Below are 72,089 nucleotides of genomic sequence, written 5' to 3'. Positions count from 1 at the left end.
TAAAATTTCTTTTGAAAACAAGATTTACAAAATCTATCAAATCTTGAGTTCCTATGAAAATAATTTCTATACAAAAGAATATTGGACAAAGTATTAAGCTGTTGTACTTAAATGCTATATAGTTCTGTTTTTATAAAACAATTTTCTCTGAAATCTTTCTATCCATATAGTGAAAACTGAAAACTTGCTAGCTTTTGGCTAAAACTATTATTGAAAGTGTGTAAGGTGTACTACTCCAGCAGTTAGATTGGCCCTAATGACTATCAATTTCCAGGAGTTACTGAAATCACTCTTACTGATGTATGCATGTCAACGGCATCTCTGGAATTCAAAGTAAAAGAAAATATTCACCCTAGTCTAAAACGATACCTTATCTGTAAGGAATTTATACTTCAATTTTAATTTTGCAATGACTAGGCAAGTAATGGAGAATGTTAGAAGTGAATTCACCAGCTGCTTCATAAATTGAAAAATTATATTGCATTGGATAAATCAGCCCAGCTAGGGTTCAAAACAGAAAGCAATAATGTACTGGAATACATCTTTCTTACTTTCAGTCAGTTAGGTGTTCATAAATAGCATTCATATTTTCATGTTCATTTTACAAAAAAAAAACCACCAAAAACTGCTCTAGCAAAAAATTATGAATCACGTACAAATATAATATATTTATCTCAAATGGTCGACTGTTCTAGGAACATGATTGGCTTATTTTCATTGAAATACATTACAAAAGGCTCATGATTCTCTGATTTTCAATTATCTATGTACTTGTTACGCAGAAGATCCATTTATAGGAAACAGAATTTTTTGGGCTATGACCAAGTCACTAGTTGATATTTTATGCCATATATGACAAACTATATTATGTGGTTCTCATTTCATTATGTGCAGACTTAATGGAAAAATGTAAAAAATATTATATTATATTAATATATATAATCTGTAAGGTATCAGGTATAAGATAAAATATAACATACCATATATAATATCTAATATGTAATATAATATATATAATCATAAGAATTACATAAAAGAGATTCAACAGAAGAGAAACTTCAAATACCGCAAACATGGGATAATTAAATACTAATAGTATAGTATGAAAAATAAGCAGGAAGACTATGAAAACATCAAGAATTCATTCACTGCATACAACAGAAAAATCAAATAAGAAAAACAGAAATTAATGTTAAAAAGTAAAGGGCAAGTTTATTCTTTCTATCTCATGATGCATTTTTAAATTATTTGTTTTAGGTCTTTCATGGATATGCAATCAGAATATTATCAAAAATATTGTGAGACATTTCATGTGTTCTATATGTTTAATACATTTGTATAACATTAAATATTATTTCATTCTATACTGGGATAGAAAGATACATTATTCCTGTTACTATTCTGGACTGTCTCATTAGAATCAGAAGACAAGTAGAGCCTAATTATCCAGTCAATAAAAATATTGTCTTAGAATTTCTTGTCTTCTATACTCTATAACATAGATTTCTTCACTTTCATCAGTCAGCACAACCAATAAAAAAGATTAAAAATGTTTCTGCCTCTGAGCTTTTTATGCCCACTGGCAAGTTCAAGAACTGATCAAAGTTTAAGTTCCATTTTTGCAGTGAAGGAAGAGTGTCTAAAAATGCATATTTAGTGCAGTGCTTTATGCTTCCCAGGAAATGATGGCATGAAACTCATATTCCCACCAAACAACTCTTTAAAATATAAGCCTCCAGGTGTTCCCATAGACATCATCTTCCACAGGCTGTTTTGCCTTTCCTCCTTCTAGCTCTGGGCTAGTTTTATGGAAAGTTGTAGCAGGCTATAAATCTTTCTTCAGGCACATAAGGCTACATCTACATTAATACGTAACTCAACAAGTAAAAGTAGATTGGAAGATTAAAGTTGCTGTTGTCCCTACATCCACATTATGTGTATTTCAGGGGTACTCTTCCAGACTGGATCTAGTTTGATGCTTTGAACTGAACATTCCCATTATGATCAAGACTCAGCTGCTCAAAGGAACAGTCAGTGATTTGGATCCCCATGAAAAGTTTGTGTATATCTGTCAGGTCATGAAGAAAAGCTTCAGGTTTAGTTTCAGAGATGAACAACCAATACTATATACAAAACCTGCTCTATAAATCAAGAAAATGTGCCTTCAGTGAGGATGACCAAGGAGATAGTTTGTAAGTTACTGCACTGAACCAACACATTCATACTCATGAAGCCTATATCCAACATAGGAGTGGCAGTGGTCATTTCATCTGTCTGAGAATAACATAAAATTGCAGTTGGTAAAAACCTAGCTCAGAACTTCAGCTGTGCAGGCAAAACTGAATTCTATTCTCATCTTCAGATAAATAAAATTTGCTTTCACAGAGCAATGGCTGTATTCCATAGACCCTATCCTTCTAAAGGGTAGAAACAAAATCCTGCAGAAAATTCCTTTATAGCTGCAATGCAACCATCTGTAGTGGAGATGAAGGGCGGAGGATTTACGGCCCTTATGACCACCTGGCTTTCCATACCTCTTGTTCCTCACATCACTGGAGCTCCTCACTATTTGTACTGCCTCCTCATAAGCAAGAGGAGATAGACAAGTGAAAGATCATTCCTGAAAGCAGCAGGGCTATGGCTGCCTTTTACTGGAATAGTCATTTGATCCTGTGTAGGAGGGCAATGCCTAGATAATTACTCCACTTTTGTGAGCCATGATATTTAATTCCTATTTGCACTGTGTGCCCATGGCTAAAACAACTGGAAGGCTGTTCTCCTTAACCTACTATTCCAAATAATTCAGTGTTTCTTGGACTACAGAAATCACCTTGCAGAGGTATGTCTGTGTTTTGGAAACAAGGCCCTGGAAGAATTAATACAGGCTACAGCTGATCCTGGCTAGGCAGGACTGACTTGGAAACTGGCAGAACAATTGAAATGGCAGAACAAGGTAGTGAAGTGAAAGCCCCAAATCTCCATGTTATGCAACTAAATTTGTGTTAATGGGCAATAAAAATTAAGAGACACACATCATTGCCAATATCAAGGAATACAGACAGGTGATAAAAGCCAGCTCTGAGAAAAATTCGAAGATGATGGAAGGAAAACAAGGGGAGTGAAAGCTAGTATGGCTGTAGAGCAATTGTGTTTCTCAGGTTGCCTAACACAATTATACAAACTTACAACTAATAATGCATCTTTCTCCAGGTCAGCTGTCCTACTGTTTTTCACTCATGGCCTTATTTAGCTAGCAATAAGACAAACACTGATATTTCTTGCTCAGTATTTAACTTCCTCTATTTCCCTTTGCAAAGTTAGCTTAGCACTTAAGGTCTAACGTTGGCACGTTGGCTAAAATGAAATTGGAGAATGCCTCAGAAAAAAAAAAAAAGTGAGAAAGCTATTAATCCTGTCAAGGTGCTTAACACGGGACTAAACTATTTTTAAAGGACTTGTTTAAATTTTAAAGCAGTAAGGGATAAAGAACAAACACAGGCATTTCTTGTCTTCTTTGTAAGTAATTTTAAAGGTCAAGAACAGCTTTTATGGTACCTAAAAAAGTCCTTTCCTTTCCTTTCTTCTTCTTCTTTGTTTTTTTTTTTTTTTTTTTTTTTTAAATAAGTTAAGAAACAGGCCAGATAACCAGCTAATGTAAATTAGCAGAGCTCTATTATTGTCAATACAGGAGGCCAATTTACACTGGCTGAGGTTCTTGCTGCAGATTTGTAAAAATCTAGGGGAAAAAGATTACAGTATTTTAAAGAAATATATCTTGAAAGAGGAGATGCAGATTTCCCTGTGTGAGTCTCCGCCAGAAGGAATGAACTCCTAGGTGCCATAAATCAAGACAATGAAAACTGGCAGTTAAAGACTAGTTTTTTTCTTTAGGTTTGCAGTGGAAAGACAGACTGGGCGTGCATCTAAGTAGGTGTTCTCTACTGAGAGAAAAGAGCATTATAACTTCAGGAAGCTGTTCCATTAAACCCAATATATGTTCTAACTTAACAGTCATTAGAAAAAAGCTCTTAATGTCTCTGATTTGATAGTTCTCCCTAATAGTATCTCTTGGACAGAATTCAGTCAGCAGCTTGGAGTTCTTGAAAACTAAATCAGGAGTTTCCAACAGCTGAATTCAGAATATGACACTAATTACCTTCATCAAAAGAATGTACAAAATGTTTCTTCTGGAATACCAGAGAGGAGGTTTGTGAGAGTTTCTTTTTTTACAAAGTTATATTTTACGTATGAAATCTTTTTTACTGATTCTTGTCATGAAGAAGAAAGGGAGTGGAGTTCTTTTATAGAGCTTTCCTTCTAGACTTGCAGCTGATACAGACCCAAAAGCTGATTAAGACCTGAACCAGAGGATGGTCAAATCAGTGATATACCTGACCACTTAAGAAAACAAAATCAGTATTACCAGCCTCATCCTGCTTCCATGGAAGTCAAGGAAATGAATTTTCAACAGGAAAACTTATTTTTCTTGCTGGTCTTTAGCTGAATATCTTTTACTCATGTCAGTAGTTACTATTTAACTTAAAATTCCTCATGAACCAAGCATGTTGAAAGACTTGGTAGAAACAAAATAAGTAGCTCCTTATGAAATTTTGCTATTAAAATCAGGCTTTTAATCATTTTCCCAGTGCTTCACAAGAAGGTATTTGCAGATCTAGGAGGATTTCTGAATCCATCTTTTACAGTCCTGTGCTGTAATCAGTGCAGAGTTTAAAGAGCATATTCATGTGAGAACACTTTATTTTCTAAGTATGGACAACTGGTATGATCAGGTGGTTACTTTTCAAAGGGAGCTTCTGAAAAGTCATGATTCTTCTCAGCAGGTCTTGTAGGCTTGAGCCACAAGTGACGTATTTTCCTTCACTGTTACTTTCCTATTTTAGCACATGCAGATAACAGTTAAGTCATAAGCAGCTTTTAACTTCTGTATCAGAACTGTCTTATAAACACACATCAAGGATCTAACACAATAAATGCTTATGTGAGTACTTTTAACAGAGGGATACTTACGTGAAGATCACTTTTAACTAACTTAAGTTAAAAAGAACAGAGACAAATACCCACTATGCAAATATGGTGGTCTGAGAGGTTTCTAATTCCACACTGAGCAGCAAAAAGGGCCCCAAATTACGATGGTCTATACCTTCCATATAGCTTGGCTTTCCTGGTGGATAAGCATTCTGAAACATAAGAAGCAAAGGCTGGGTACTGGGAATTAGTTCACCACAGTATAAGCTCTCATCTGAAATTTTAAAAGTAACAGTTTTTATTAGATTGGATCTTTTAAAATCCAAGCAGTTTCTACACAAGGAGAAAAAATCCAAATACATAAATATCAACACACAGTCAAGACTTTCAGCACGCTGATTTTTTTGATCTTTTGCAAAGAACACACTGAACTTCTTCCATGCTCAGAAGCGGTTTCAAACTGTGTTTAACACCACTCAAAAGAGTTTCTCTCTTTTGGTGTGATTATGTTTTCATATTCTGTTACACAACATCCAGTGTGGTAAAATGTTGCTTATTTCAAAACTTATAAAATGATGAGGTTTTGATTTGCTTCCAGAAGATTCCCTTTCTAAAGCAACTATCCTCCTTTCTTTATTCTGTTCAAAAACACTAATAAATCAATGTGATAATTAACTAATTAACATGCTTTTTTTTTTTTTTTTTTTTTTTTGTGAGTGATATTTTGACACTGCATTAAATATTGTAATTCTACACACAGAGAGGGAAACTATGCTCTGGGTGAAGTATCTTCATAATCTCTGTTTCCTTAAGAAACACAAATATGCAGTCACTATATAAGGAACCTCCAGTAAAACAAAGCTTGAGTTATCTTTTTAAAACACTGTCCGAGATTACAGCTGTTCTGGCATGCATTACCCAGTCTATGAAATACTAAAACCAGTACTACCCTGCTTTCACTAAAAGATTTTTGTGAGGTAAATGGAAGCATTGAGAATTTGTGGAAATACCAAATTAATGGTTAGTTTGTTGTGCACTGGTTATACAGGACAACTTATGTCTTAATGCAGCACCGCATGTATTAAATGAAAGGGGATATGTAACAAGACATTCTATAAATTAATCAGACACATAGACATGGTTTCAACAGACAAGTATATGAACCATTTATTAAATTCCGGAATATTCATACAGCATAATCTAATGGTCTAATGAACAGTTTTTCTGCAGATAATTCCCTATGATTTTTAAAAGACGGGGAATTTCCCACTTCTGAGTGGGAAATCCAGGAAAAACCCCGTAAATTCAATTCTTCAGCATAAACACAGATCTGAGCTTGAGCTACTAGTCTCATTTGAATAGCTAGCAGCCAAGGCTGGCTTCCATTCCTCAGCGGAAAATGAGGCACCACCATTCCAGAAAGCCGAGTCCATCCTGCCTCCTTTCCCATCATTAGAAGGCTGTGCTGTGACTATAAAGCAGAGACAGTGTGCCCATCTTTCTCCTTCACTTTCTGCTTCTGCTATGATGGCTCTAAAAGCTTGAGGGCATTCACAGTTCTACAAGTACCTCTATGGAGCAAAGAGATGTGCTCTCCTGTTGTTCATGCTCAGTTAATATTTTAGCAGACTGCTGAAGTTTTCCTGGGAAACAGAAGCCATAGAAAAGAAACTGCATTTTTTGCAATTTTTATTCTAAACTCAAAGCAATATTCATAGGACAAAGGAAAAAAAAATCCCAGCCTCAATTGTTTACTTGTAACAGCCTTAGAGGAGGTATTAGAACACTTAATACAGATACAAGGAAAATGTAAAATGAAAATGGAACATACTAGGCAACCAGGCTGTTTCCAGCTCCCTGTATAATTACTATAAACCTGTTTCTACTCATCCTGTAGATATTCTTTATGTCCAGAGACAGAGTGGAGCCTTCTTCCAGTATGCAAGTTTCCCTTGTATATAATTCCTTTTCTGCCAAGTAAGAAACCTAAAGACCTAAAGTGGTTACAAGACGCGTATGTGGGCCCAGAATTCCACTAATGAATGCTGCCATTTGTCTCTTCCTAATTACCATGAATTCTTCCTTTGTGCATTCAATGGAGATGGGATTAACGCAGCTATTCTGTTTAGAAATCAAACCTCAGCATCGTCACTTGCAGTGCTGTTGTAGCTAAATTTATGGTATCTTATCTTGCAGAAGAATCTCTGCTGTGTTCCAAGCCCATTTGCTAATGTCAGCATAGCTATTGAAATAGCACAAGTTCATTATATTGTTATTGTACATACAGCATAGCAAAAAGCCAAACAGAAGGTCAAATTCTGATCATGTGACTATGTATATAAATCAAGACAATTTCCACCAAGTGAAATGAAATTGCTGGAATAGTTGGTTAAAGAGAAGATTTATTACACTGAAACGTTGATTATAAATAATTACACAGACACATACAAAGGGTAGAATATAAAATATTATACCTTTGCAGGCTTGCATTTAAAAAAACAAAAAACAGAAAACACACAAATGGGAAAAATAAGAATACACAGAGATTTTCCATTACTTTACCATTCAATATATCATGCAGTCTAAACAACTTGAAATAAGATCTTCCAAGGAATATTTCAATAAGGAACTCATTAGTTTTGCAACCTTTTTCACCACTCCACTTATCTCAGGAAAATACAATTGTGAAAATAGATTTCTTAAAATTGGCTACAGACATTTTCAATCCCCTTGATCTACAGTTAGTGTAGGTTTTATAAAATGAGCAGAAATGAAACCTGTTATTAAATCTGTCCTATCACACTTCTCCAAATGCCAGAGAAAGAATCATTTTCCAACATCATTCTTAGTTCTTCTGTTTATTAGAGCACTGAAACAGGCAGAGCTGCATGAAATTATCTGAATATGAGTCTGAAAGATCCAAAGAATCAAACCTGCTATTTCTCCTTCAGAGAAAAGGAAAACAGAAAGAAAGGGTTTTAGACTGCTGAGGACCTAGCCTGTGCCATGGCACTGGCAAGGGGTCATTTTCTGTTATTAGAAATGTATGGGCACATTCACACACATTTTGAAATATCTCTTGTTTTCAGCATCATTCTCCTGCAAAAGACAATTCTAATTCATTCCCAGTTTTCTGTAGTATAATTTATTCAATTTTTAGCCTACCTTTACCGTGTAATTAGGTCCTTTCCCTGAATCTTGGCACAGTAACATATGATTTATGAAGTCCTTACCACACCTATGGATCCTTACAGCAATGAACCAGGTGTGCCACTATGATGTTTCTCATTATTGCAGAGAAGCATCACATACATACCTGTCTATAGGGAAATACCCAGACATTCACTTGTTAGGAAAAAGCTAAATTAAAGGATCTAATGCACTCTGTTCATCAGCACATTAGGATAAAGTGATTCCTTCCATCATCACCATGCTGACAGGGCAAGGTACAGCCTCAGCTTTGCACTCCTGTCACTTGCTATTCTCTCCTGAAAGCACTGCGTATCCTTGTTGTATGCTGATTAGGCTCCTCTTAGGAATGATTTCTTCCAACTGATTCTTTTGGAAGATGGCTTCACAATAAGAGCCTTGTATTTTGAAATTTGCTTGTATTCAGCTCAAGCAGATTATTGACCAGCCAGTATCTACCTATTTTTTGTGTGAATACTACTGGCTTCTTGATTCTGCTTTACCTGTTTATTTCCTTGACATCCACAGAAACATTTGTCTTAGTTTTTGGCTTAACAAAACAACCTTTTTCCACAAAATAGACTCTTCATTCTCCTACGTGATCAAAATTGAATATTCTTTTCTTAAGGAAGAGTTAACATCTTCATCCATATATATCCAGAAGTGATATACATATAATAATATCTCTAATATTATTAGAGACCTTATGGGGGTCACAACTCAATACTTCTCTATTGTTGCAGGGTACTTTGTGGACCAGCAATAATATCTGTCTTTTCCACAGCTAACAGTGTCTCTGAAATATTTAAAACATAGCTAATCTTGCTTTATTTTATTTACAAAGATTCTTTTCATAGAAAAGTGTTATTCCAAACACTAAAGACAACCATGGTTTTCCCCATTTGTGATTTCTGTCTTCTGGATTTGGATGCAATATTTTATTTTGCAAGGAAGATGAATGTTTCAAGAAAGTAAACATACTGCAGAAAATGAAGTAGGCAGCTTGAATATTTCTACTTGTTGCTAGAAGCAGTGTTCTGCTGCAGAGCTCCAAGATCATGTACTGCCAAGGAAAGAGCAACTCATTTCAGGGCCAGGTCAGGAGGCAAGAAGTTGGCAAGGATGTGCTTCTCCTTCCCCCATATACGTCCAGGTCTTGGTTTAAGAGAAGAGGTGGAGGAAGGGCCTGAGAACAAAGCACCAAAGATCCTGGGGAAAGAATGCCACTAGGGACAAAGGGATTTGTTGGTGGCAATTTGTAGCAGCTGTCTCCTGTCAAATTTAACCAAATCATTTCCAGTACTGGTCTGAAGTGTTTGGTCCTCATCTCTAGATAAGCTCAGCTCTTGTCCCTCAGAATAAATATGCCTTCTGCCAGTTTATTTTAACAGGGTAAGCTGTGATAAAAGGTAGAGAATGAATTTTATCAAAGTAATGCTTTTTTTTTTTTCCTATAAAAAGTCATTTGAAAGCTTAAATGATTAGTTTACAGAAAAACAGAGATATATTAGATATAAAACAAATAATAAAGCATGAAAATATATTGTGTTCTTTTGTAAATTCTGCAGTGATTAAAGTACACAAGGGAACTAAATATTATTTTGGGGCAGCTTGCTTAGAATTAAAAAAAAAAAGTAATAGTATTGTTTAAGATATAAGGCTTATTGAATTGATCAAAGTACAGTTGAGGGACAAACTAAAAAAAGTTAAATATGTTTTAAAAAGTTGAGAATAAAAATATCTGCATTAAATTTTCTCTCTTTTTCTTTCTCTCTTTCACTCAAATGCTTTCTGGAAAAAACAAACAAATAAAAAACCACAAAACAAACAAAAAAAATTCACTAAGCCTGAAACTAAGAGAGAAGGTATGGCAAATTGTCCATCTGAAGCTGTTGACAAGGACAGTTAGATAGTATTGCATGATGCAGAGTGAAATGAAGAATATGAAAGTCATTAAACATGGTTCCCCAGAGCTTGAAATTATGGGGAAGAAGCTGTCAGATGAATCTGTTCCTCTGGAAACAATACTTTAAATTCATTTTACCTCATAAAGGAAAGTAAACTGAACACATTTCCTTTCTAGAAACACTATTTAAAATTAGTGAGTGACTTAATAGATTCACTGTATTAGACGGAAATTATTTCTGCTTAAAAGGTCTTAAGAAAAAAGAACAGGAAAATACATCATCCTTTCACCATACAGGTGGCACCTTTTTCACATCTAGCAGAAGAGCAATCTAGTGGCTAATCCCTCATAAAACCAGAATGAAAAGTGAATCACTTACATATGCCATAGCACTCCATTTTGGATTATTTCCAAAAGAGTGTGGGTGAAAAATATACATTTCATCTTTGCTCTTCTTGATTATCTATCATGACAGAGCTCAGAGCTTGTGAGCAGGCCATTTTAGCATAACTAAAAATCAAAACAGTTTAATTCTGTGCTTTCTTAGTCAAGTCCATAGTAAAGAGGTAATTGTCAGAATTTAAAAGTATTGCTCAAACCCAATTTCAAACATTTCTCATAATTCCAGCTGGAATCCCCACTGCTGAACATGGCCTCTTCCCCGGCTGTACCGAAAACATCATCACAGGGAATCCCTTAAAATAGAGAAAAATCTCAGCTTTTCCTTCTCTCTATTATCCTCAAAGGAATACCTAAACCAAATTCATGGTCTCCCAAAAAGGTCTGGACAGTGACTGATCATCGCATCCTCTCTTCTCCAGCAGTTGAAAAGCTAGAGCTCAGTGTTTCCCTGTAAACATATGGAGATAATGAGCACAGACAATCTGTCACTGTAACAGAACCTCTTGTTGACATTCAAATCTCAATTGGTGAGATCCAATAGTAGAGAACCTTCAAGTCAAGAAGACAACACTTCAACATGAGGTAATTTCTGCATTTTCTCTGTTCCTCATAAAAATAGAATGCTTTGATTGTAATTCCAAACCTCAAAAGAGAGGAAATTCCAGAATTAAGGTTGACTTTTACTTCACAGGTGTTGTGGTTGGACATTTCCTGAACACCTGTTTTTGCAATTTTTTGTAAAAAATAATTTGCAAATACTATTTTTAGTGAGTGTGTCAAAAGAGGTAATCCAAACCACATCTTTAGGCCTGGACACATTCTCTTGCCTTAGGAAAAGTGGCAAAGGATGGCTTGCATCCATGCAGCCAAACTTTCTTCTTCTTCTAGAACAGGGGGAATTGTTAGAACCAGTTCCTGGCTTACACTCTTCCTCTGACTGAGCTCAGGCTTGGAGAGTGCTGTATGGCTGGACCGGAAGTGTATCAAATGTAGTGCTAAAAATCAAACACCACAGACCAGCGCATGCCAGTACTTGAGCCCATGCTTTGTCTCTGTTTTGTTTATTAGTGTACATATTGCCAGTAGGTTGGGCAGGAGGATCAAAAAGCAGTAGGGAAAGAATTGAGTTATTTATGGTAAAGCTTGTGCAAATTTTGCCCAAGAACAAACATGTATAAATTAACCGTGAATACATTAAGCTTCAAATTAAAAGTAGGTTTCCAAGTATGAGATGAGTCAAAGTCTAAAAACAGCATTCCCATAAGGCAGCAGGGGCAAGAAACTTAACTCATTTGATGCTGGAAATGGGTAAATCTTTGGATGGACTAAATTATATCACTTGTCTTGATGGCAAGGGACTCAGTCTAGGATGCTCTTTAACTCCTATCTCCATGTTAGTTCTTCCTACACGCCTAATGCAATCTGTCTTCGAGGGAAAAAGTAATGATATAATATGGCTATGAAGTAACTGTACCTTATACTGTACCTATCCTTTTTTTTTTTTAGACAGAATGTACTATATGAAAAAAAAAAAAAAAGTTATTTTTCATTGAATAAGAATATTCACTGTTTCCCATGTAAACAGTGAATATTTATATCTAATCCCACTTACACAGCTTTTTGTCTTCAAATGAATGCATTTTATCACGAAATTCCTCAGGGCTGTAATTACTGTGACTAGGATGACATAGACTAATGCAAATCAAGAGATGCATGAAACAAATCTGGGAACACACATATAAATATATTTCATACATTTATCACCTCTAAATAACTGAAAAAAAAAAAAAAAAAAAAAGGAATATACCAAAGAAGTACTTAGTCATTGAACAGATGCTAAATATTACTTTATTTTTTTTGGAAATGTAATTGTACATGCAAAATAACATGCACTTTTCTGAGAAGGTATAACTATAACTAATGCAGTAAGTTTCACAAATTGATCTCTTGACAGAGAAACAATAGAGTTTTAGGCATAATAAGCAGTAGTTGTCTTATTCTGTAGTAAACATGTAGTTTCATTGTAGATGTCCAAGATGATGTATCAGCTTGAGTCTGCCTAACTCCAACATTGCCTGGCTTGGTGACTGTACAGCATAACAGTCTTTTTTTTTTTTTTTTTAATATAAGTGAAAAAATATGGCAGAAAAGTGCAGTTTTGAATACATTACCTATAATTCATTTTAATGCTGTAGATAATGTATATTACACTGTGAATATGATTCTTGGGAGCATGAGGTCCAGTACTTTGGTGTAGTAATGCCAGAACCACTGAAAGTAGTGACAAAACCTATTGTTCCTACATGACTGAAAGACTGAAGATACTAAAATATCCCTTACAATCAATATAGGTATAGAATTTCATATCTAAAAGTCATACCTCCTAGGGCATCTTGAGGAAATAATTATCCATAGGATAAATGGCTATTCTTTTCATTCAACATGTCAGGGAATATTCAAGGGTAGACAGATGTCAAACTTCAGGAAGAGCATTCTTCAGAATTTAGACTACTAACTGTATCTGTTCAACAGAATTGAGCAGTGTACTCCAATCTTCTAGTCAAATTCAATATAAATACCTTTGCAAAAACAAAGTAAATTGTCCTTGCAGGTTTGGTACTCTGTCATTGCAAAAGAATAATAAAGATGATGTTTGGACTCTAGTAAACAGAGCCTTGCTGAACTGTGCAGAACAAATATTCACTAACAACTCCCAGAGCATAGTGTACATGGCTACAAGGCACCTCAAGGCTTGGAAAGCAGCCAGTTTGTCATTCTTGATACGAACTCTGTCCCCTTTGGGACTGAGCACTGGGACCAGAGATGGATAAGCACCGTTTATCCCTGCACTCTCTATCACTGTAAAAGGAGACAGAGGCATGCCATCAGAGTAATTGCAGTGCACTCCAGCAGGTCTCCCTGGTCTGAGAAAAAAAAAAAAAAAAAGAAAAAGTTTCTAGATCATACATGTAATTAATTCCTCAAAAGCAGATGCAATGTTTTTGAGTGTGACATTAGGTGAAACAGACCCATCTCAGAACAGATGTGGAAAAAAATATGAATTAAGACAAAAAAAAAAAAAAAAAAAAAAAAATCTTTCTGTTGCTGCTGTCCTCTGCTCATGGAACCTAGTTCCAAGAGTTTACAAGAGTTTCAAGAAGCCTCAGACTTCTGTGAATGCCTATAAACATCCGGAGGTCCATCAGAAGCCAAAGGGCTTCTGCCAAGGATCACAGAACTCTGGCAGCATTAGCTTTTCCTAAGTTGTGTACTCCATGTACCAGTTTTTTTTCTAGCTGAGAATTCCCCCATGCAAGTGGGCTTTTCAGATTATCATTTATGACTGCTTTAAAACATTTGTATATAGCACATGAAAGAAACTTTCATGTAAGTCAGGAAATAGCCATTTACTTTTCAGAAGTTACAACTATATTTTTAGTCTCTGATCAAGTTTTAACAATGTCAGTGCAGCTTCCTATTCTGGACTTATACTCACAGCAAAAAAAAAAAAAAAAAAAAAAAAAATCTTAGTTAAACAGAATATCTTTGGCATGCTAATTAACCTGCTGCAAAATCCTAATGGTAATGAAACTGCCACTTTATGGAAAGAAAAGTAGTAAAGACAGCAATGGGCAGAAGCAATTTTAGGCTTTTGATATAAATCCAACATTTCTTCTCTTTTCTAGGATTCTTTACATGCTTACCTCCATAGCTCTGCTGAGCAAAGGGGTCTCCCACACGATCTTACAGCTCCAGCCTCCTTCATTAGCATTTCTTGAACAGAATCATAGAATCATTAAGGGTAGAAAAGATCACTAAGCTTATCTAGTCCAACTGTCAACACATCATCATCATGCCCATTAAACCATGTCCCTCAGTGCCACATCCACACATTTTTTTAACACCTCCAGGAACAGTGACTCCACTGCCTCCCTGGGTAGCCTGTTCCAATGCATCACTATTTCTGAGAAGAAATTTTTCCTAATATCCAACCTGGACCTCTTCTGGAGCAACACGAGGCCATTCCCTCTAGTCCTATCACTAGTTATGTGGGAGAAGAGGCTGACAACCACCTCATCACAACCTCCTTTCAGGTGGTGGTGAGGTGAGGTCTCCCTTGAGCTTCCTCATCTCCAGACTAAACAATCCCAGTTCCTTTAGCCACTCCCCATAAGACTTGTGCTCCAGTCCAGTCCAAAGCTTCATTGCCCTTCTTCAAACATGGTCCAGGTACTCAATGTCTTCCTTGTAGTGAGAGGCCAAAAACTGAACACAGTAGTAAAGGTGTAGCATTTTCAATGCTTTGAAACTACTTAATTCCAAATTCTTACTCTGCAGTTCTTTCTTCTTTTTCCTGTATCTAAAAGGCTTTTGGAGTGCAGAATTTTCTTAAAGAACAGCGTAATGAGAAACAGAGCTAGTGTTATTTAATAAATAGTTATACCAACCCCTTCAACTTCCCCTCCTCTCCCCCCCCCTCCCCCCCCCTTTTTTTTTTATTATTTTTTATTTTATTTTTAATTTGGAGATATCTCTATTCATCTAGAAAATTGCATTTACTGCCACTCGGTCTATCAACTAGTCTGCCAGAAGAACTCATTAAGTTGTGATTTTACCTTAAAATAATATAATTATCTCCAAAATCCCAGTCCATACTATTATTGACAATCAAACAGTTATGTGAAAATTGCAGCCCTCAAAATAATATTTAGAACAAAATTATGTGAAGGAAAAAAATGCAGCTGCAGCCTCTGCGCTTTCAATGTGAACTGAAATAAAAGTGGCTTCATAGTGGTGCAGTACCCCTGTGGATTTAAGTCTTGGTTGAATCTTTCCCTTACGTAGTCATTAATATAACTGAATAACTACAAAAGTTGTTCCTGCCATTTATATGAAGCACAAAGCATTTATGATATTTAAAAGAAACTAACAGTCTCTTGGTAAATATGAAGCAGGAGAAGAAATTCAAAAAGTGTACTTTGATACAGAATTAAGGTGGGGTTAGGCTGCATACCTGGTACCTGTGCCAGCTAGAGCCCCAAAGCACCCAGGGTATGTAACAGATTAGATGAGATTAGTGTGTTATCTTTGTAGTATGTACACGCTGTTGTTTGTCCTTACCTTTTCATAGGAGATTTTTTTTCAATTTTCCAAACTGTTGTGTTTTTTTTTTTTTTTTTTTTTTTTTTTTTTTTTCTAATTCCACAGCACCAGTAGCTGGAAGTGGATCTGATTTTGCTTATTTCCCAATTCTGGCTGCTCTAATGGTCAGGCTTTTGCCACACTACATGAACTCATTCACAGTGGTGAGCTCATTGTGATGAGCCTCAGCTCCTTCTCATGGCTGGAGCGGTATAAAATGCAGCAGATATTCCAGAAAATTCCAGAATAAACAGCAGCTAGCAGCCATTTCTCACCTGCAGAAGAAGGTGAGACTTCTAGGTAAATGGGAAAGGCTTCATTTGTTGCTATTTCCATACACTCAGAACAGAACCCCTTGGGAAGAATAATCCTGTTCAGTGGGTGGAACCAAGTCCCATGAAGAGCTGGGATGGCTGGCGCCATTTCCATAGCTTCCCTGTGAAGAAACAGGTTTTCACAGAGCTGTGAAAGGAGCCTGTACTCACCCCTAGGCATTTAGAACTGCAAATGAGGTAAACCATAAAAGGCTGTGTGCGGTTTGCAGTTGTACTTTGGAAACCTACCACACAATGCTCTAACAGTCCTTGGCTTACCTGTGTGTACCTGGTAAGTCAACAGCCAGTCCTGTGCTGAAAAAGGGTGAGACTAATAAAAATCATGCTTTCTAATGGGTTACGGACATAAGTAATTAATGTGTTTAAACTATTAAACTCTGAATTTCAGAGAAAAGAATTCCCAAATTGCACTGAGGCCAAAGACAACTGTCATATGCATGTGAGTTGTCAGCTTAAAGGATGGGATGAAAAAGACATTCATCCCTTGTATCTGGGCTTGGATAAACATAGGGGCAAGTTCAAGAATTCAGCCTAGGAATGGACAGAAGAGGTGCAGGATGAGCAGATGATAAAGGAGCCTGTAAGGCTCAGAAGTCTTGCCCTGTTTGCATGGCAGGATTGTGTGAGGCAGCCATTTCAGCCTTCCTGCCATAAGTAATGGTAACGGAGTTCCAGGAAGAGAGAAAGCAGGAGTATTCTCCATAAGGTAGGTGACTGCTACCCCAGGCTGCTCTTTCACAATTCCCAGTGCTTCTCACCAGGAGACTAAACCTGACATCTGTTCTTAGAAGGAAATATGCTGTAACATTTTAATTTCCTGGCCGTGTTTGCTAAAGGGCATTATGGTGAAAGTAGCATTGGTTAATCACTGCTAGGTGAGATACAAAGTATCCTTTCACAGAGTTCTTTCCCTTTATAGCTGCTTCCCTTTCACTGCTTGTCTAGTGCTTGAATCACAACCATACAGAAGCAGAAGGGCACATGTAACACATGTAACATGTAACACAAAAACTACAAGGTAATTCAGATTGGCAATTAATAAGAAAAGCGAAAAGTACAGAATTCACCTGTATGCTCTAAATGAAGGCCATTGTCCCATTATTCTGGATTGGATGCAGAGGCACAAAGAGATTCTCTGTCTGCACTGACACCTAAAGACATAGTGGAGCTGAGCCTTAATAGCACATCTTTGCTTTGATGCTTTGAAAAATTATCATTCGTTCCACATTAAAACCGGAGGAGCTTTTCTAGTGAAACACCTCACCGTGCATTCGGATAGCAGTCTGATCTTTAGGAGATGATCGTCACTGTGGGCAGACTGTCCCTTCATCATCCAATCTTTGATCCTCACTAGGGATTGCTGTCTCAGTAAGTGGCAGTTCTTCACCTGCTCTTATCCGTGTAAATGCACGCTCACAGTTCAGTCTGTGCAGACAGTGCTTTCCCACAGCCAGCACTACTGTGCATTTACACATTACATCCTAATAGCACAACACCTGCAAGGCCACCTTCACGCAAGCATTAGGAGGCACTGCTCAACAACTTTTGCGGCTGGCGCAGGTAGAAAGGGTCCTGATGCTTTCCTTTCGTTCAAGCGCTCGGTGCTAGGGTTGTGTATCCCAGCAGGAAGTACCGCAACGGGAATTGCCAGCCCGGAGTCGCTGCCAGGAGCTGCAGCGCGGTGCCCTGGCACGGAGCCGCAGGGAGCGCCGCCAGCCCCGCGGAGCCTCCGCCGCCCTGCCCTGCCCGCCCCGCCGCGGGGCTGCGGCCCGACCCCAGCGCCCGGCTCACCGCGCGCGGCCGGACGGCGCCGGGCGCTTCTCACGGCCGCTTCTCACGGCCGCCGCCGGGGTCGCCTCTAGCGGCGGGTCGAGCCCCCCCACGCTCCCGGGCCGGCACCGGGCGCCCCTCTCCACCGCCGCGGGGCGCCCGGAGGCGGCGGGCGAGTCCCGGCGACCCCGCCCGCAGCCCTGCCCGCCGCTCTCCCGCCAGCCCGCGGCGGCCGGGCCGGGCGAGCTTCGCTCCCTCCCGCGGTGGGAAGGGACAGGCCGGGCCGGTTCCTGCCTTCTAACTTCCCCAGAGTTTGCTCGGGTTTCCCCCTCCCCGCGGGACCCGCCTCGGCTCCGAGTGTTTCAGGAGGGAGGGAGGGGAACGAAGGGAGGGAGGGTGGGAGGGGAAAGGCGTGTCTTGCCGGGGCTGCCGCCGCCGCTGCCAGAGGCAGATCCGAGATATAAAAGACCTGGCCGGGCGCCGGCCGCAGCTCTAGTCCGTGCCGTGGCGAGAGGCCCGCAGCGGAGCGACAGCAGCTCGGGGCTGGCCGAGGGCAACCCCAATGCGTGGACTATCCGCCGCTGCAGCATGCTGGAGCTACAGTTCAGCTGAAGGGAGTTTGCACACGGCCGGCTGGGCTGGACTGCAGCGCTGCCGTTCCTTATGAAGAAGGCACAAGTGAGTGCGGTCGGGAGCGGCGGGCGCGGGGCTGCCGGGCGGGGGCCGCCGGAGGTACCTGCGGGCGGGGCGCGGCGCGGCACGGCGAGCGATCCCGGCTGTGCCCGCGCCTCGGGGCGACTATCAGCCATCCGGAGGCTGCAGCCGCCGGGCGTGGGGCGGGAGGGAAAGCACGGCGCCCGGCCTCCAGGTGAGCTGCCGCGCTGCGAAGCGGTCCCGAGGAGGAAAATAATAATCATAATTATAATAATAATAATAATAAAATTACCGTCTGGTCTTGTCCTCGGCTCTCGCAGAGCGTGGAAAAGTTCCAGCAAGCGGGTCGGATCGGCTCCTTTGCCTTTGGGAGTCTCGGGAGGCACTTGGAAAAATAATAAATCACTTGTTTGCGTTACGCGTGGGCTATGCGGACCGGGTGTGAAAACGTGGAATGATCCGAGGCAGGAGCGCTGAAGGCGCTCCGGGTCGGTGCTGGAGGTTGCCGCCGGCATTCCTCCCTCACCCTCCACACTCTGCCGGGAAGAACTGCTCTGTGTGCGCCCTTGCAGCGTTTGTGCCACTATTTGTTTATCCGAGTTCTGTGCAGATTACAACTGCTGTGCGTATTTTAAAAGCAAGACTAGGGGCAGGCGACAGTTAAAAAAAAAAAAAAAAAAAAAAAAGTGGAAAAATCATCTCGTAACAAGAAGCGGCTGAGGGAAACTCTAAAAACTTTATTGCATCGCTCTGCAAGGTGTCTTTGCCCTCCGTCCTGGCCCATCTCGCTGGGAGTCGGGGCCGCTCGGTGCTGCGGTGGGGCTCGGAGCGTGCTGTGCAGACACGCACACGGCGCGGATCCGGCGCTGGGGCTTCTGCCTCCCCACCCCCGTTCTTCGGAAGCAAGATATGCCTTCCCTGTCTCTTGGCGATTGCCGCATCCCCCACACACTGGCAGCCCGAGGACTTCAGCATGCTGCCATTGGAAAAAGCATAACAATTTAAAATGGGGAATGGCCTTACTAAAGTTTTTTGGGCAGTTAAATACTTTTTCAAGGAGTGACAGAAACTAGGAAGAGTTCTCCTTAAAAGTGTCAGCTGGCCAAAGCACTGGAGAATGGAGCCGTGGCTAAGGAGGTATTAATTGCTGACTGCTAATTTTTGTGATGCTGGAATACAGTGAGATATTATCTGAAATGATCAGTTCTGAGTTCTAACAGTGTATCTCCACTGCTGATGTTCCCTTTAAATGACTAAAGGTGCCTTTTACCTCCAAACTGTTGTTTCAGATCTTCTACCCAAGCTTGGTTCAATATGCTGAATAAATTAATAATTGGGAAGGGTCTCTCACTGAACTGTAAAAGATGTGTGTGCAGAGTTGTATGCATTCAGTTGATATTGGAGTAGCAATGAAGTTGTAAGATGTTATCACAGCCCACAGAAACGTGTGCTGAGTTGTTTCTTCAGAGAAGGAAAAAGCTGTTCAGCAATCAAGCAGGGATTTACAAGTGCAAGCAGTCAAGCATTTCATTTCCTATGAACTGTAAACTTCTAAAACCAGCAGAGAACTGGAACGACTTCTTGTCATGGTGGTGAAGCATCTGTCAGCCTTCAAGCAGTAACGCTTCCTGCTTTTGGAGACACTAACAGACCCTTAGCTTTCCAAAGGATCGTTTCTTTCATTTTAAGAATTAACAAACAAATGCGATACCAAACCATTAATCATTCCATGGGATCAGAACAAGGAAGACTTTAAATTAAAACCATGAAGATCCTTGTGCAAAGAGAAAACAAGTGGTGTGGATACAAGGAGTAGAGCTTAAGTACATCGTGGCACTCAGCACATTAGAGTGAACTTTAATCATTATGCTCTCCTGTGGCTACTTTTCCCGGTGTCTGGACTGACAGCTGTCATAGAGAAGAGAATAGGATTGGAAAGCAAGAAAAGAAGTTAACATTTCTTAACAAAAATCCTGTATTTGACGTAACAGAGAAAGTCATTGAGCCTTGAAAATACTCAACAATATCTGGGTAGTGCTTAAAATAAATTGAGGATTTGATGTTTAATGTTGTGTTTTATAGGCACGGTATGTAAATAGTGTAGCTGTAGGAGCAACTGAGTCACACATCAGTGCAGCTGAAGTGCTGAAAGAGAGGAGCCTTGCTGAACACTGGAAGTGAATAGGTTGATCAGTTTATTTACACCAGTCTCTGCCTGACAGACATGGGGAACTGCAGAAGCATGTTCCCCAATAGTGTCAGTCCTAGAAGAATCATTTCTAAAACTGTACATTTTATATATATAAACCCTTGATTTAATTGTACCAGCATTTTGTTTATATATACCTCTCATACATATATATATATATATTTTTTAAATATATATATTTTTTTTTCCTGTTTAAACAATGCTTAAATCATACAAGGTAGATGGATGTGATAACCATTTTAAACTCTTTAGGAATTTTGTTCTTTATACATATTCTTGCGCTGTTGCTTTGCAGAGTAGACTTAAGTTTAGCTGCAAGGTAAAAATAGCATCAAGTTTATGATGTTACTGCTGGTATTCCCTAGTGGAGGCCCTTGTGGTATTCACTCCTAGTACCATGGCTTGGAGTACACTGTTTTTTGCAAAATGGCTAAGTCCTGAGTTTCCAGATACTCTATTAATACTTGAAACCATGCTAGACATGAGACATGGTGATGCAGGCTGAAAGGATGCAGAAAGACCTTGCAGGTCCAGTTCAGTGGTCTCACAATGATCAGAGCTCCTGAAGGGATCTCTCAATCAGGTCTACTGCAGTCCTGCTAGGCCTACATCTTCACTACTATTAAGGAGAGTCTGTAAATATATAGGAACTGCTTTATTTTATGCTTTTTTCTTTTCTTTCTTTATTCTTTTTTTTTTTTTTTTTCCCTCTTCTTTGTTGCTACAAAACTTAATGAATGGAGAAGGTCAAGTTCAGGAATTACTCTCAAAGTCATATTTAGCCTAAGCCTCAGGAGCTGCCTCTTCTCCCATTTGTGGTTCAGTGCTGGTATAAGAGTCATTCACATGGTATTAATATTCTGTTGAAGATTTTCTTGGTATCAGGCCAGGTATCTTGGAATTGCTTTACCCCTACTGGTTTTGGGCAGCAGAGAGGGGAATCAGAGGTGCATGCTGGCATCCTTGGAGCTGAAGCAGAGCTGAATTGCAGACTTCAGCATAAAATGCTGGTCTACGTTTAGGATTGACTGTCCCAAGAGGATGAATGTGTGGTCTACGGAGATTAACTCTGGGTCTGTGAGCAGTTTTGATTCAATCCAGACAGAAAAGGGCTGATCTAAAAGAATTTACCTGAACACACTTACTGGAGTGAGATGGACCCAGTCCGTCTTTCTTGGGTAGGAGTTCAAGTCTTTAAGGAGACTCTAACTATCCTGTCTGTCTTGTTGAAGTTGTTCTACTTTGTATAAGCAATTATGCACTGTGCCAGAGGAAGAGGGGGAAAAAAGAAAAAGTTCAAACTCTGAATCTGAAGTGTAAGTAAAGTTTTGCTCCAAATCTGAAGTAGTCCATGCAGTGAAGATTTTAACTCTGATGGGTTAAGTCGTAACTTAAGATCAAATTAAGTGAGCTGCTAGGTTTATTTTTTCAGTCTCGAAGTTGGCTGACAGATGAACTAGGAATGTAGGGCGGATTACCTTTTAGGCCATAAGGCTAAATTCACGGTTTGTGAATTATGCTGGCCTCTAAACCTCCAATCAGAAAGATTTAGGAGTCTGCAAATCAATGTCTGTAAACATCAGTTGTCAGTTCTATCTCTTTGTGTAACGTGGTGTTTCTAAGGGTGGCCATCCCTGTGCCAGAACCTAGCCTCAGAGCAGTCACATTAACTGTCACAGGGACAATAAATTCTCATCTAGTGTTTTCAGTTGGTATGCTGCTTCTCATTCATCCCGCTGCTGAGCTCCATGGACTTCAGTTCACTGACAGCTTAGCCCACAAACAAATTTAATCCAATCTTCTCTACCATCTTTTCTTTGAAGTATCTAAAATAGTTTTTAGAAGACCCCCAAGTACAGTTAATTCTTAAACTTACATAAAAGAAGTCTTTTTATTGCGTGATGGGACCTAAACCCTGCATTTTCTTTGGCTGGGATCTTGAATCTCTCTACTTGATGTGAGCAGGATCACATCAAGTAGATAGTCTTTTCTTCAAAATGAACACCTTTTTTTTTTTTTTTCTTCATCCCCACTTGTAACTACTAAATGTTGGGAAGGAGTCCAAGTATCTCACCCCATTTAACCCACATAGTCATGCACGCAGGGGAGATCACACTATACACAAGCAGCTGTACATATAAAGTATTCCTTTTCTGGATGTCAGTTTATGTTTGAGCACAAACTTACTTGCAGTGCAAGTCTAAGGGTGGTGTGAACATCTTCTGCTTAAAATATTTGAAATTCTGCATGTAGTGTGTGCACAGATGAACCTGGGGAATTGCCAGGTTCAGCCTAGAATAATTTGTTCAGAAATACATGTGTAGTTCTTTTACAGTAGAGACACAACCTGTGTGTGAATTCACAACATACTTTACCACAGAAGAAATGCAGAGGATGAATGAGTATTTTAAAACAACAGAACCTCCTCAGAATAAAGATTCATCCGAGCCCTGCACTGGATAATCTTAAACAGTTTTTGTCATCTGGACCTATAGCTTTTTCTTTGTGTGCTATTGTTCTTGATAATGGAAAGTGGAATTCAGTGACAGATCAAGTTCTTCATTTTCTGAGGAAGAAATTAACAATATGTTTTCCCTTTCAATAAGTCAAGGGTTTCAAAAGTCAAGGGTCTGAAAAATAAATATATTTTGTTTCAACGTGGAAAGATGAGAAAAATAATATAAATTTTTCTTAGCTACATTCCACTTGTCAGTAAGTAGCAAACCAATATGTCTTCCAATTCTGTTTGCAGCATCATGAATTATCTCTGGTGGATTCATAGGTCTCTTTGCTAACATTCCAATTACTTTTGATTTTTTTTATTTTTTTTTTTTCTGGCAGTATAAGCCAGATTGTAAAACTGATTTTTGCATGTCCTGACAATGTATTTCCATTTGAAACAGAAAATGGACCCTGTGTGAATCATACAGCAACGGTTTTTGTAAGAGTTGCTCTTTACAAAAAAATGAACTTGCAATATGTACAGCATATTCTGAAAACTCAGAGTAATGCATTTATGTACAAGGCTCATTATTTTAAAATATATCTGTAAATCTGGAAGTTTTGGGCTGCGCAGGGAATTGGGCAGTTTTCTTCCTCCATTTCATGTTGATCTAAAAAATTTCTCTCTTTCCATAGAGATTTCGTAATTGCGTATAAAACAGGAGTAGGTTGTCAGGATGCTGACATTTTTGGTTGAGCCGAAATAATGGACAGAAGTAAAGCAGTGGAGATTTGGTTGAGGATAAGGCATGATCCATTTAATTTAACAATATGCTGCATATATGCAAAATATTACACTATTGAAAAGAAGTGCCTAGAAGTTTAGGGAGATTAAAGTGTACTCTTGCTAATGATTTATGGTAAACAAATCCTAAGCTCCAGACCTCAGATTTCCAGCCTCTATTTGTTAGCTAATTAACTGAACTCAGCAAAATTTGTCTCTTGCATTAAATGTCAGGCAGGTAATATTAAGCATTATGTCTTTAAACTGATACTGATCTACACATCAGTTGTTCTTGAAACTTGTTTTTCTTGTACAACACTGAAGCATGCAGGAATAGGAACATTAGTCATCCAAATGAATTTAGGAAGCTTGTATAACACTACTTGGCACCCTCTTTCGTTTGGATTAAAAAATATGTTCTTGAATAAACAGAGGTTTTTGGTGGTTATTTTACAAGGGTAAAAGGATCTCCAATATTCATAATTGCTGTCTTTGTGAGATTACAGTGTTTCAGCAGTGTGTGAATTGCATTTCCATTCTAATGGCAAAAACTATCAGTGCTGTACTTGATGCAAGTTTAAATAGCTCTGATGTGTATTATATTCTCTATTTTCAAGGAAATATGAACCTTATTTATAAACCGTAAGTTTAAATACTGTCACTGAAACTGCTTTGATCTTCTTTATTATAATCCCTGGAAAAGAATGTGCCCTAGATGTGCCATGTAGTCTCTAAATCTGTGTCCTTAAAAAATTCTGGCCATGAGCATACTCTGCCCCAAACTGTTCTGGTACATTTCTTCAGTATTTTTTCCTTTAATAGTGTAAAGCAGGACAGCGAGAGTCCTCTTTTCATGCTACCAAAATCAGTGAAAAACTTGTCTTCTAAAATTCAAGGAGGAGTAGATTCCATTCCCAAGCAAGGCGGTGTACATAATCCCCTGAAAATTCTTTTCTGCCACAAATGGAAAAAGAATTTGTCCCTTTCCACATATGCGAACAAAATTTCTGGAATTATTTTTCTGTCATCACAGTAATATCACAGTGGTAATATTCCAGCTTCTCTCTCTCCATTCAGACAGAGAACAATGCTATCCTAACTTTTTCAGGCACTTTTCCTGGCCTCTGCTGCATCTAAGCCACAGTCTTAAGCTATGTTAAGAACTTAACATAAAAGTTCTGCACTTCTGGAATCCAAAATCCGGAAGTTTCCTCTTTGACTGCTCTGTTTCTTTCCTCTCACTCTAAGCTTCATTTCTAGTAAATGTTTTCTACAAGTTCCTGGCAGTCTGTCAAGTGGTCATTTTTATATCCTATCAGCTTTCTGAGGCCCGAATATTCAAACTTCAAAAAACTTCAAATATTAATCTTTCAAATAATCCCTTTTTACTGTATTTCATCTTGTCTATAAAAATTAAGGATCTCAGGATTAGAATGAAACTCCTGTTCTGCGCAATCTATATGTTTATACAAACACACACATACTTGTAACCTAACCAGTTATGAAGAGCCACGTGAAATACTGATCTGCTGCTTCTGGAAGTGATGCTACTTCTTCCTTCATAACTTCAAATATTTCCTTAACATATTAAGAAAATCTGTGCTTTTTTCCTTTTTTTTTTTTTTAAGAGTCAAATATATACTGAGATCAAAGGAATTTCCTGTAGACATATTTGTTATTGCTTTCTGCTCCATCTCTTAGCTTTATTATGTAGCAATATAGGAAATAACTGACTTAGTGTTTTAATTTGACATTTAAATCAACTGGAGTGAATTTCTTTTTTTTTTTCCTTCACTTTCTTTCTCTTCAGCATATTATTTGAAATAATCTCTTCTTACATGTGTGTTTTAGCAATCAACTAGAGATTTGTCATAAATGATTGCAGTACTTTTGGTCATTTCATACTGCAACAGAAAGTTTTTGACATCTACAAATGGTCTGAGGCATATGTAAAGTTCATTTGATTGCAGCCTACTGGTGGTTGATTTATACTGAAACAAGTTCCTTGCACTTTGTACCCAAGAATGTTATTTCAGTTTTTGCTGACCTGTATCTATTTGAAGTGCTAATTGCCCAACTATCATGTGCTTTTTGTCTTAATTTACTATGACAGGTTCCTTTTCTTAATATGTAGACTCTATTACTTATTTCAGAGTGGATGGCTTAATTCATGCAAAACTGTGAAGAATTTTTTTCTTGTCCATGTTGACAAGTATCGCTTAAGTATACTTGCTGGGAAACTGCATCATCACTTATGAAAACACCTAACTCAAGTCTTATCCTCGAATATTAGAATATAGGAATTATAGAATTTATATTTTGAAAAGATATCAATAATATCAATGATGAGATCTTTTCTGTAGGATTAATTATAGAAGCCGATGAAACTTTGTGTTAGATGTGGTAAATTGATGTCTGTTCTTTAAAAAAAGCAATTTTAGGGAACATCTCAGAATTAGGTATATAAATCATATAAAATATCATATTAGATCATTTCAATATTCACATGAGTTTTCCTGCAAGAACATCTGTAGGAGGTTGCAGCTAAATGTGTATCAGAATTGCTTTACAATTGACTGTGGTTCTCTTTAATTCCCATGAATGATTTTGATGAAGTGTAAAACTCTGTAACAAGTAAACTCACTAGACAACTGCATTTTTTTTAATATAACCCCTCTGAAAATCATCACTAAAATTAAATAGCTATTGTGTTCCATCATTACATATGTTGTGAGGAGACCTAAATGTCATTAGTTACTTGCTAAATTCAAAGGTTTGTATTATTGATGTCTTAATTATGTATTAAAATTAATGTTAATTGCATGTTGAAAGCATAAAAGAATAAATATTCTAATTCTTTGTTTAAAAAAAAGAAGGCTTTAAAATGTATTTTTCCTGAACTTTTCCAGTGTATTCCAAAATGCGTGAAAAAATATATATATTTCCCCTCCCCTTTAGTAGGCATTTATATTTCTCCAAAATTGTAGAGACATAACAAGTTCTTTTTTTTCTCAGAATATTTTCATTTTCATTTTTCATCCAGGTAGTTATTGATCACCATAGTCCTACCTGACTTTCTCAAACTTTTATTTTGTGTATTTTACTGTACAGGTTTTGTAATTTTTAAAGAAAATTTCACATGAGGCTTTAGGTTTCTGCCTGGGTATTTGTAGTTCTCTGTTGTTAGCATAGCTCGGACAAAAACATTGAGGCAATCATTGAATGGCATTCATATTAAATCTGTAGTCACAATTCCGTGACAGTGAAGTTATTTAGTGTATGTATACTGTGTCTCTTTGCTCTAAATGGGGAGGTTCTACCTGCACATAGACATATATCAGAAGAATGTGTCTGGTCTGCCTGAAAAAATAGGAGACTTGTGGATTTAGCAGTTAGACTGTACAACATAATTGTTGTCCCAGTGTCCCTTCACCTGTCTCACTCCATGAAACAAAACCAAGAAACACCCCCAAAAAAACAAACGTACATAGACACAAAACTCAAACCCACCAAACCACTTGAATATTAGTTATAGTTTATGTGGAAGGCACTAGCATTTGGGTCAGGCTATAACTTACAATTTGTGTTAACTTGGTACAAATCAGTGATCCTGGTTTTTCCCCAGTTTTCTTAAATATACAAAAACTCTTAATACATTTACTATTTTTTTTCATTTCATTAGAGTTAATGAACATGTCCAGATCTTAAAAAGATTTTTTCTTAACAGCTTGACTCTATTGTTGTGTTGTCAGTTGAATTGTATTTAAATCAGTCAATAAGAGGAAGGTAGGAACTCTATATTAAGAGCTCAATAAAAGGAATAGAAAATCATAGCTCCTGAAAAAGAATTGATTTTAATGTACTAAGGTTCATTGTGTTTCAAAATAGGTGAATAATGAGAAAGCATTGAAGCAAATTACTTATATTTTCTCCTTGAGAAAAGGTCTAAGAAGAAAACTAACTAGCCCCATATTGTGTCTCTCTGATCATAACACCGAGGAAAAAAATTTAGGGACAGGAACCAAAGTGTATTGTTAATTTGTACCAGGGCAAAAATTTAAGAGGTAATGTTCTTTAATTGTTAGCAGTCTCACATTGTTCAATCTGGAAGAAGGGTTCACAGATTGATGACAACATGTGCAGACTGCATAAATTACTCAGGTTAATTGATACTGAAAGAGATTCTGAGGAACTTTTAAAAGGTTTAAAGAAGATAGAGGAACAGATGGCATGATGGCAAGTGGAGTTCATTGTGTTGAAGTGTAAGGGGGATGCATTTTGGAAAGAATATTTTGAAATAACTGTAACTACATTAATAACAGCAGTGTTCATTAGTTGCAAAAAATACTTGCAAGCTCTCTCTTAATGTACTTGTAGCTATACTTGATCAGAAAAAAAAATGGATGAAAATTTTATCTATTGTACATGTTGTAGAACAAATTGATCAAGATACTGGAATGTAATGGAAGCAGAAAAAAATAAGAAGTGTAGTGTTTTTATGATGGTAAGAGTCAGCCACCTTATACAAAGTCCTGCTTGTGCACTGAAAAAAAAAACAAACAATAATACTGAAAAGGTAGTCCTAAAATGGACAAAAACATTATATGAAAACAATACATATGAAAGGGAACAGAAAGCTGAGGGCAAGAAACTACTGAGAGAGATGTCTAGGAAGAGTAATATGCAAGAAGTAGAGTACAGTGATTACTGAATATAACTGATCTTTTCATTATTGCAGAAGCAAAGAAATACTTAATAAAGTGGAAAGTCAGAAGATGCTAAAACAGGCAGTGCTACCTTTGCACTTAATTGCCAGTCTGGAAAGCTTTTTGATGGGAGATATAATGCACCTTGAAGCGCAGCTTGATAAAAGTCAGCCCAAAAGGTCACTAGTAACAAAAGGAGTAGTTCCACTCTTCTCATCCTTGCATATCTCTTTTATGCCTCCACTCATTCCTCAGGGATTAGCTTTCTGTCTGAGTTGAATTGGCCAGTCACTGACTCTGAATTTACTGACATGGTGAAGGGTCAGATGAATGTCAGAGCAAGGGAAGCTACAGAAAAGTAAATGCTTACAGCCTTCTTACAGCAACAGGGCAGAACTGTTAGATTGCTTCAAAACATCTCATTATCCCCCACTGAATTAAAAATGTTACACACTTACGTGTATAACTTAAGGTTAAAAGATGTGGCTACATTAGTTTACACTGTGATTATGAAAGCTTTGTATATCCTAATTCATGCAATTAGGAAAATATTTCTCGCATATGCAATATATTCTGTAACTGTGAACAATTTTTATCATCATCATGTTTTAAAATTTATTCCCTGTGGCCACAAGACTGATCGTAAGCAAATCTGACACTTCTTAGTTTCCAAATCTTCATTGCTTTAATTGTACAAATCAGATTTGGCCTAATTTATACTCAGTTTCATATAAAACCATCTGCCAAAATTACCATCTGTAACAATTCAGTCTGTAGTTTTGGGAAAAGGAAAATCCTTTGAAATATATTGTAACTGAACTCCAATGTACGTTGTTCTGAAGTGACTTTGTATAGTGCTTCAAATTTCTAAAAGGGCCATTTTAGAAATTTGCTTTCTGTAAAACAAATATGGAAATATTATAAGAAAGAACTTTTAAAATTAACAATGGCATAATGCATTTTAATAAACCTTGAAAAAAGGATTGATGATCATTTCCTGTGATAAGAAAATGTGCAGTTGGAGAAATAATTACTTAGATATTTTTGACATATGGAAGTGTTTTCAATTTAGATTGGAAAAAGAAAAAGAAGTGCAATTGATCTTACTAATGTCCAAGTTAATGGCTTTAAGACTGGGCATAATGTATTTGTAATTGCTGAGGTAAATGGCTTATTGCTTTCCCAGTACTTAAATTGTCTTACAAGCATGCTTAAATGTTTTGAAGATTAGTTTCTAATTTGATGTGTCAGTTGTCTACAGTCACACAAGCTGTAACTTCAAGACACTTGAGATTAATCTCATCCACTGGTGTAGTACTTTAAGTAAATATTCTTTTCATGAAAGATATGTACTTAAAGTCCTTTAATTTTAATAGCAGTGTAAATGTAAGGTTGTGCTATTCTTTCACAGATTATCACCTTAAAGCTTCAGTATGGTTTTGATTATGCATAGAACAGCATCTGATTAAAGTTATGCAGGTATTAAAAAGCTGTGTAAGAGCTTAATGTATTTTTTCAAAGTAGAATTATTTACTGGGTAGCTTTCATGAATAAGGGAGATTTGAATTTAAATCAAAATCTGAAGTTAAAAAGTGTTTTATATTTTTTTTTTTTCTTTTTCCCCCAGCCAGAAGATAGATGACTTTCTGGTTTTGGTTTTCTAAGTTTTATTTTGAAACAGCTGAGATAAATTTGCATGAATCTCATAAACATTTCTTGGAACATTCCTAATAAATACAGCTCAGTTTGTCAGGTACAGTGATAGGAAGAAGCACAAAACCAAGATCTACTGGAAACTTGAAAATGAATAGTTTTAAATAGGTCCAGGGAGCATAAGCCTGACAATGTCATTTCTGACGGGCTCACTGAAACTTCATTTGCTGAATTTTGACAACTGTGGAATCATATGTTCCAAGTTTTTGAATGATAAGATTTAAACTTAGATGTTTCCCTGGGTGGTATCGTGACAGACCTTCTGTTTAGCTAACTACCATATCAAGAAACACTACGTAAGTGAAAAAAGAACAATAGGATTTTTGTTGTGACAAATAAATTCAACATGTTCAAAGTCTTCAGGCCTTTTACTGTCTCTTCTTATAGTTATAGAAACTTAGCAGCAAAGCCAAATGATGCTGCTTTCATTTTTCACATTTGTTGATTTTTAGTATACTGGCTTTTAAATGGCCTGCCTATAGGGGCTTTGAATGTTTCCTTCTGAAAAATTATCTTCCAGACACCTCCTGCAGTTCTTGTAAAAAAGAAAATAAATAAAGAAATAAATAGCTGTAGATTATTGTCTAACTATCTGCAGTGGCTGATTATGGAACCACAGGCCTACTTCTTTTTCTAACAACAGGTGGTTTGTTGCAAATGGAACATGGTGTGGAAAAAGTTATTTGTTTATTTCAAAACTCATATCTAGTATACGTTACTATGTTAACTTCTCCTCTTAGTATTCACATACGGAACATGCTATGTCTTTTATTGATGTAATGTAGTGTCTTGTATGCAGAATGATTGTAAAAGACTGTGAAATCCATAAAACCACTTTTAAAAATCATGAATAATATAGGCACATCATAAATGGGCATTATGGTAAATTTATTGATTAAAAATTAAAAAAAAAATAAATAGTGAAGAGTAGGAACTAAAGTTTCAGTGTGGAAGAACATAACCTGACCCTAGTTCCTACAGCTGAGATTAGTGATGGTACTCCTTCATCCCATGGTAGAATATTGTGAGAAGAATACTCTTCAGCCTTGTTACATGCTCCAATGTAATCATGTGGGTTTAGGGTAGTATTTGTTAAAGTATATTTTGAATTTGAAAGAGTAACAGCTTTTATTTCTTACGTATGTTCAAATGTTTAGTATCACTGTTGATGATGGGAAAAAAAACCTAGAAAACTCAAAAAAAAAAAAAAAAAAAAGCATAAATATTCACCCAGAGATCCAGGATTTAAAATGATCTTTTTTTTTTTTTTTTTTTTCCCCAAAGTTGTAATTGCTTTTGCAATGTTTCACCACAGGTGAATCTCTTCTAATCTCTTTAAATGTCTAAATGCAAGTTCAGCTTCTTCACCAACATTTTCCATGAGAAAAATGTATTACATTGTTATTTAAAGTTAGTAACTAAGTCTTTGGTGGATCAAAGTGAACATTCAATTCTGGTGCACGGAAATTTCCTTTTCCAGGCCTTTCTATATTGTTGCAGGTGCTATTGCCTGGAATATATCCAAAGAAGCTAGCTTTTGTGTGAGTAAATTAGGAATACATTTTATGTCAGCTGCTACTTATCAATGGAAGAAACTGCTCTGACTAACGAGGAACAACCCCATTTAAAAGTTACATGACAGAAAGTGTTGATTTTAAGTTGTTAGCTCTTCACTTCATAAGTAATCACCTGGCTGGGTTCTGCAATTGCAGAAACAATGCTCTGTGAGAGGTAGGATAACCCTCTATTTATATCTGCTGGAGAGAAGAGCCTATGAAACTAAGGGACTAAGCAGAATAAATCAATACATTCTGTGATCTTTGAGGAGGTAAGAGGAAGTGAGTCACTGGTTTATTTTCTAAGAGTCTTTTTTGTTGTTGTTGTTGTTGTTTATTTATTTATTTATTAAATATTGTCTCTGTAATCTAGCAGTAGAAGCCACACAGGCTTTGAAGTCAGGCAGAATAGGGTCTCGGAGAATGTTGAGCTGAAGAAATAGATCAAGGGAACAAACTGAATAGATGCAGGTAGAAATATGTAAGCAAAGTAGCAGTGTTGCTGTGAAAACACATTGATATAAACTGCCATTAGTACACACAAACTGGACAGCACAAGAGTCACCAGAATAGTGAAGAACCAGAACAAATTCAGACAAAAATAGTTTTATAATTGCTTCCATTCCCACTTCACTCCTCCACACTTTCTATTTGATATTATTCAGAAAGAACTGTCTGCTGTAACCTCACCTTAAGCACTGTGTGCAGAATAGGGCACCACAACATAAGGCCATAAAACTATTACAGTGTCTAAAGGAGGGCTGTAAAGATGGTGAAGGGTCTAGAGGGCAGGATGTATGAACAGTGGAGCCAGGAGCTGGACTTGATGTCCCTTGTAGGTCTCTTCCTTGATTTGATTACAAATGTCAGGTGGTTATGATATCAAATGAATGAGGCATCACAACATTCTACTAGAGTAGTGCCTATAGCAGGAATTACCTGAAGAACACAGTGACTTTGACAGCTGACAACTGGCATGGGGCTATTGCACTCCAGGAGTACTATTTTCTTTTTATTACCTGTTGAGGAGGACTGTCTAGATCTATCCCTATATCTTGGAATACAGGTTACTTATAATTATGATTTGCCTGGGCTAATTGGGTAGACTGCAAACTAAACATATCAGCCTGAAGTTGGTCACAAGATCTCCACAAAGTCAGAGGTACTGAGAAAAGCTGCTGGAGCTCAGTCCCATGATAAGAACCATATAATTTATGCAAACAATGTTTCTCACCTTATCCTGAGTGCTCTTGTAGGCCACCAGTGTGGACAGCTGTAAAAAGTCAAGAAGCTAATAGTCTCATGATGCGTAGTACCATACTGATGTGATAAAATATTATTCCTCAGAGCTATCAAAGCTTATTCTAGTATTCTAGTGTTGGCAGATCCAGGAGACCCAAGCAGTGTTCTTTAATCACATTTAGGCTTGTAATTTAAGGAAGTAGTACAAATAAGGTAGGTGGATCGTACACACAATCTTAACTGTACTGGCATCTAGTTTTCTGTCTGCGTTGAATGATTATTATTTCTAGAACTCTTTTAAGTTTGTGCAAGAATATTTTTTGTTCCCAATTTTCACTTTTCACATCCTTCAAATTTGTAGTTCACTTCAATTTCTAGCAGTTTGTGTGCACAAAATGTATGTAATTTGTTTTACCTGATACAACAAATTAGCTGCTATGGAGGACAGAGACATTTTAATCATCTACATGAATTTCATTTTATGCCAAGTTTCAAAATCATTAATACTTTCTCTGTTCTTGAATACTACTTCCTCACTGTTCTTGAACTACTATTACTGTAGTAGTTATCCAGATCCAAATTTACTGCACTTTGTAGCAGAGGGTAAGAATTAAAGATCCTGTAGAAAATGTCTGCAACAACTCTTCTTTCACTTGCTTTACTGGAGCTTGAAAGTCTAAGGTTAAAAGAGATTGTCCTGTATATATTTTTATTATAATTTCATAGAATATTCAAGACAGTGGATTTTTTAAAAATAGATTTTAAAAGCAATCTCTAATTAAGTATTTTAATTAGGAGAATCACTTTTAATTCCTAAGAAAGTAATATCATTCACCTCCATGTGTAACTTGCCCTCCATGTCAAGAAAATCTTGTACTTTACTTTGCTTTCCTTGTAGATTACTTAATAATGCTTGTGGATTTATGCTGGAAAACTCTTTCACAACTTTTCCGAGGAATAGAAAAAGCAAAAAAAACACAACTTCCTATTTTAAGTCTGTGGGAGGTTTTGTTGAGTCTTCTGTTATTTCTGTTTGGATTTTGCAAGTATTTTGGATCTTAGTGTCTTCCTTCTTTAACATAACAAATAAATATTGGTTTTTATCACGCTTCAGTGGGACAGAAAAATTTCAAATTTCAATACTGATCAGTGATGAATGTAGTGGAAATTCACAAGGAAGAAAGAAAAATCCCTCTCTGGTACTTGAGGCCCAATATGGCCTTATGTGCTGTATGTAGGACCCACGGTCTCCTCTTAATCTCTGATTTTGACTTAAAAGGAAGATTTCGTACAAAACCATCTTTTTTTTTTTTTTTTTAAACCTTTTCTTCCCTTTTAAGCTTTCTTGTCTATAGAACTCCTGGTTCTTGGCAGAATTAGAATGTCATCTGATGGATGAAAATCAGTAAATATTTATATGGACACTGTTAACATAAGCTTCAGAGGCAACATCCATTTATCACTACCTGTCTCTTGGTAAATTCACTTCCTAGTTTTTGGGAACTAAACAAAATGGCTGTCATCCAGGACAGATTTAGGATGCAAGGAGACTGCCTGAATCCCTAATTGTCAAGTGAGATTAAAGAGTGGACAAAATTTGTTATGGAACAGATAATACATTTTAAGAGCTGAAGCCAACATTTTCAGAACAGTGGAATATTTTACTCTGGTATCCTTACAGGGATAGGAAATGAATAGTTTACATATTAAAGTGCTATCTAATAGTCTAACAAATGTAATTACAAAATACTTGGATTAAATTGATTTTCATTGGAAACTGTAACAATCTACACTTCTTGCTTATTATGTCCATCTCAGTTCCAGTTGAAACACGCGAACCAAAGCACAGCAGGACAGTGCTTTACTAAGTGCAACAATAGCATATTGACTGGAATAGCCTGCTGCTTCTGCATCTGTCAAGGAGAGCTGGAAGGGATAGAGAATAATAGCAATAGGCCTGAGGTTGCAAGAAATGAAGTTGACATCATTCATCATTTTCTCAGAGGAGTAAGACCACATAACTTAAATGTGTCTATCTCAGGAAAAAGATGTGCAGAACTTGGGAGAAGTTTCTCTTCCTGAATGAGGATACCAGACAGCGAACAAAAAGTATTGCTAGCACTTAGCAGGTTTAGAAGTATTTTTGTCCCTTGACCTGAATAGTGATTTCTGATTCATTAACAGTGTAACTTAGAAAGGAACAAGGTTTGTAAGCATCTGGATCCAGCAAATGGCTTTTTCTTTTTGCATGTGACTAGTGGAATCCAGGAAGTACCACCTTTGCATTCTGCCACCAGAGATACTGGTCTTGTTGTTTGTCATTAAGCATTCCAGAAGTCACCCACTGGAAAGCAAACGATCGTGTAAAGGTTAGGGGAAGAAGTTTTAATGGTTGCAAAATCTGTGGAATTTCAAATATAGGATGTTAGACAGATGAAATAACTGTGAAAGCATGTTGCTTGTTCTGTTCATCTGAATGTAGGGGGCATCAATATTTGCTTACATTTATAACACTGACTCATTTTCCTTCTTCTTTACACTGTGAAATACATTTATATTGCTTATTTTAGATATTAGTCAAAATTTTGTAGAAAAATATTCAGTATTTTGTAAGTAACTGAATATATATTCAAATATTTCATGTCTAAAATGCTCCACAGCTTACTCTGCAAAAGTAACTGTCCTTCTTTAGCTGATGTTTAAATCAGAATAAAAGTAAGTTGCATTGATGCTCCCTGATGAAATTTATTTACATTTGTCATCATTCTTCATACTACATCATTGTTGAAAAAATGAAGATTAATGTCACTCACTAGAAAAGTATGTATCTGCTTTTTGTAATAATAACAAAGCATTTAGCGTGTGATCCAGAGAACTGTAGTTGTCTCACCCCAGCAGGGTGACTCACTTGGCTGGAGAAAGGCTCCATTTTGTTCAATGGACTGCCAAAAGGTTGTTCAAGAAAACACATATATTGACTGCGGAGCTTACCAGAAGTCAGGGTACCCAGATGGAGGAGCATGTGCAAGACGAGGATACACATAAACGTTCTGATGCCTGCATGCTGAATGTCTTTTTTTTTTTTTTTTTTTTTCCCTTCCTCAAAGTAATGGCTTGCCAGTATAAATGCATATATTTTCTGAAAAGTAAATGTCAGAAATATTGGTTTACCCACATATTGCTCCATCTAATGCCAAAGATGTCATAGGTGGGAAAGTACCTCCTGTGGTAAGTAGGAGTTAGGTACCATAGGAACTGATCACAGCTCCTATGAGTTGGAATTACCCTGTCTGGTGGAAATTTAACCTAGATCTGTCACTCATTAGTTACTACTCCAATCTGTAGGCTATAATATTCAGTCTTCTGAAGGACAGTGATGGTTGCATGGTGGACTTAGTGCATGGACTTCATGCAGTGGTTCTTCTAATAACACTGAAGTGCTGACTCCTGGATATCTGAAAACACGTAGGAAGCTTTCCAATTCAGTAGGTTCTTGCCAAAATAATTAACTGCTTTCAGAACTAGCTGGTCCTGGGTGGATGACATTTTTTTCACCCCTTATAAATTGTTTTGAGTCTTGAGCAACACCTAGCATTTAAACACACACACCCATTCAAAGTGATAAAGTTAGTGCTATCATTTGCATGGGTGGAGGTATCACTGAATACCATGGGAATGGGAAGTAGGATTATGCAAATATGATACAAATGCTCTTCATTCACTTCCATGTGTTTCCATGCTGACATAAATTTCTTAATTGTTTAAAGACAGTTTTTTTCTAGCTTTATTTCTGTCAGTGTTAGGCATTTAAAAATAACTAAGTAGATCACAGGACATGTGAAGTAATTATTTTACTCTTATGATTCTGGACACTTTTCATTTTCTCTTTGGATCGTATTACAAATACTCGTTAAGATGTAAGTATGAACATTAAGTTAGTTGTTCAGTTCACAACTTACCAACCAATATTTTCTGTAGCAGAGGTTCACAAGCAGCAAAACTACTTGCAGACACTGTGTGCAAGTGTGAGGAGGCAATGAGAGATGTTCCTAGCCTAGAAATAAAAAGTAATTTTGGAATGCTTGGCTTCGAGTGAATTCTGTTCCACACCGTCAGCTAACTCTGCTGCAGCTGTGTCTTATTTGTAGTTAATTGGATGGTGTGCTCAAGAAACTGAGTGAAAAGTTCCATGGCTAACTTGATCTTAATGAAAAAAACTTATAATGAAGAATCTGTTCATCTGTGTGGTTATTCTCTTTCCTTGTGTTCAATTATTTTTGCTTTTTAATAATTTCTATTCATTTTTGATGATTTCTTCTCAGTTATGATTATAATTTTCAGTATGAACTAGATGTTTGGGAATATCCAGCCTTTCCAGTGCTTTGTTTATTTAGTAATATGGCTTTCCTCTTGCTACTTTTCCACTTCAGGAGTTTGCTGACGGTTAACTAGAGTAATTGTGTATCTTTGATAGCATATTGTGAAAAGCTACAAGCACTCATTCTTCAGCCTTTGTCAATGCTCAAAAGTGTATGAAGTATCACTGAACAACCAAAATAAAAATGTCGTTAATTTACAGTTAAAAGCTTCAACACTAGATTGTTAGCTAGGTCTGTAAAATGCTTTAAATTGAATTATGAATTGTGGTATATAAGCAATAATAAAAATCATATTCAGAATGATCAAAAGTGTGCAATATAAGTGTTTCATATGAATTATCCTTGCTGGTCTAATCATTATTTTTCCCCTTTTCTATAAGCAACTGAAGTATTTAGCCTATTTATGAGATTTCAGAACATGAAAACAATTGGAACAACTCTCATTTTTGTGCCTAAAATAGAGCAAGGCTTTTTAGTATACAGATGCCACCTGTCTACTATGTATCTTCATTTTAATGTTAGTAGATGATGTCTGATTAAATTCTGTGGCCAGCTTTGAAAGTCCCATTTTAGCTTGGAAGTAATTTTATATGGAAATGTTATGACATAATGTGTGGGTAAGTCTCATTTATGCTTAGTAAAGTGTAAAACTGGAATCTCTGTTTATGAAGTTGTTGTTTAAGCTTTCCTTTTATTCTGCCCTTGATTTAATTCAGTTTAGTCAAGTTTTGCTCAAACAGCAGGTTTGGTCATTAGTAAATAACACAAAAATAGCCTTGCTCTTTGATCTGTACAATCTAGCTCTTTGATCTATACACCCCTTACACGCAGCGTGCTCACAGGCATGTATAATATAAATATTTTCTAAGTACAAAAAATGAAAAGATTTTGGATAATAGGTGTGTTGAAACTAGGAGTATTTTTCGGATTTTCTGTTGCTGTTGGATGACATAGGACAAATAAACAAGAAAAGCCTCAAATCATCTCTAAATTTGCAGAGGATTTGTTTTTGAGAGGAATTATAAAAATAACTGTTTTTAAATTGTGTTATTTACATAAGCCAAAATGTGTTGTATTCTTATTGCTTTGCATAATTATAAAATCTGTAGTGATTTTAAATTTCATGTATAGGCTATCTTTTTTGATCAAAAAGTATGAAAACTGGCCAGATGCATCAGAGCTCTGATTGTATTTAGAATATGCTCTGCTTGTTTTCATGTTACTCAATTGACCTGGCAAAAAATAAAAATAAAAATCCAATGAATGAGTTTTGTTGCTTTTCCGATTTTTAGATTGTTAGGTCAAATTCCATCTTATAACACTGATGCAAGTCAGAGAACAAATTCCATCTTCCTTTACTACTTTGTTTTGAGGAAGAAAATAAAGAAATCAGTGCTTTCTGGCATGAACTTTATCTCCAAAGACCACATAAGAGAAACTTTCCTGATGCTCAGTGAGTGTAACTGTTAGTGACTATTTAATTCTGAAGATAAAGAATATATGTTTTACATTAAAATGGTATATAGCCAGTCCATTTTTGGAGCTAGCTGTCATGAACTTCTTGTCTTTCTTAACAATCTTGTTTCAAAGATTGCAGTGGGAAAGTAGTTTCTTAGCTGAGGTCACCTTCAGCTTTTTCTCTGATTCTGTGGTTTCTGTGAAGAGATGTTTTCTTGACCACTTAAAGCCAGTCTCACTAAGATTCATGCTTTTACACAGTAATTTTGCAAGGAGATCTCCAAGGTCTTTTCAGAGACTCTCTATTGCTGCAAGATGCAAACACAGAGCAGAATTATAAACACAGTGAGCTTGGCCAAATTACTAAAGAGGAGGAAAATTAGTGGAACCAGGCCCCTGATGTTCCAGGTCTCACTACCCTTTCATCAGAATGCCAGGAATAGACACAGAGTCTGTGACCGATTCATAGCATCTCCTGAGAGCTTGGATAGTTTATCTGTGTATAACTGCAAAGCTTTGTATCATGTATTATATAGCGGTTTTGCAAGATTATCTAACTTCACATGACTTCTAATATACTCTCATAGTGATTATTTGTACAAATATAACCAACATATCTGCTGTTGCTACTACCCGTGTAGAGAAGTCCCAGGGCTTTTGAGCTGACTGAATCAGAAAGTTGGCCTACCTGAAGGTTAGTGCAGGAGAACAGAGACAGCAGCTGACTCTCTGGTAGGGCTGGTGCAGCCATCTCACCCTGTACCAGTGTGGGAGAGGAGAAAACAGGAAGACCAACCATATTTTCTGGCAGCAGCCCACACTGAAGATTTGTCTAAGTGAGTCAGGAAGCCATAATCTAATAAAACAAATGACAGGTTTTACTTGAGACATCGGATATATGTAAGATTTAAGAGACAGGACAGAGATTTCCTTATCATTTAACAACTCTGCATAAGTTCCCTCATGTTCACATTGCTCTAAAGTGATCATAATCTTCAAGCTTCCCCAGCCCCTCCAGGTTACTCTAATGATACTTGATCTTTTAAGTTTGTAATTTTCTCCCTCTGCTTTCCTAGAGAGCTTCAACCACGCTGTTTAATTTGCTTGGGTTTTAAACCGAGGAGTGAGGTTCCATGCGAAGGCCAGGCTGATGATAGTGGGTCTTCTACCTAGCCCAGAGAGAAGATGGGCCTGAGGTGTATCATGGTTCATGCAGAAGCAAATATTGGTCCCAGTCTTGCCCTTGCGGAGGCCTGAGAGCCTGCACAGGCAAATTCCCTACTTGCAGTAAATGTACGCCATCATCACTTCTTGCTGACAGTTTCAGTCAGCTGGCACAAGTAGCTTCATAGCCTGAGGCAACTTTTGATTATCCATAACTTAAATGCTTTAACATTCTGGAAATAAAGATCTACAGCTTAAACTTGGCACAGGGCTCTGTGGAAAGCCAGCAAGGCAAAAGGAACAGCAGAAGGCAAGGAAGTTCAGGAGATGTAGCCAAGGAGATATCCAGGTGCATCACAGCTAGTTCTAGTTATCTTGTGTTCTGGCTGAATCTCACAAGCCTGTGAGCATTGCATTGCTCTTCCTAATAGGATCTGGGAGGGAAGGTAGTGCCAAAGCCAAGCTGCTGTTCCCGATAGGCCAGGGCATGCCACCTATCTTTTGCTGCTTGAGATCTTGGTGTTTGGGCAGAGTTCAGCTGTGGTTTTGCCTACAATTTAAGTATGCAAATGTAATGGCTATGATTATAAGCTTTGACCTTTTATCTTGCTGTGATCTGTTATCATTTTTTTCCTTATCATCCATTAGAGGCACAGGTTTATCACATACCTAATCAGATGAAAGACCAGAAGCGTTCCCTGCAAGCAATTTGATGGCTCAGTATCAGGTTTTCCATTATTACCCTAAAGGCACTTTTCCAGAATTGATCAATTAAGTGCATTTGCATGGACCCTTGCCATACTACAGTACTATGAGTACATGCTCATGAAAGCTGATTAGTATTGTTGCATCTAGACTTCATCTATGAAAAGAATGACTGTAGCCTTTTTATTTAATGTTTGGAGATTGTTCATTTTTTTTCTTTGTTTCTTTTTATTGAATACAGACTTGGATTATCACTTGCTTTTGTCTTCAACTACTCCTACTTAATCCTCTTGTCAAAGCCCAGAGTTCCTGCGGGAATCCAGTGACAGATGATGTAAATGATATTGCAAAATTGGTAAGTAATAGTTATTTTAAGTTATTCTTCATGTTTTACAATAATCATGGGATAACGGTGCTTAGATTTTTAAGGAAAGTTAGCAAATCATGGTTATATATCCGTTAAAATCCATCGATTTATCAAAACAAAATCCTTTATTGCAGAGAATGGAGAATAGTTTCAGAGTTCATTGAAAAGATGACTTCTTTGACCAAGTTGAAGTAGATAGGTGTATGTGTTTTTTGGACTCCATACTTACATAAAAACTGTCAAAAGTCTTGATTTCTTCAAACATCCCTGGAAACAGGTAGTTTCCTATGCAGATGAAAGATTACTGTCTTTTTTGTTGCTGATATGTGAGGAGCAGAATGGTGGCAAATTATACTAAAATAAACCAGAAGTCTTTATCTTAGGTTTATGAGAAACTTGTGTCATATATAAAAAAAATATGATATTAGATATCTTTGTAGCAATCTGGCCATAATGATTGAACAACTCTTGCACCTTAGTGGTGAATGAACTGCACAGAATATTCTGTATTTCTGTTTCTACTTTTTCATACCTAGAATCTAAAGGATGTCAGCTTCTTGTGAGAATCAAACTAATTTCAGTACATTTTGAATGTAAATTAGTTGAACAACGCATTCACCAGAAAAAAACTGCATCTTCTTATGTGAAGTCAGTTGTGTTTAACTCCACTGAAGTTTAAACTGACTTACAGTACTGCAGGTTCTAACACAAAAGTTTTTAAGAAATAATGTGCAATGAACACTTAAAAAGCATAGCTGCATTTACATATTGTCTTCAGCTGAAAATTATGGTTTTGTTGTGAAGAAACAGTTGCAAGACTGAAGTTTATGCTATCAGACACTAAATTTAGAGTCCCTTGCATTTGTTTCCAGTGCAGTGTTCCTAACTTGATTTCTTTGAGTGTCGTTATATGCCTTGGCACATAGTGCAAATCTCTAGGGATCTTCCACAGCACTTGTCAAATGTTTAATGTTTCACAGTAGTTCCTTTAGGCATAAGTCTGAAGTATTGGCATGTTTATTCAAAATAATGTTTCATCTCTTGAAAGAGCATTAAACTTTGATTTAAAACTGTTGAAAGCACTACAGAACAACAAAACTCCTCTGAGTACTGGTGAAATTGTCTGGGACATGATTGGCAATAACTTTGTGTCAATTATGTATCTCCAAAACACATGTTTTAACTTTCCCTTTAGAGCAATTTAAACTTGAAGAATGTAAAAATACAGACAAAAGAATTTGCATGCAACTTGAGCAATCACACTTGTTTTTTTGAAATAAAATATATCATAAACCTAATACCACAAAAATCAAGTAATTTTTTGTTTTGTCTATGGTTTCCCGTATAATAATCCTCCTGTCTCATCCAGTAGCTGCAGTTCTTGCACATATCCATGCAACACTGTTTCCATATCCAATCCTCCTCCATGTCCCCTTACCTCTCTTCACATGCATCCTTGTTGCTAGCTGTCCCATGACCCCTGGGCATGATGCAGACCTGAGCAATGTACTGCACTGCTGCCAGGTTTTTGTCACGTATTCTTTTACTTGGGCTAGGAAAGAGTTCACATAGTTTTGGTGTGTGTACACTGCATGTCCTGGAAGGAAACTCCTGATGGCTGCCCAGCTCACACTGCTGTTTTGCTGCTGCCAAGACTGAGCAGAATGTGATAGGGCTGAGCTCCTCTGCATCTCCACAGTGAGGATGCTGAATTGTCCTTCTCCTGACTTAATTGTAATACTTCCAGATCTTCCCCACTGAATGCAAAATTTGGGTAAAACTTAAATAACAGGTTCAAAGATGTTTTGGGTGGAAGAAGTAGCAGACAGATGCAGAGAATGCCAAGGCTGAAAAGCAGAAATCTGGGTTTTCTTTGTTTTGAACTATGTGTTTGAGAATGTCTTTCTTGAGGAACCTCTTTCTTTTTTGCCTGTGTATGTTAATGTTAGCACAGATTTTTCATTTAGAAATCATTTCTATAAAGATTGAGCTGAAAGAATAATGTCAAAATAACTGTAGTATCTTAAATTTATTAGAAGACTTCTTGATTTTAATTAAAATAATTAGTTTGCAAGTTGATCATTCTCTTTTGGAAATGCTACACTATGACAAGGTGACACTGAGAGAAAATAAAGGAATATGTACAGGTTAAAAGAATACATAAAATACTTTTAAAACAAAATACCATTACATAGCAGCTTCATAATAGAAAGCAGAAACTAACAGAGTGCTGACTAGCCACGTTATTTGTCTAAAAAGCACACTGTTATTCCTAATGCTGTTAAAACTATATTTGGTACAAATTTGCTTTGAAATTTCTGATATAAAATCATTGCTGTATCATGCAAGTTTCATCACTGAAGGCAACAATTTCAACCTGAATTCCTAAGTGGTATTTTTCTCCCTCCTCACCACCTTCCACTTCCATTAGTCTCTGGAAAATATCTACATAAACCACTGTGAGTACACTGTGGAGAAGTTCCTGAATTACTTTTAGAAAATGCTAGCTGAGAAACTGGCTTGGCTTTCTCAACAGAGATGCTTACATTTGGTACAAGTAAGCTTGTATTTTCTTCTAATACCAGGACCAGACTCACAGATAACAGTAACATTTCTGCATTTTTTTTTTTAATTTTTTTTCTTTTTAAATTATATAAGCCTATTTGGATTAATTAAAAGAAAATATTGCTTTCAGAATGGATGGATAGCAATATTTTTTGAAACATGATTCTAAGGACTATTTGTTTTACATTTATGTCTTTTTTATGCTATATGGAATATATCCTTACTGTATACAATATGGAATCCACAATTCCAAATTTATAATTGCTGAAGAATTTAGGTCAGGCAGAGATTATGACTCTTATAAATTACTATAAATATTTTATGCCATTTCTGTATTTTGAAAACAAAAAACCAAACATTGGTTGAATTGGGAAATGTTATTCTGAAGATTTAGATCTTCAAAATTAGGAATAACCTCCAGAGTTGTCTGGGTTCGTTATTGGTCTTTCTGGGTCTTATTTCTTCACTGATCCGAAAAGTCTGTGCCTGTGTCTTACAAACTGTAGGATTTCCCAGAGTGAGCTGGGGATTTCACAGCAGGCATTTCTAAAGGCTTTATCGTTTGCTGCACCAAAATGTTCTTTAGACTCTCTTGTTTACAGTCATTTTTCTACTCCAGTATTTGTGTAATTTACTGTTCAGAAACAATACACAAATCTTTTACCTTAGGATATTGCCCTAAGGATTTCTTCCTTCTGTCTCATCACAAATATTCATTACAAATTAGATTCAATATAGCCTGAATACTTGATGCAGCAGGATTAGGAGCTCTTCATTTCCCCAAAATGTTATCATTTCCTGAGCCTTTTCTCCTCAGAATTTGGGAATATCACATTTCTCTCCAGGAATTCAGGTCTATAATAAAGGTGTTGGCTCTTGTTGCAAGTTGTGTTGGCTCTTACCATTTCACAAACACTTACTAAGTTCATTTTTAACACCTTCATTGTTTTTTCCTGTCCTAACAGGAACAAATGTTTTTGTAGCTCTCTATCCATACAAATACACCTTTCCCTAAGATCATTTGTGAATTAAGATCCAATCTACTGAAAAGTCTTTTTAGACTTCAGCCTCTAATTTTTTTTCATTCTGTCTGTCCATTTTGCTGCTCTGACCATATATCTTCTACTTAATTACTCCAAGCTGTTCTTCTGTTTGATTACAATGGCAAGCTTCTTAATTTTGTCTTTAAAAGCTCTATTAACACAGCTTTTGAACAGCCCAACACATTTTGGTTTTGTCCTCTTGTTGTAGCATCTCCTCAATATTTGCTTGCTTTGTGTTAAGCTGTTCAAGGCTGTGGGAAGGGTACTCCTTGATGAGCTCTACGCAGATTCTCATCCTCTTCATATCTCATACTAAAAGTATTTGCAGCATAAATCCATGTCCTTTTTTTTTTATCTTCCTTCTCTGTTCTGGGTTACTTCTGCATTTTCCCTACAGTTAGCAAAATGGTGCCACAGTTCCTTACCAAACTGTATTGCCTGCAGCTTGATCCAACCTGTTTATTTGGTTCTCAGCTTTTTGCTATAATTACTGTAAACTTTGTGGGGCTGGGCTTGACTCCAGAAAAGAGCATATGGAGTCCAACAGAAGGTGGCTTGATCCTGAAGGGTTATTAACCTAATATAAATGTATAGTAGTGATTTAGGTAACAAAAGAGCTGGTTCTGCGAAACTAGACACATAACTCTGTAGACTGATAGAAAACCCCTGAGCACAGCTGCAGCTGTGTTCAGTTAAACTATTGTATTTTAGGAACATGAGAGGAATATGCTTCAGTCAATACTTGCTGTGAATATAAGTTAGGCATGTCTGTTGAACTTAACACTAGTGAAGAATAGTGCAGTGCCTGAAAATGTGGGTCATTAGCCTAATCAACTTTATTCTGAATAGCAATATATGGACAGACGTAAGTAACTTGTTTTCAGAGATGTTAAACTGAATTTTCACTACCAAGAGTCATACTGGACTCTTAGCAAAAGCTAGAATAAAAAAGGAGCTTCAATAAAATCAAGACTTCTGAGCTGTAACTATCTTAAGATCAAACAGACAAAAATTGTTTGTAGTATTTTCTCTAAGATTATATCTATTAAAATCTTTATGATGTAATTTTGTAGAATGAAAGAGGTATCCCCAGTAAAAACTGTTTTAAGAAGCAAAGAATAATTCAGCACTCTTTTAATTTATGTATTTATTTATTAAATAGGGAGAACATTAAAACAACAGAGTTTCATACCTATAGAGAATGAAGGTATTTAGAGAGTATTCCTTCTTTATCACGAATCACTTGATCTCCTGCCTCTTTTTTTTAATGAAGGTGTCTGAAGGAAAACATGATACTTGATGAACAAATGTTCCGTATTAAGAAATGATAATTGCAGCATCTGTCAGTAAAGCTTGTCCCCATTGTTCTTTTCAGCGTAGTAAGACAGCAGAAAACTATGGCACTGTGTTGCTGTAATTGTGCTTTTGCACAAGAATTAAGAAGCTGCTGAGTGCATAATGTATGCTCTTTAAATATGAACATAAAGACTAAATATAAGTAGAATTTTAATTGAGCTATGCAGTATGTATACAATGTACCTATGAATTTTAGGTTCATTGGGTTTAAGATAGCTATTAAACAAATCACGTAAGTCGATCACATAAAGTATAATGGTCTACTTTTCTAATGCATGTTTTTGTCTTGAATTTTGAAGCCTAAACAATAGTCAACATGCATCAACCAGATTTGTTTGAGAAGCCATTTCAAACAACTTGATTTCACATTGCTTCTTTTCTGTAAACTTGAACTTTACCATAAGCTTATTTTTAAATGAATAAAACTCTACTGAGTGAAAGGGTTACAAGAAAAGGATCCAGTGTTGCTATTCTGCAAATAATCTGCCACTATGGCTGTAAAAAGTGTGAATGGAAATTGTTAACATGCTGTCTTAAGCCAAAGGATAAAAATTTCATTAACTGCTTCTTTAGCAGATGAGGTAGAGTAGATTGCAGAGATGACAGAAAGAGGAAGCCTCTGCAGAAAAAGAAAAGCTGAGGACACAAAGAAGCGAGTTGCAGAGGTATTTAAGAGTAGAGAAAGGGGAATGAGGAAGAGAGAAATGAGAGGTAGAAATGCTAGCCAAATGAAAAATATGCTTTTTCTATTGTACGCCTCTGAATAAAGAAGAAATCATTGACAATATCAAATGGTAAAATTTACTTTAATGACTTTATCTTTGAACTGTGCATAAAAAATATTTATATGTATGCTTGTTTCCTTAAAATTTTCAGAACAACCGCAGTAAAGAGAAATTCCAAGAGCAGTAGCCCTCATATCAAAGCCCTTGACTTCAGATGTAGCTCATCTCCCTTCTGTACTGTTGTTGCAATGAAAGAGTAGTTTATGGAACCTAAACCATTTTCACAATATAACCTTTTATTTCCCCATTTATCCTATCTTTATGATATTTCAAAAAGTGCATTTTGGTTATGCAATGTTAACAATGTTGTATTAATTATTCAAACTTCTGTATGTCATTCAAACTTATGTTTCCTCATCTGAGATTTTGTTACAAATGGGAACGTAGCAACTAGTGTTGATTTTGTATGAACTTGAAGACAAAAATGCAGCTTCCCTCATCTTCATGTCATGAATTTTTTTTTTTTCCTCAGTGCCTGTTAGGATTTCTACAACCACAGCCACCCACTAAATCAGAGAACTTTTTCTGTGGCATTTTAATTGCAAAACATTGTTGTACACATTACTTTCCAAGATTATCAGTTGATGTTCTCTGTAATTAACAACCCTTTTAACCCTTTTCTAAGCTCATAGCCCTCTTCTTGTCAGGCACCTTGCTTAGAGCTAGTCTGCAGATTACTTTCTGGATTTTTGCACAGGTGGAAAACTCAGTGCAGCCACATTTGTCCCTTCTTTTGGCTTCCACTTTAATTACTGCATGAAGAAAATTCAACAGTTAAAAAGCAAGTGATTAGTTCTGGATTGTAGTGTTGGAAGTTGTCCTTCAACAAAATGTGACTCATGTCAGGAAAGCAAGACAATATGAAATGTACTGTGTTGGTACAAGCATGTCCTCACTCCTGCATCAGGATCTCTAAACTATTTTCTTTGAGTAAATTGGTAAGTCAAGCTTGAACGCAAATATAATTCCCTCACTTTGACTGAACTCCAACTTTTACCATCAGCAGAGCATCTGCCATGTGGAGTTTAATCAATAAAACTTTAATAAGTTGTTTTATCTCAAGGCAGGGCATATACTCTACATTTGACAAGTTCCCCCCTCGTTGATCTTCATTTTTAATAGTAAGTTTCTTCTAAAATATATTTTCTGATTCTCAGTCTGTCAAGGAAAACTCTTTAAGACTGAGCTGTATTCTCTAGCTATGTTGGAGGAGCTGTAAGAGCTCTTGGGCTGTTACCTTTTTTTAAATGTGCACAAAAAGTGCTTGACAGGCTCTGATGCCAGTAAAGTAGATTGTATACATAATGCATATCAGTTCTTGTAGTGTTCATTGATTTGGAACAAATTTAATCTTCCAGTGACCTTTCTTAAAGAAAGGTACTTTTGCTGACATTGCTAAGTGCTGAATCCCACTAGAGTGAGTAGGGGAAACTTTGCACATGCAGTAACATCTTCAATATCTTTGCTGCTTGAAGTGCTGCTAATTCTACATCTCTAGGCACGCAAAGGAAATTGCAAAGAAACCGTGTTATCTATGAATGTGTTACAATGTCAGAGTGGGTTTAGAGCAAGAAAAGATTGCTTTAAAAGTGGATGAGGGTTTTAGAATAATAAATCATTTCAAGAAGCTCTAAAGAAACAGTAAATGCATTGCAATAATTTCCACTATTTTTGGTATCTTGAATCAATTCCCCCAAAACTCCAGGTAAATAGAAATTGACAGAGAATTTTAGAGACAATTTTGCCTCTGCTGCTTTATGAAAGCAAGGTTATAAAATTAAAAATAATAATAATAAAAAATAAAAAAAGTTATCTACAGAAAAGAATTAATGAGGATCTTCTGTATAAAACTTGTTTTTTTATTGCTGTAAGAGGAAGCTGGAAGTCATGGAACAGAGGGACCATGATCCAGTGCATGTTGAAAATTTAAAAAAAAGTTTGGAATTTGTTAGTGACTGACTGCTAGATGTCATTCAAGAACCTGGACATTTTTAAATTGTTGTTTCAATTTTTAATTTTTAATTGAAACTCAATTTTAATTAACAAATAAAACATTCTGTTGTGTCAAACAAAATATTACCTAAAAGCTACACAGGAAAAAATCACTGTGCTTGTTGCTATAGCAGCAGAATCAAAACAGCTATAAAGAAAAGAATAATCTTTAACCCAAAGAAGTAGGAATGCTTTGTTGAAGTAGATTTTACTTCAAGAAGGAAACTGTGTATGTGCTTATCATCTTTTGACTAAATGGATATCAAATAATGATGATAAATATCTTCCAGAGACTGTGGATCATGACAGCATCTCCCTCACTTCGTCTCCTCAGTCAACACATTCCCCAAATGATCAAGCATTTCTCAAAGTAGCATTAGATTCCATCTGTAGGAGAGTGCATTGTATAGCTCAGTAAGACCCCTTCCTCCACTCATGACTGGCATGCTGAAGCAAGGACATTTACTGTGCTCAACTTATGTGTGCAGAAGCTCTCCTTTGCCCTAGGACATTGCTATGACATGATTATATTGCTCATTGTCAGTAGGAGGCTCAGCTTCAAAATTAAAGCCATACTTAAATGTTTTTTTGACTTGGTGTGACAGTGAGCACAAGGCAGGCAGGCATTTCTTTAGGTTCAAATGCTTGTTCAAGGTCTAAGTTATTTGATGAGAAAAGGCTTAGTCAAAGGCCTGTGTTTCAGAGGTTCAGGTTAAGTACCAATTGACATGTAAATTCTACAGACAGCTCAAAACTTGCCATTAAAAGATGGAAATGCAGTGGAATTTCTGTCATAATGAATAACCACAGACCACTGCTTCTCCTCATATCACTGACTTTAATTCTGCTGAGAGATGGTAGTGTTGAACATGACTGGATCAAATCTGAGAGCATTAGGGAAAGGTGGAAAGATACTTCACTTCTGAGCAAATAAGAGTTAGTAGCAGTTCCACTGGAAAATGAGTATGCAGGCTTTTGCAGCCTGAATTTAGGTTACCTAAAATCTGCATTTGATACTTGATACATTTTGTTGAACATAGTGATGGAAAATATCTTGATTTGTATAGTGAGTAATAGCATTTTTATTGTCTATTTGTTGTAGGTTGGAAATCTCCCGAATGATTATCTGATAACCCTTAAATATGTCCCGAAGATGGATAGCCTGGTATGTACAACCACTTTATGTTAACCCCATTAAAACAGCCCATTGAAAACAGTGGTGTTGATAACATTTTGTAACAAGTCCTATGGCTTAATAAGTTACAGTTAAAGGATGATTATTTCACTTGTCATATGCGTTACAATTATTCATTTAAAAAACAAGAATGTAGGAGGATTCCTACTGTAACTTAAAATGTTAAGGAATGTTATAGGAATTTGAACAAAAATATCTCTTCATATTCAATGTTTTAATATTTTCTCTGGAAAAGAATCTAACTATAGTGACAATGGAAAATTTTTCTTTCTTACACAGCTTGTTTCTTTTTAATTTTACTTTGGAATATCCTCTAGAGTGTCGTTCTAGGCTAAGCTTGTGGAAATGCCATTAAAACACAGCAAACATGCACTAGCCAATGAGGAGAAGCTCAAGTTCAGAAAGTGACAGTGTCAGTAACTAAACAAACAGAAAAATTCGGGACACTATTTCATTCAAACACAGTTTCTGTGACATCCCATACATAGTGATGCTTTTAAATAAATGTCTGCTATCTTATTTACAATTTTTTAGTCTCTAATCTTAAAACCATTGTCATGCTATCTTAATGTTTTTTTCTACCAAACGGTTTTTATTTTTTCCTTAGTTTTTGTAATATGTTTAGGAAGGATTCATTGCAAGTGTTCTGTTTGTTGTTGCATGCACTACAGAAATAAGTATTTACTTGTATATACAAGATATATATATGAACGAGAGAAAAAAAAAGAAAGTAGAAATTACGCTGAGTGCATATTACTTAAAATTTATTCCTTAAGCAGGAAAACTCAGCAGAAAAAAAATGCTGTGGAATTCCTGTGCTAGGTCATATATAATACAATTAAAACTGATGGAAAAAAAAAAAAAATTGAATTTCTGAAAATAGCTATTACCAGTAAGGCTCACTGGCTATCATCCCCTGGCTGCAGTGCATTTTGAAATCCAGCTATTTGGATGCTTACTGTGCTGAGCATTGCTTCAGTGGTGGGCAGCCTTAGGCTGGGTTCTGCTCCCTGCTGAGGAGCTGCCCTGTGTAGGCCAGGCAGTGTTATAGCTGTTCTCTCTGTTGCTCTCTTGGGAAGTGTTTACACTGTAGCTGAAGAAGACCAGGGAGCCCGCCTGAGCAATAGACTCCTGGTCGTTCTCACTGCTTACCTCTTACCTCCCTCTGTGGTTCAGTTTTGGCTGACAGTAAGCAGTTTCTGCTTCTTTAGTTTAAATACCATTTCATCTTGCTGCATCACATCCAGAAACCTAGATCGAGTTTACATTTACGATGAGCAGCCAAGAATTAAATAGGTAGAAGAGAAGTTTAGAGCTGGGATTTCCATATTCGCTTTGCTTGTACACCACATTCAGTAGTGGTGAGGGAAGGTGCAGCTCTTGGCCTTGTGCCTTCCCAGGAGGAAGTATTCAGTGGTATTCGTGTCCCACTTTGCCAAATTCCTCTCTGGGGATTTCAGGTTATGTTACACATACCACACCAAAGGCTGGCTGAATAAGTAGATTTTGCTCCAGGTTCTAAAAGGTCCCTGCAAGCTGAGAAAGCCATGGCTTTGAATACAGCAGATACCTTTTGTTCAGCAGGTTGTTTTTTTTGTTTGTTTGTTTTTGTTTTTTTTTTTTTTTCAACAGACTTCAATCTTCACTGTGTTCACAAAATGAGAAATGTACCCAAGGTAGCAAATTTTGAATGTGGATGACGAAAGGTGGGAAGGCAGAGTGAATGCAAAGCTAATGGAAAGCCAGTGTTGTGCACTTAACAGGAACAGACTGACCCGATCCATTAAATAGAGGGCTGCTGCATTATGCACTAGCTCAATGCATCTGAGTGGCATTAAAAGTAGTTTTGAATAGAGTGAAGTGTGTAGTTTAACTTGAAGATTAAAAGGCAAAGACGACAGAATCGGGGGCTAATTTCCATGCAAGAGAGAAATTCCAAACTGTTAAATACAGGAAAAAAAAGTGTCATGTACCTGAGAGTACAGAGGAAGTCAAATTTGTAAGTAGCCCAAGATATAAATGCTGGTCCAAATTTACACACAAAAAGCAGAGTTAGTTCTCCATTTCTTCTTGGCAAACGATGTTGTATTTGCTGGGTTTAACAGTTTTATCCCTGTGTTTGGTAGGTATTCAGAAAACTAACACTTGCACAGCTTGACATTACTGAAAAGAAAACTAAAATTTCTCATGTAATAAAGCTTTGCAGGGCAGAATAGCTCATTTGGAAGAAATTCTCATGCATTTGCAAAACCACAGGAACAGCAAAGCAGAATCCCTTTTGGAATTGCCATATCATCTCCTTACACGCTAGGAGAAGTGAGGAGTTTTTGCTCATCTCTGCCACTGTAGAACACACATCCACAAAAATTTGTAGTTTTACAGCTCGAAGAAGCACTATGTTGATGTTCCTACACCAAAGCAAAGGAAAATTTGTTTTCTGTCTTCTGAGAGTAACGAGACATGGTGCATTGCATGCTGCTTGAATGGAATACATTTCAAAAAGCCTCCCTCCTGATTTATTTGATTTTGTTTCTCCCCTCCCACTGTAAGGTTTGAAGAAAAAGGAAGCAGAGAATCAAGCCAAGTGCTATCCATTTCACTTTTTTTTTTTTTTTTTTTTTAACTTTTTAAGCAGTTGTAATTATACATTTACTGAATGCAGTAATAGTTTTCACTTGTTAGGAGCGCATGAGATAGTTTCAGTACTGAAGATTGAAAGAGAGTTATTTCAGGAACTGACAAAAAAGAGATTACACATAGAAGCAGATTCAATGTCAGATGCTTTCTCTGTGTTGTAAAACATAGATTCATTGGATGCTGCTATCACCATCCTACATACCATAGAAACATACCTTAGAAACTAATTCAGTGTTACTGGGAGTGCATATTCCTTAGGGGTTGCTGGGCCAAAATCTTTGTAGCTGACAGGCCTGAATCATCCTGATACATTTTTAACAGTCGAAAAAAATAACTCCATATATGGAATTATGGAATAAATTCCCATAGCATTTACTGTCAATAATGCAGTATTTATTGGGAAGAGATTTCCATACACACATTGCAATGTGACTAATACATAAGAGAAGTTTTTTCTTTTTCTTAAAAGTCAGTTGAAGGACTTAAACGCTATTCCAGTGGCACAGATGTGACAGATCCCATCATAGGATGTGTAAAAGAAAAAAAAATACAGGAAAATACAGACTGTTGAATATAGAACCTTTCTATCAGAAATGACTTTCAGTGAAAATGCTAAGAGAACTTAACTGAGCTGATTTCCTCAGAGGTGAATATGCACATTAATTTCGACAGCAAAACTTTTCTGGAATCATTCTTCAAAAGAGATTTATATCAAGGATCTTTGGGGTTAACTCAGTTATGCAGAGTAACAATAATAAAATGAGAACCGTGCATGGTTTAAAAAAGTCTGTAGAAAGTTGCTAAAGCAGTAGTTATTTAAAAAATTAAAATAGGTTAATGAGAGCATCGAAGAGTGTTCATAGCAGTATGTCCTAGGGCTCAAAACCTCAACATGTTCCTTAGCATTCATTAAGAATTTAATGAAGGGATGGCATTTAACAGACAACCATAAATATGTCAGTATCAGTGAGAATAGAAATTTTACCAAAAGGGCTAAAGAGAAAGTTGGCCGACACCAAAGAAAGTGAATTTTAATTTAGACATTCAGGATAATTTAAATTGGAAAGAGCAGTCTGATCTACTTCTGCACATTGAGTTGCTTAACCAGTTTTTGCAAAAGTCTGATATTTAATCTACCTCTCTGTCTTTCTTTTTATCCCCTAACAGCCTAATCACTGTTGGTTGCATCTGATGGTGCCTGAATTTTCAAGGAGTCTACATAATCTTCTCCAGAAATTTTCAGATATTTCCGATATGTCTGATGTTTTAAGCAACTATTCAATCATTAATAACCTCACAAGGATAATCAATGATCTTATGGCATGTCTAGCTTTTGATAAAAATAAGGTAATCTAACATGGAGATTCTACTTTTGTGCTGAATATTTTTACTTGAACTTTCTGTTGCACAGTACATAGTGTTTATTTTATAAGATCCAAAGTTTCATTAGATGTTTTTCTTTTCATTTTATACTCCTGTATGTATGAAAACCTGCTTTGTTCCGAGATACTCTGAGTATACTCTGTTAACATTGAATTGTCATCGTCTCCTGTTTCAAAGCAAAATGATTTATTTGGGATTACAGTATATGCAAAGACTTGCATACAGCTATTTAAGAAGTCAAAAATGTAACCATCATCTTTAAGATAATTAATTCATTTAGGTTTGTTTCAGACAGGCAGAAACCTTCCTTGTACACCCAGAATTCCTCTATTTGCTAGGGATTCTAACATAAATCTAAAGTTTATGTGGTTGAAGCTATTAATAATCTCTATCAGTGTGTGAGACTCAGTCTGCTTCACCATGATTTAATGTAGTATTTTTGTATACAAAGATACAGGAAAGACTGGTAAATAATGCCCCACTTCCATATTTTTTGTATGCCAGCAACAGCTGCAAGGCTTCCAGGAGTCTTCCCTGAGAGTTGTCTGATTCTCTAGGGTGAAAATGATAGGGATAAATTAATTTTCTAATCCCTTACTCAGCCCTAACAAGTCTATCAAGTCTATCTGTAGTCAGAGGATTTATACCACTGAAAAACCTCCATTGTTTTATTGGACTAGGATTTCATCTTCCCTATACATTTATTTTTGTACTGTAAGTTCTTAGTTTTCTGTAATCCACAGAATCGAACTGCTATTGATTTCCTTATAGAATAGTCTAAAATCTAGCTCTGTCAGCATTAAAGAGAAAACAGTCTTAAAACCAAGCTTTAGGAAATTTTTCTTAGTACCTGTTTAACCTGTATTCTAACCACTCCTACTGGGAGTAATAAATCCAGACCAACTCTGAACTGCTGGCATAAGAAACAACTGTTGTGTGAAAACCAGTTAGTCACAAAAAAGAAAACAGCTATCAATGGTCTTAACATGGACCTTAACTTTTTGTTTAGTCTGACATAACACACTTGTCTGTTAGATCTCAAAGTGATTGGGCTTCCTTGTTTATAATCCTGCTCTTATTTTTAGTCACATTATCAAAGATCTCAGCCTGCTTTGTTACAGCTATTATATTCTGTTCCCTGTACTCTTACAACAATAGCTATGATTGTGTTGTGTTCCTGTATCCAGGTTAAAAGAAACATGCAGAGCATAACAAAGTAATGTGAAATCAAGGTGGTTGCTTTTTTTTTTTTTTTAATGAGGGAACTCAAAGAATGAAAAATCTCTTTGTTTTCAGCATAGAATGGGAAACTGCTTTTAATTTCTTGGCATTTTTACAACAGTGAAATAATATTTTATTTCTATTTACAAAGTTAATTTGAAAATATCGAACAGTTGGTTGTGACATTTGTACACAGAAGATCTGGTCTTCTACAGGATAAAAATTTAAGCTATTGTATGTCATCTTTGGATATTTTTACCATCCACTGAGGTGCTGATGTGTGCATCTCTCCTGACCTTTTCAAGTTGAATTCTATATTTTATCCTAGGATTTTATAAAAGAAAATGGTCACCTTTACGAAGAAGATCGCTTCATTCCTGAGAATTTTTTTAGGCTCTTTAATAGTACTATTGAAGTCTACAAGGAATTTGCAGATTCACTGGATAAGAATGAGTGCATTATGCCTTCAACTGTAGAAACACCAGAGAATGGTAAGATGGCTCTTGTTTGGGAAAACAGAATCTAAATGGAGAGAAATGGGTGATTTTGCTTTGTTTTCAAGATGCTAAGAATCCAGTGGTGTATCTCAATGTTTCCGTTTTACTGCCAGTTAAAATTACCACCAACACCAAAGTTTGTATTTCTGTTCAAAGGAGATTTATATCTGGTAGTAAAACTACTGCCATCATTTCTAGTGACATTGTTCCTTAATGTAATCCAAATAACTTCACAATGCTCTGTTCTGTTTCTTTTCATCCTAAATACATCCTGGATCATTTTCATACATTGCTCTTTTTCTTCATCTTATCTTCTATTGATGCTCTATTTAGTTTTTATAAGGCAGTAAAGGAGCCTAAGATTACACTACTTAAAGGATGGAAAGCTAGGATAAGTTGCAAACTGGAGTAGCCTCAAGTCACCTCAGTATTCACCTCACTCCTGCTGAAATGGCCTATGTTTACTTGATGTGAAAGATTTAACAAGTTCAGGTCAGGCTCCTGTAGCTAATTCTCATCCTTCCAGTAAATGGAGGTTTTGTATTCTCTTTTCTTTTACTCTCTCTAGTGACAGCTATTAGCTGTTTTAATTAGGGCGACATATCCATTTGCACAATTACACCAGTAATAACTGGAAGCAGATCAGTGCCACAACCTAAGAACTTCTTTAAAGCAATTGCTTTTCCAGAATAGCTATTCAGCAGCAGCTCAGCGTGTGGACTCCTCTGTCTCTTAATAAGGCAGCCTTTTTTGGCCTATTAAGAAGAAAGCCCTGTAGCCAAATTTTAGAAGAGCCAAATAGCTCTATAGCCCTTCATTACATATAGAAGGAACTGTATTTTAAGTTACATAATGCTGACACACTCATTTTCTATTTAGATTCCAGAGTCGCTGTCACAAAAACAATTTCGTTTCCTCCTGTTGCTGCCAGCTCCCTTAGGAATGACAGCATTGGCAGTAATACTAGCAGTAACAGTAACAGTAAGTATTGAATTAATGTATGTGTCTACATTTTGTTCTGGAAGCTGGTTGTTATGAGACTTCAGAGGAAAAGAATGTCTTAATTGTGCAAATTAATGAGAAGTTACTTGTGCCTGATGGTGCACCATGTGTTTCTCAGCTGTAACACCAAAAAGCAATGAATCAAAATTTAGAAATGCTGTAAAGTTGAAATGCTGTGACAGCTCCATGCCTCTTGGAGAGGGCAGGTCTCCTCCTTTTGGCTTATTGTTGTTATGAGGCCTCACTAGTCACGTGGCCTCAGCAAACTCAACTATTCCAGGCACATCATTTTCAGTCTTAGAAAAAGAAGATGCTCCAAATAGAACAGCTATCCCAAATTGATCCTAAGATACTTGTTTGGGTGAAGAGTTCCTTTGTATGTATTTTGAGAGCACTCTGGTTGCCAAAGTTGACACCAAATCGGAAAACAGTCCTTGCTGTATATTTACTGTAGTTGCAGTAGGGCCAGCTGCATGCTGAGGAAGTTTTTGGTTGAGATCAAGGAGTTACTACAGTTTTGGAAGGCTGTAATCTTCTATCCAGCCTAGTCTTCTCTGTGTTTCTTATCTGTCTTGATCAGTGTATTACATGATTGGTCACTGACATATAAGGCAGCCTGGAGTTGTTTCTGTAAGAGCCTCAGTGTTACCTGTCATGAGTCAGAAGGAATGTAGGAAGCTGAGGTGAAGAGAACTAACAGAGTTTCAGGGGGTTTTAATGACCTTAAAAGTTCCTGAAATGGTGCATAAAGCTTATTGTGCTGTAGTTTTCCTTGCTCCTTTTTCCCAGACACATCAGGATGATAGTGTACATTTCTTTTTACTTTTTTATGCTTTACAAACATTGGCATTATCTCATTGTGTGATGTTGAAGTGTGTGGCTGGTACTCCTTGTGCTTAAGAAAGCACAGGCACAGAGCCAGCCTGATGGGCACTGGTGGGAAACTCCCGATGGTAGGACAGATCCTATTTGGAGTTTACCTCTCTTCTTCCTGTTTCCAGTTGCAAATGTGTAATCTAGTTATTCCCTGCATTTTCAGCACCATGCATGCTACGTCACAGATAGTTCACAACTGTTGTCAGGTTGGATTACTTTGTAGTTAACAGAATATCTTATGACACCCCAGAGTCATCTGAGAAGAAGGCTGGAACAAAATCATAGTATCATGGAATGGTTTGGGTGGGAAGGGACCTTTAAGATCTAGTTCCAAACCTTCTGCTATAGGCAGGGACACCTCCCACTACACAGGTTGCTCATCCAGCCTGGCCTTGAACACCTCCAGAGAGGGCCATCCACAACTTCTCTGGCAACCTGTTCCAGTGTCTCACCACCCTTAAAAAAATTTCTACCTAATATCTAGTCTAAATCTACCCTCTTCTATCTAAAAAACATTTCCCCCTGTCTTATCAGTACATGCCCTTATAAAATTGCCCTCCCTAGGTCTCCTGTAGGCCCCCTTCAGGTACTGGAAGGCTGCTATAAGGTCTTCCTGGAGCCTTCACTTTATCAGGCTGAAGAGCCCCAACTCTCTTAGCCTGTTCCCACAGGGGAGGTGGCTCCAGCCCTCTGATCATTCTTGTGGCTCTCCTCTGGAGCTGCTCCAACAGCTCAGTGTCATTCTTATGTTGGGGGGCCCAGAACTGGATGAGTATTCCAGGAGTCTCATGAGAGCAGAGTAGAGGGGCAGAATCACCTCTCTTGATTTGTTGGCCACAGTTTTCTTGATGCAACTCAAGAAATAGTTGGCCTTCAGGGCTGCAAGATCATACTGCCGGCTCATGTTGATCTTTCATCAACTAACACCCCCAGATTTTTCTCAGGGCTGTTCTCAAGCCATTGTCCGCCCAGTCTATATTTGTGCTTGGATCCACCTTCAATTTATGGCTGGCAGCTTTCCTCTCTGAAAAGAGAAGTCTTAGTGCCATAAATTCCTATCCAGGAGGTCACAGAGCTGGCTGCAAATAACCTGATGAGCCTAGAGCCAACTGTGAGGCACCAAGAGGGGGCTAAAAAGTGCATACCTGTCTCTCTCAGGTCTGAGCATGTGATAATTTTTGATGTAACTATGAGAGGAAGAATATTCAAATGCAGCCTGAAGCAATGGGAATGGATCAAGGAGCCAAAGAAAGAGAGAGACAGACTACAGGAACAATTTATTTGAAAGGAGTTTTGACCCAGCGCAGTAACAGGAAGGACATCAGGCAGCAAAGCAGAGTCTAGAGCTCTGGCCAGAGCTGTGCTGGGTACAAGAACACAGAAACAGGCATGTTAATCTTATTTTGTAACTGATTATCAAGTAGGAAAAAAGCCTAATTAAAATAATGCAATAAGTCAAAGAAATTGCTTGGCTGGCCATATGCTGTACAGGTGTGCTCTAACTGATTACCATTCTCTTAAGCAACTTACTGGAAAATTGGATACCACAGCCTTATGTAGAAATGACAAGGTCTAAATGTCTAGGACTGGGGACAGTTTGTACACTTAATCAGATTAAATTACATTAATTTGAAGATTGGATACTGACTGGTTACACTTCAGTCATTAGTTTGGAAGGGGAAGGACTTGTTGCATTGTTGTTGCCATCTCTTATTGTCTGAGAATGATCTTCAGTACCAGTTTTATGTTGTCTTGGTCTTACTGCTAAGTCAGTCTGTTTTTTTTAGTTAATCTTTGTCTTCATGAAGCAAACAACAATGAACGAATGTTATAACATTCACATTGGGAATCATCAGCACAGAGAACCCAGTCTGCTGGCTGTAGGTTGTGCTGGGAACAGCACCACTAAATTCAAAGTTCAGAAAGGCAAACATTTGGAGCAGAAACCTGGAGAAACCTGAAAAATGCATCCCCAGACAAAAACTACTGCAGTATTTTTTTTTAAATGGCCCTTTTCACTATTAAACTATTAAAATGAGCAATTTAAATTGTTTTTAGACAATTGAGAAACAGTCACTGTTAGAAATGAATCCTTCCAGATTAACAACAAATACTGAATCTATTAATAAAGTCTGCTTGGAGAGTCAGCTGTCTTGAACTGCTCTTGATTCTAAAGAGAAACCTGAAAAAAATCATCTAATAAAATAATGTGTGAAATAATTACTGTAGAAATGTCATATATAAATTAGCTAAGTTAATTTTTTTTCATGTTGCTGCATTTATTGCACATCGTATCTCAAGATTTGATCATTATTGCACAATGATAAAACTGAACTACTGTGATAGAGTAGAGCTCACACATGATCTAAACCAAAAATCTTATCCCAACTAGATGTAAACTAGAACAATTATCCTTTTCTAATCTTTTTTTGAACGATAGTAGTGTTGGTGTTTTCCTGGTAATATTTAATGTAGATCTCTGTCATGTTCCCACTCCATCTTTGGTCCCATAATATTATTCTTCCTTCCTTCTCTTCAGTTTTTTTTTGGTTCTACATGATACAATCCAGTTTAAACACCGAGTAATTGTTTACATCTTAGTCCCACTGATATTGTCTGTTTTCTCTGGATCATTAACTCCTGCATAGAACAGAGAATTCAAATGAATGGTTCCTAAAAAAGGAACTTATGTCAGGATAAGAGGTCTTGAATCTTGTTCTCTTTCTGTGCTTAAATCAAGCAAGCTATAGTAGTCCTTTTTCTTTCCACCAAATGAATCTCATCTTTCCCTCTTAAACTTGAACTTGCTAGCTGTTACTAGCACTTAACTTAGCACTTTACTGTTACAGTGCAATATTTTTCAGTATTGCTTTCTTCCATTTTTGCCTGTAATTTTCCCATAATAATTAAGCCTTATTATGAAGTACTGAACAGCTCAAAGAACATGTGTGCACTGTAAACACAGAGATCTCTATGAGCGCTTTTAGGAAGAAGTTCGACTTTTATAATTAAGCAAAAAATACTGTAGTTTAATTCTGTAATTGCACAACAATTAAAAAGTATTGCCCATGGCTTAATGCAATTGGTGTTTCATTCTGTGCTGTTACAGTTAATGGAGAATCCTAATGAACAGGTGAAAGCTGTTCTACATTTTTGTAGATAAGATCTTGTGGTAGCTGTGTTGGAGCTGAGCAGAGGTAAAGTGAAAATTCCTTTGAGACATATAAGGCAATAAAATGAAGTTGGTGGTTTGAATCATAATTGCTTGCTAAATTTACACACATGGCTCAAAGTAGAGAACAGCTCAATAACTTCTTTGTGTAGCTGAGTGGCTTTCAATGTAAACGTATTTCATTCAGTTTAACGTACTGATGTCCGTGAAGATTATACATGAATCTACTTCATATGAGCTCACTTCCTAAGGGATTCTTCCACAAGGTGTTGAAGTGAGTGCACAAAGCGGTGCTGGCCTGCTTCCACATCCCTTTAGCACCTTGCAGAAATAAAGTCTGTTTCAAGTAAATAACCTACCAACTACAGAGCCAGAAGTTCATCTGGTGTTGCCCAAAGAGTTCATGAAGTTACCTTACCACCTGGTTCCTCCTATTCCTTCTCCTGCTCGCTCTTCTCAAACACTAAAAGTGGGAATGCTTTTGTGTAGAGCTGTTGTAGTTCAATTTTCTACCAGAGGAAAAAGTCTCAATTAAAGGGATAAAAACTACTGGCAGCCAGCTTGCCTTTCTCATTTCCTTTCACTATGGCGCAGAATCTGGGAGACTCTCCAGACTGAAAATTCTCCAACCTGTTCTGTCTTAGGTATTTAGATAAATGGAAAGCACATGATAAAATCTGCCATGACTCATTTCATTATCTCCAAATTTTTCAAGAGATATTTTTCCTGACTCAAAAATAAATCTAACTGATATTTTGTTATTTGCTTTTTAAAAGTAGATTTAGGTTACTTAAATTTCAAATTAATTCAAGCAGAATGAAATTATGAGGAAAAAATCTATTCTCATTTTTAAAAGTAGCTTTTTGCATTTTTGTTGCTTATTTTTTTTTTTACAATTTGACTGTATTTAGGTTCTGCCCCTGGATTTCAGGTCTCCACATGGAAAACTAAATATATATCACTTTCACTAGATGCTGAAGAAAGCATCTGCATTGTAGATATCTTCTCAGAAATCAGATTTTTCTACTTCTAGATATCTCATTGTAAAGAAAACTCTTCTTTATCTAAGACTCTCTAAAGTTAGTGAAAATTTGTAAAAATGATCATGCTAGACTAACGCTGATCTCCCTGAATGCAGACTATTTCTTTAGAAGTTGACATAAAAATCAACATGCTTGCCATATCATTCTAACGGGCATTGCAGAGCAGATAGAGGATTCTGAGGTTAAACAGTCTGCAAGAACTTCTTATCAAATGACTTGCTCTTTGTGACCTGAAGAAAATTGTTTTTTCCCCACTTTCTCTATTTTTCTGAAGTTTATAGAACAGAATCCAGAAAACATGACCATAAGTTCAGTGTTATAACTAAACACTCTCACACTGGGAAGAATGATTAATGTAATTAGGCAAAGCAGTGTTGCATTTTAATTGACTAGAACACAAGAACAGTATAGAAATATTCTCATGTGAATACAAGTTGCATAAATTAATGATAGGATTTTTTGTTTCAGCTACTCAGACTATCTCTGCACCACTTCAGTTTGTCCAGATTTCTTGAAGTTCAATTTTTATAAAGAAACCTCTATACCTAACCTAGGACAGACTTTCATAAAAGATATGTCACTCCTGTTAATTTCCCCTCTTTTCAACTGATGTTCATTTCTGTAGAAATTTCCTTACCTTCTCTTTAGGCAGATTTCTTCCCAGTAAACTATCACCTATTCTGTTTGACTAATGTTTCCTTTTAGTGCAATGAGCCTACTGATGTAAGTAAAATTCAAGCCCTATCGTCAGAATCTAGAGTTTGTAAACAGTACATAACAAGGGATGTACTGTTTTCTTATAGTTTTCTCTACACTAACTCTAGAAATATGGCTTAATTTCAGAGAAAGAATATTTGTGTAAAAGCTTATAACATGACACGCAGAAAAACTCAAGAGAGTGAAAGTGAGTTGCCAGTTAATTATGAGAATGCTCCTCTCTAAAGTGTTTTCTCAGTGGCTCTTTAATAATGTACTAAACACACATTGATTGACCCAGTATTTCACACCATATGTGCTTAGAAATTTGCTATTTGTGTAAGTCACTTGCACAGATTTCTAGTCCTACAACTCCATTATCTGTTCTCTATCTAATTACCTACACTTTTTCTTTGCTTCCAATTTGGTTCTTTTGCAATAATCTGACAGTACACCCACCATTTGAGCTGCAGACATCAAATTTTGAAATTAACTGCAAGCCTGGTGTCTGGTGTCTAAACTGGCAGTCTCCTACAGCTCACTTTGCATTTCAGAAAGTGGATCCCAGGGTGACTCCATTGGATTTTTCACATCCTGATCTTGATCAAATAACTGGATAGCCTCATTTTAGTCTTGGTATGCATACAGCTCCCAATGAGGAGAATGGAATTGCTTATTCTCATAAAAGACTAGAATTAGGGCTATTCTGTATAAAATGCAAAAAGCTGTCAAGAAATGGTAGCAACAAAACAGCATACAGCTGGACTTAAACTTACAAGGTTTTGATCTTATTGAAGTCAGCAGGACCTTACCAGGCAGACGTTAAAAGTAGAGTCAGATATATTATTGTTAAATCAATCTGTGTCATATGTGTCTTATGGAGCTTAAACAAATGCATGAAGTGAATGTTTTGAAGTGACAAATATTTTGTCTTCCAAGGAATTACTTTGTGATACAAGATAATTAAAAACTGATAGAAACAAAATTTTGAAGTGAGGGAAAAAGAATGTGCTCTACAAATGACAAAAAAAAAAAAAAGATAATCAGTCTTGGAACTATTAAACAGAACAATTTCATGAGGGGGAGGAGCATCTCTATGATCAAAAAAAAATTCTTATGATATTTTGGATGACATGCACCTCATGTACACAGTATTTTGAAATATCTGTTTTGCTATCTTGATGCTATTGTGTAGATGGTGCCTAAAAGTGCTCTTGTTAATAGTGTTGCCCTGAAGATGGTTTTCTGCCATAAATCTGTCTTCACTAATGAGAACATCTGTAATTGCAGAAGAGGCACTTGGCTTCATTAGCAGCTCCAGCCTGCAAGGGATCAGCATAGCATTGACATCATTGCTGTCTCTTCTCATTGGCTTTATTTTGGGAGCCATATACTGGAAGGTAAGAAATATTTCATTTAATTGTTTGCATAGTTATATTATATTTCATGGCTATAGAGAAGCTGGAAGAACATAATGATTCTGCATGTGAAAGTCATAGACCTCTTTTTTGATCTTCTCTGAACTGTGTGACGTGCAAATATAAAACTTTGTTGTCAAATTCTTCAGTTCCATCACCAAATTATAAAACTTGTTCTGTCAGTTTGATATCTCTCTAATTGGAAATTAAAAGCATGGGATTCCCCTAATTACCCAGTTCTTCTATTATGTCTTGAGATGGGTTCCTATGGTTTTAGCCAGTGTGGCATTTTCTACAATACAAAATATTTAATAATATGTAATTGTAAAATTATGTAAATGTAAATATGTAAATGTAAAATTATACAATTAGGAAATGTGTACTAGAAGGCAGTATTTTACCTACATTTTGCAAAATGATTTTGGTATTGAAAATCTGAAGCAAATTGGAATATACAACAATTGCTTTCAGAGTTTTCAAATAAAGCTTTAGATTATTTACATTTATTGCATTTTCTTTCTAGAAAACACATCCTAAATCCAGACCAGAAAGTAATGAAACTACACAGTGTCATGGCTGTCAAGAGGAAAATGAGATAAGGTACAAAGTTCCACTTCACACACACACACACACACACACACGTATAGAAATGTAAGATCATCTTTGAGAAATTCTTTCAGAAAATTCCTCTCTAGTTCTCACAATAAACAAACAAGCAAATGAAAACCAACCTACAAAAAAAAACAATCAAACAAGAAAACTAAGCCACACTATCAGGGTTTGCTGTAGATCTGAAAGGTATGCTTAGGATCTGCCCTTTGAAGGAGGTCCAATATGAAATATAAGAATTAATACAGAGGAAATTCGTTTGTACAAAATTATATTAACAAGACGTTACCTGTGACTCATACGAGTAAGGAATAGTGATGAAAAGAAGCAGGTTTGAAAGGTTACCTTACAATGGAAGAATGAAGCCAACCCAGGATGGCTGAGATCTGTAGAGGAAGCAACAAAAATAAGTGAAATTTGTTATTTTATTTGAAAAGGAATGTAGGGATAGTTTTAAGTTAGAATATTTCATGTTACTATAATTCATGCCAAAATGTTTTGGGAGTATTATTTAACGTTCTATTTCAGAATCTTTAGTAACTTTTAAACTGTGAGGAATTATAACATCTCAAGGAGATCTACTAGTCTTCTCACACTGTATGAAATGTCACTGTGCTGCCTATGGTTGAAGACAGGAATAGGCAAAGTTCTGATCTAGCAGTTTTTGGTTATGTGGGCCACAGTTTTTAGAGTTCAAATCCTTCTAGGATAATACATTATTCAAACATTTTTTTCATCACGTACAGTTCATATAAAAGAAAACTGCGCATTTACCCAATATATGATTTGCTAAGAATAACTCATCCAGCACCTCAGCCTAGCAGGTGTTAAAATTTGTAAAGCCCAACATGAATCTTCCTTCTGACTTCACAGGAAATATAAAAAATGATTTTATAGGAAGAAAAGAGAGAGGAGGAAAGAGAACCATTAGGTAAATGCAGGAGGTGACCCTAAGAGGAAAATGTAAACAGGTTACATATTCACTGTGCAGTTTTTGTTGTTGTTGTTGTTGTTGTTGTTGTTTTTTCCCCCTTTCCCTGAGAAATTTTGAAAATTCATCAAGAAGTAGGAAGAATCTGTTAGCAAACATGTTTTAATATTTCCAGTTCAATTACAGATATTTCTTTTTTTATATGTAGATGGTTTATATGTAGATGATAAAGCCTTCCATGGTAGTTCCTTGAACCTGTAGTAATAGTACCTATAGTACTAATGCTGTAGTAATAAAGTACCTATTTTTTATTTCAGTATGTTGCAGCAAAAAGAAAAAGGACATCTACAAGTGTAGCTGTTGCTTTTTCTCCCTCAACACTGTTACTGTTTCATGTACTGGTAAGTTCTTGTGGTTAGAAGTGCTACCATAGGATTAACCTCTATCTGCGGAAATGTGTAATCACTCAGAGTCCATTTGGGGGAAAAATAATATAATAAAACTTATTATCAGTAGACTTACTTTGTGCGTAGGAACTTTAGTTAGTAATTTAATTAATCTTGTATCATTAATTCTAGCTTTTGGATTTTAATGTAAACGTTACAAAATAAAAGATGCCAGAATTCTGAAATGAAGGACCAACTGCTGCTTCTCCTTTTTGGTGTGATGGCCAATATGGAAAATACTTCAGCTGTTGTTCCCACAGCTGTTTCAAAGCAGTGTAATCTAAAATCACAGTCTTTCGAAAAGCAGGATAGAACTGAACTTCTTCAAGTTGTTTACTCAGCACTGTTTGCAGTCTCCATAGCCTTATCAGATCCATCATTCTTGTTTGTATGTAAGAGGGACAAGTAAGAATGATGGAGGGAGCAGTAAATGTAAGTGAGCTTTCCTGTCCCAGAAGTTCTCTGCAAAAGGAGCATTTCCCTGGCAAGGGCAGTCTGACCACAAGAGTTATGTAGTCACCATTGACTAGATGATATCAAAAGTTTTTGCTGGCAAATGTGCTCTTGAATCAAGAAGTGCCATGAAGTTGAAATACATCAGAATGGAAATATTCTTTTGTTTCTGAATTAGGGAATGCCATGCAAGTATCATGAATATATGTGCTTCCAAAATTATAGGAAAAAATGTCTGTGTTATGTCTGTGAAAAGCTCTACTGTTCAGTAGCATAGAGAGGAAAACTAATTAGCAAAATTCTAATTGCTCTTTCTCTTCAGGCAGGTAACAGTTCCATGTTTGCTTCATAAATGAAGCAGCCTTAAGCACATTCATATTCCTTCTGGAGTGACAGACTGAGTCTGCATCTGTTGTTGCTGCCCATGACTCCATGACATGACAAAGAAATGAGGACAATTTGTGTTTCTTACTGTGAAACCAACACTGAATCGAGCAACAAGAAGAGTGTGCACTTAACAGGACTATATCTTATGTGAATATCTACTTCGTGTGGCATTTGGGGTTTTTAATTGTATTTGTACTTGCGTCTGACTCTGACAAACAAAGTACATATCCAGAACAAAAAACACTTTTAAATGCCTCTAACTATATGGAAACATTGAAAATCATAAATACCTTTGCATCCTTAATTTAAGTTCTGTGTCCTCTACCTTACCTTGGTGTCTTCAAATGGAATACTTTGAACTGAGAGAAAATGCAGAAATGGATATAGATAACACACTCTTCAATACTGTATATAAAACTTGAAAGTAAAGTCATGACGTGGACCAGTTTACTAGCCTTTTACTTATAAAGAACTGGGTTTATTCCTGGCAAAAGTCATGTGTACAGTGACATGTGGCCTCTGTTGTATGCCAAGTGGCTACATGCCCACCACGGAAAGCCTCAAGAGTTCATCAGCTTTGGTGGTGTCTGCTCAGGAGAAGCAAATACTGGATGAAGACAAAGTAAACAGAACATTACAGTACATCATGGAGCTTTGAAGCATTAGGAGTAACTGCTGGAGATGTGAACACTGGTGAAATTTCCAGCCATACCAAGAGAAGGGAGAGTAAAGAGTCTGAATTGCGTTCAAACATCAAAATAAAGACAAACCCACGAAATGCATTTCAAATGCTGAAGATGCATGCCATTGATAACTTGTTTTCAAATGTATAGCATAGAAAATCTGAAAGATCCTGAGAGTGTATTTAGCTTTTACTTACATCAGCTGTAATTAATATTCGCATTGTGTTTTTAATGATTAGTAAGCTTTACTATCCTGACATTCTCCACTCCTAAGATTAATTCTCTTGAAACAGAAGAGAAAGGCTTTAATTTCCACTTGTCTTCTACAACTACTACTGCTGTAGCATCCATGAAATCTTGTACAGGTTTAATGTACAGGCATTTTCAAGAAAATGCTAAAAATACTGTGATAAAAGTTGCAAGTACAGTTGTGCATCTTTTCATCTTGACACTTTCTAGGTAATGGTAATGAATCATTTATCTGTATTAGAGGTTTCTACTTTAGAATGTAAGGGTGGTTCACTTCAGATGACAAATTGCCATCCGTCATCAAACTGGCTATGTCAGTAAGAATTTTAGTTTGAGTTACTTGAAAATGTTGAAAAAATAAAAATAAAACAAGGAACACCTTATTAATGCTTTGCAGAAATTTGGAGTTCTCTCTAAAGTGTAGTCTAACTTAACTGTAAAATCATAACATTTCCTGAGTTGGAAGGGACCCCTGAAGATCATGAAGTCCTGACTCCACACAGGGCAGTTTAAGAGGTAAACAATATATCTAATACCATTCTCCAATATCTGCTGGTACACTGACAGGATTAATTTTTAAAGAATTTTTGTGGAATTTTTAATCATCTGATAAATTTTCTGAGAGCCATGCATAGAAAGAGCATAACATATGTATAATAGTGTGTGTGTGTGTGTGTGTGTGTGTATAATTGGTAAAACTGTTTTGGCTTTCATACTCACTGAGAAAGAAAAACCTCAGGACTTTATTATAATGACAGAGCTTATATGTGCATTTAGCTACTTTGCTTGGAATTTTGACACTACTGACGTCAATGGTGAAATTTCTTTTGAATTCACCCATACCAGGATTTGATCACATAGTTCTAATTTTTTCTTTTCTTATAATAAGGCCTGCCTGAGTGTCAGAAAATAATATTTTGCCCACCCTGGATATCAGAAAAGTGTTCTCCAATCTCATTCAGTTGGTATAAATTAGCATAGTCCCATTAATGTTAACAGAGGTTTTTATAATCTGAGGAATGTAGCTTAAACTAGATGAAAAGAAGCTTGGTGAGAGAATCAGACCTCCTTTTTTATTCAGAAGTGCAGGAGCATTCACCATTTAATGAGAAATAATCAAGATTGTTCATCACTTCTAACAAATAAGGCTCATTGCAAATTTTAGATCTGCAAAAATTTGCCAGTGTACAGTTCTCACTAGGCCTATGAACTAAATAAGAGTTATCCTGAAAGAAATGTCAGCATGACCGAATTTATAGGAAATGTGCACCTTATTGGTTTTGTGAACAATACTGTATGTATGTTTTGACAGAGCTGAAAAGTATCAACCAACAATAAGTAGAAGTCACTATCCTTACATATTTTACAAAACAAAAACAAAAACATATTCCACATTGCTATATTGTATGTACTCAAAGCTAGTTTATGTATTCTAAGTTTTACAGTATTTTTCAATGTTTCTTTTAAACAAAAATTTGTATTTATTAGCATTCTTTGTTCATGAGAATATTAGTTTTCCTATACACATATTTTCCGGAAAATCAAATACACAATAACATTGCATATTGGTGTGCCTTAAATTATACTTTGACATTCAAAACACATGGTGTTTTAGAGTCCTTAGTATACCATCTACCCATAAAATCGTAAAAGATAAAATGACAGGTTTAAATGGAAACATACATTAAGCCTAGATAGATGGTGACAAAATATTCATGTTCCAATAGTAAAATCTTAAAATAGTAGGTATGTCACCTTCATATGTCACATTCTTTAATCTCTTCTATGGAGTAAAGCAAATTGAAGGATACATGCAAACTCAAAGAAAGTTCATGTACATAACTTCCAACCTGACATCACAGTCTGTTCTGATTTTGAGTATGCACTGAACATAGTACAACAGAGTAGCAAAACTGTTGATAGAGTCAGGTTTCCTTGTTCTTCCTGCCCATTTTTGAGAGATTTGAACAAAATATTAGGTGGTCTCAGCCATTTTGCAAGGCAGAAGGACATTTCTGGATATTTATAAATATGAATGGTTTGCAAGTGGATGGCACAACACTTGAAAATGTGATCATAAAATTATTTCAAGGTTTCTGTGCCCAATTTATCTATCCACCAAGGAGGACTTAATTTTACATGCATTGAAACTTTGAAAAACTGCTGATTTGTGAGATATCTTTGAAACCAATTCTGTGAAAGTAGTGGTGGCAGAAATAATTAATAGCTTCTTTATCCAGCTGTAGCCTACCTGACTTCTGAATAGCGATCACTTCTTCAGACTTTTTGAGTAAACACTGTATTAGCTCAAAAATGAACACCCTTTCTTTTAAAATGAATTTGGGGGAAAAGTGAATGTTGGTTTTGTGTATGTTTAATTTTTTTTTTAATAAGAAAGTCAACCAAGTTTGTTTCAGATTTCTATCATTTTGTGAGGAACTAACATTTTAAGTTTCCTTTGGCATTGTTGAATTTTGCATGCAATTAATAGTGGCCTTGTGATAATAAAAAGCAGATAGTGATATACAGAGTAACTCAATGTGCTATTTTAGGTATGTGTTTACTTGAATAAATTAATGGTACTTTAATCACAAGGTCATTGTATAAGTAAGCTTATGATAGCACTAATGTGCTATACTATGGAGTATATGTACAACCTGCACATGTTTTAGATTCTGATCTTCACCAGCTCTGTTTTCTCTGTTGCTCTCTCTTTGTGATACACTGAAACTATTCAGTACACACAGTACAAATATTAAATTGAAAAGCTAACCATATACATAAAGATATTCTGATTTAGATTTACATTTAAGAATTATCCAACATTCTTCAATTCAGGAATCTGATATCTATTGAATGCAGATGTACAGTGATGGTGGCATGTTGCTATTATGTTATTGAAGTGATAGAACGCAGTAACTTCAGACTCTTTAGTGATAGAGACACAGACGTTTGCTGGTTGTATCATGGGCAAATTCATTTATCTCAGTGTAAATGTCAGCACAGTCTTGCATAGATACATTCTGACTGGCAGTAATAAAATTTACGTAATGTGGTGTGTATGTATATATGTGTCCTCTTAAAGATAGACGTTTTCCCTGATCCTTTTTTATACCAGTTCAGATTTGAAATTTACATTATATACATATACTTTATTGTTCTAAATAAAGATATTATGCACTGCCAAGCAATGAGTATGTTCCTCTGCTCTTCTGTGTCAGTCCTAAGACTTTCTGAACATCCTGCTGTCTTCTTGCAGAATTTCCTGCCACAATATCTGCTACTAGACGTGAGATCCTTCATAATCATTCATTTCTTAATCGTGCATTTACAAGTTTTGTGCCACTAAAACATCTGGTTCTAATCCGTAGTGTATCTCTGATTATGCAAATTATTCCAGCTTCAGAATTAAAAGTTTGTTGTAACTCCTTAATGAGCTTAAAATTGTTTGTGCCAAGCTTTAGGCAACTTTTATAATCCCATTCTTGCTATTGGCCAAATACTAGGATTTTAATTTAATTTACCACTGAAAATTGGGATGTTTTTGATGCACACTCAGTAAATGGCATTTATAACTCTTTAAAAAATATATACAAAATAAAAAATAAATACATGGCTTTTCAGCTGAGGCCTGAGCTTATCCCATGAGGATAGAATCCTGCCTTTCAATTTTTGGGAAGTTGTTCTGGTGTTTCAGTAAAAAGCCAATCCCAGAACAAGAGATGGGAATAGGAGGGAAACCTGAACTGCTTGGGGAGCTCAAGCACCTCTCCCCTCCTGATTGAATAAAATAATTCCAGACTAAGAGGAAGAAATAAACCTTTCAACCTACCACTAAGAAACGCTTTGAAAGCTGTTGGATGCAAATATAGGAGGCTTACAAATAGGAGTGAGGTACAAACAAGACTGTTGAAAAGGAGCAGAGAGCAGGGTCAATGGGCTGGGAGACAGAGAAACAGGATTTAAGGATGGCAGAAAATTTAGAGCATGGGCAAGAGTGAAAGATGTTGTTCTAGGTACAAGAAGAAGGACACACATGATGGGACTCATGATGAGCAGACCCAAGCACCTCTTCTATGAGGAAAGGCGGAGGAAAGTGGGAGATTAGACTATTCAGCTTGGGGGAAAACAGGAGGTTCCTTCTGAACATGTGGAAGAATTTCTGTGCTGTGCGGGTGACAGAACACTGGCACAGGTTGCCCAGAGAATTTGTGGAGTCTCCTCCACTGAGATCTTGAGAAGCTGCTAGGCCATTGCCCTGGGCACTCTGCTCTGGCTCTGAATGAGTAGAGTTAGGGTAGATGGACCCAGAGGTCCCTGCCAACCTCAGACATCCTGTGA

General features: G+C 36.6%; 1 protein-coding gene across 2 annotated transcripts; it reads left to right on the top strand.

Annotated features, from left to right (window-relative positions):
* Positions 1-18,155: 18,155 nt before the first annotated feature.
* On the top strand, positions 18,156-70,956 carry KITLG (KIT ligand). Of its 2 annotated transcripts, XM_031589627.2 has the most exons (10): positions 18,156-18,408; positions 40,984-41,097; positions 49,953-50,015; positions 53,850-54,029; positions 55,615-55,777; positions 56,663-56,764; positions 63,863-63,972; positions 64,514-64,590; positions 65,848-65,931; positions 66,752-70,956. In XM_031589627.2, the coding sequence occupies exons 1-9, from the start codon at positions 18,394-18,396 to the stop codon at positions 65,885-65,887; spliced, it is 864 nt and encodes a 287-aa protein (XP_031445487.2). In that variant the 5' UTR covers positions 18,156-18,393; the 3' UTR covers positions 65,888-65,931; positions 66,752-70,956. The 2 variants fall into 2 exon arrangements, with proteins under 2 accessions (XP_031445487.2, XP_089995729.1); XM_090139603.1 differs by lacking the exon at positions 56,663-56,764.
* Positions 70,957-72,089: the final 1,133 nt, after the last annotated feature.

This window comes from Phasianus colchicus, chromosome 1, assembly GCF_987193195.1.
Source record: "Phasianus colchicus chromosome 1, bPhaCol1.hap1.1, whole genome shotgun sequence".
Classification (NCBI taxonomy): domain Eukaryota; kingdom Metazoa; phylum Chordata; class Aves; order Galliformes; family Phasianidae; genus Phasianus; species Phasianus colchicus.
This window is presented reverse-complemented; position numbering and strand designations above follow the sequence as displayed.

Bases quoted from the DNA above. Each gene is read 5' to 3' on its own strand.
- KITLG (XM_031589627.2), top strand. The intron at 54,030-55,614 runs GTAATCTAACAT...ATTTTATCCTAG, and splicing joins TAGCTTTTGATAAAAATAAG to GATTTTATAAAAGAAAATGG. The intron at 64,591-65,847 runs GTACAAAGTTCC...TTTTTATTTCAG, and splicing joins CAAGAGGAAAATGAGATAAG to TATGTTGCAGCAAAAAGAAA.